This window comes from Rana temporaria, chromosome 1, assembly GCF_905171775.1.
Source record: "Rana temporaria chromosome 1, aRanTem1.1, whole genome shotgun sequence".
Taxonomy (NCBI): Eukaryota; Metazoa; Chordata; class Amphibia; order Anura; family Ranidae; genus Rana; species Rana temporaria.
Window position 1 is genome coordinate 246,199,197 of NC_053489.1, and position 60,948 is coordinate 246,260,144.

The 60,948-nt window shown below is 41.0% G+C and overlaps 3 protein-coding genes across 3 annotated transcripts; 1 reads left to right on the forward strand and 2 right to left on the reverse strand.

Annotated features, from left to right (window-relative positions):
* The first annotated feature begins 7,160 nt into the window (after nt 1–7,160).
* On the forward strand, nt 7,161–8,298 carry LOC120924876 (olfactory receptor 6N1-like). The gene has a single exon (XM_040335855.1). It carries the CDS (start codon nt 7,185–7,187, stop codon nt 8,127–8,129), a length of 945 nt encoding a protein of 314 aa, XP_040191789.1. The 5' UTR covers nt 7,161–7,184; the 3' UTR covers nt 8,130–8,298.
* A 19,452-nt stretch (nt 8,299–27,750) lies between these two features.
* LOC120947162 (olfactory receptor 6B1-like) lies at nt 27,751–28,801 on the reverse strand. Its single transcript, XM_040362287.1, has one exon. The coding sequence runs from the start codon at nt 28,753–28,755 to the stop codon at nt 27,751–27,753; it is 1,005 nt and encodes a 334-aa protein (XP_040218221.1). The 5' UTR covers nt 28,756–28,801.
* Nucleotides 28,802–53,706: 24,905 nt separating this feature from the next.
* Nucleotides 53,707–54,747, reverse strand: LOC120924877 (olfactory receptor 6B1-like). The gene has a single exon (XM_040335856.1). The coding sequence runs from the start codon at nt 54,733–54,735 to the stop codon at nt 53,803–53,805; it is 933 nt and encodes a 310-aa protein (XP_040191790.1). The 5' UTR covers nt 54,736–54,747; the 3' UTR covers nt 53,707–53,802.
* Nucleotides 54,748–60,948: the final 6,201 nt, after the last annotated feature.

Consider the following 60,948-nt stretch of genomic DNA (forward strand, 5'->3'; position numbering starts at 1 on the left):
AATAGTAACTATACAACTGTAGTTCACCAATTAACCAGCTGTGTACTTCTTGTAAAATAGATACTCGGGGCGTATTTATAAAAAAAAAGTGCATAGCAATTCGCCTAGTGAAAATTAATATATATTCATTCTATGTGAAAGGGGCAACCAAGTGAATATTATTAGGCTATTTCCTGTGCCAATCAAATGTGTTTCTTAGATTAAAAACAGAATATAGTGCTTTCAGCCACTAGATTGTGCTATAGGCATATGATACTTAGTGCTATCTAGTGGCAAAATGCTGCATTTTACAATTTAAATCAATGAAAAACATTTGACCAACACAGGAAATAGCATTTGTTTTTTTCCTCCATTTGAACAGATCGAATGTACAGTACATGCACTTTCAATGGGGGCAATGTAATGCATTTTTTTTTTTATAAATACACCCCATAAAGTTTCTGAACCCTGATTTAGATTGATAACACTGGCTGTTCTTTCCTTAGGCTAAAAGCTAATACATAGTGCAATCTAGAAGGCTAGGGAAAAGAATGACTTTCTGGTTAAAAATAAATGTACATAAACTGGATTATATCTGCCTACACTAATTGTGTAACTATGTATGTGTGACGTGCACTTTTTACGTCTAGAGGAAAAAAGATTTCATCTCCAATTACGGAAAGGTTTCTTCGCAGTAAGAGCTGTGAAAATATGGAATAGACTCCCTCCAGAGGAGGTTCTGGCAAGCTCAGTAGATTGCTTTAAAAAAGGCCTCAGTTCTTTCCTAAATGTACATAATATAACTGGGTACTAACATTTATAGGTAAAGTTGATCCAGGGAAAATCAGATTGCCTCTCTGGGGATCAGGAAGGATTTTTTTCCCCTGCTGTAGCAAATTGGAGCATGCTTTGCTGGGGTTTTTCGCCTTTCTTTGGATCAACTGTGGGTGAAGGATTGTGTATATGGGATTGTATTTTTTTTTTGGTTGAACTAGATGGACTTGTGTCTTTTTTCAACATGATTAACAATGTAACTGTGTTTATACGTATTTAAATTGCTGGGGGGGACTGGTATGGATAAGTAATAATAAGTAATAATTTGAATTGAAATTTTTCCATTAATATGTACTATTTGAAAATGCATCATTTGCAAATGCTTTTAATTTACATACAGTATTACTAATATGGAATAAACTGTATTATTTGAAAGGGAAAGGTTTTTGTTTGTGCTTTATTATCAACATCTTTTTCACAGAGATGAAGACCACCTGTTAATGAAACTCAAGGGAATCTCAGTGATAGGTATGTAGTAGGCCCAGTAGATTGTCAGTCCCAACAGAGTTTGGCCTGCTATTTAAGACGCAGAAGCTCAAAAGGTGATTTCTAAGAAGAATGCTGCTGCATAGGTGTTCATTGTACCATGTCATATAAGAAACCAAGATGAGCTTATAAACTAACATTTAAATACGGTGAGGTTGGGATATAATAAACCAGAAATTAAATAATAACACCTGCTATTTTACTTAAGAAAAATCCATTGTAAGTAATATGTATATAGATCCTTCAATTCATTTTCAAGTCAGTGAGAATTTCTACGACTGAAAGCACGAGTATATTTTTATAATGATACGTGTGAGTCAGTGCTTAAGGCAGTGTTGTAAGGGAAGCTGCACTGTGGCCTAACAGTTCCAAGCAGTGATATTATTTCTTATTTTGTTCACTTCTTCTGCCCTTGTCTGGATATTTGTGGCTAAATTCAGCAAATAAAATTTGGGAAGAGGTGTGTGCCGGAAATGGTGAGAGGAATCAGAAGACTTGCTACAGTAGAATAGTAGAATTCTCTCCTTTATCGTATATAAGCTAAATATTTAAACGTAGCAGTAAATATAAAGCAGTTGGCATGCTTCTTCCAAGAACACATTTTAGAGTGAGTTTTTCTAAAATAATACCATGGTAAATCTGTGGGAGAGATTGTCATTATTCAGATGTACTGTACATAGGACATTATGAAGTTTAAACACAGCCCTGACCAGAAGACAATGGCAATTGAATGGTCTACATATTTATCAAAGCACACAAACAATACAGGCAATATTGTGAAAAAAGAGTGTGCTGTCCCTTTAAATCAAATAACAAACTAGTGCATAAAAAATGTGAATAAATAAAAAAATTCTATACAAATCATAAATTCATACAGTATATATCACTAAATCCATATGCTCTTAAAAAAAGTATAGTTTGAAGAGCACTTTTATTTGCACTAGAACACTTTATATATTTTTGGTGCACTGGGCACTTTGAAAGCACCTGGACATTTTATGACTGAATATGAATGTATGAATTAAGGACCTTTTTTGATTATAGGGTTATTTTTATTTGCCCACATATGGATTTAGTGATACATAAGAATTTGTATTGAATTTTGTATTTATTTACATATAAGTTATGCACTGGTTTGTTATTTGATTTAAAGGGTCTCTTTTTTCGTGTTTTGTTACATTCATTATTTAGGATTTAATTGCAGCACTCCCAATTAATTATCAACTAGCGCAAGGTTTATATATATTTTTTATGCAGGCAATATACAGTACAGACCAAAAGTTTGGACACACCTTCTCATTCAAAGAGTTTTCTTTATTTTCATGACTATGAAAATTGTAGATTCACAGTGAAGGCATCAAAACTATGAATTAACACATGTGGAATTATACATAACAAAAAAGTGTGAAACAACTGAAAATATATTTCATATTCTAGGTACTTCAAAGTAGCCACTTTTTGCTTTGATTACTGCTTTGCACACTCTTGGCATTCTCTTGATGAGCTTCAAGAGGTAGTCACCTGGCGCAGCACCCCATCACTCTCCTTCTTGGTCAAATAGCCCTTACACAGCCTGGAGGTGTGTTTAGGGTCATTGTCCTGATGGATGTAATAGCATGCCGCTGCAAGATACTGTGGTAGCCATGCTGGTTCAGTATGCCTTCAATTTTGAATAAATCCCCAACAGTGTCACCAGCAAAGCACCCCCACACCATCACACCTCCTCCTCCATGCTTCACGGTGGGAACCAGGCATGTAGAGTCCATCCGTTCACCTTTTCTGCATCGCACAAAAACACGGGGGTTGGAACCAAAGATCTCAAGTTTGGACTCATCAGACCAAAGCACAGATTTCCACTGGTCTAATGTCCATTCCTTGTGTTCTTTAGCCCAAACAAGTCTTGTCTGCTTGTTGCCTTTCTTTAGCAGTGGTTTCCTAGCAGATATTCTACCATGAAGGCCTGATTCACACAGTCTACTCTTAACAGTTCTAGAGATGTGTCTGCTGCAAAAGGTGGCTACTTTGAAGAACCTAGAATATGAAATATATATTTTAGTTGTTTCACACTTTTTTGTTATGTATAATTCCACATGTGTTAATTCATAGTTTTTGATGCTTTCAGTGTGAATCTACAATTTTCATAGTCATGAAAATAAAGAAAACTCTTTGAATGAGAAGGTGTGTCCAAACTTTTGGTCTGTTCTGTATATGCAAAAAAAAAACACCTTTTGTTTTAATTCATAAACACAGTTTATAGGACAGGTGATCCATCTGATTCCTATATATTAAAATCTTATTGTCTTAAACCACACAAACCCAGAATATAATCTGATGGGATTTCTTCTACACTTAATTTTTGGCACATTTTTCAGTTTGGCCAGCTTTATGAAACTTGTATGTTTCCCCAAAATAAATTATTATAAAAGATATAATTTGAATCTTTTCACTTTCATATTTTTACCCATTTCCTTGGAAAAAGAACAATGTTGTGTTCTGTTTAGTTGTGTTGTTATTGGGTCCGTCCCTAAAGATGTGCACTCAGCCACTTCTTATGGTATCTGCCATCTCTGAGAAACTACACAGTGGCATTCTGAGGACCAAGGTGATTTAAATCATTTGAACTAATTTCCATGGCATTTAGACATCTTCACACACGATTGTACAATCTCTGAACATAAATATTAATAACTGTATTGTGTGGAATTTTTTTGGTAGTGTTCAGGATCAACTTACAGGAAATAAGGATATACAGGAGGAACTATAGAGCTGACTTCACAGGTAAGCAGATAAGGACAGAGATGGTTATGGTAATGGATCAATGTGGTGAACATTCTATAGCTGGTTGGTTTGTTAAATTTTTATGATCTGCTAAAGTTCTGTAGAAATGAACATAGATTTCTATAGATCAAGGAGAGGTGAGGGCTCATTCATACATACATTGATGTGTTTTGTCTATTATTTTCTTTTGTAAAAGTTAATATCAGAACATAATATTATTTTCTTTTAAGATTAAATAAGAGAAAAAAAGAACATAATGCTGTAATTTATAAAATTTTATAAAATTCATAAATACCTAAGAAAGAGTCTTACGTTAACACATGAAAACAATTAAAGCATTATAAAAACAAACTACCTTCCCAAAAATGGTAAAGGTCTTTTAGTTCAAGTAAAAATAACAAAGCTTGTGGGCTTCTTGGCAATCAGTAAAAGAACAGGGGGCCAGATTCACGTAGGGCAGCGGCGGCGTAACGTATGGTACGGACCTACCGCGCATGCTCCGTTTCCGAACTCCCGCTGTGCTTTGTGCGCCGTGACGTCATTTTTTCGAACGGCGACGCGCGTAGCGTAATTCTGTATTCCCGGACGGCTTACGCAAACAACGTTATTTTTTAAATTTCGACGCGGGAACGGCGGCCATACTTTATACAGCAATACGATTGCTGTAAAAAGCTAAGGCACCAAAAAAACCGACTAACTTTGCGACGGGAAACTAGACTAGCGGCGACGTAGCGAACATGAAAATCCGTCGGGAATCGCCGTAACTCCTAATTTGCATACCCGACGCTGGTTTACGACGCAAACTCCCCCCAGCGGCGGCCGCGGTACTGCATCCTAAGATCCGACAGTGTAAAACAATTACACCTGTCGGATCTTCTGGCTATCTATGCGTAACTGATTCTATGAATCAGTCGCATAGATAGAAACAGAAATACGACGGCGTATCAGCAGATACGCCGTCGTATCTCTTTTGTGAATCTGGCCCAGAGTAACTAAAGGGTCTGGTTTCTATTGGGCTATCTGACCTTCTGGCTGCCAACAAGACCTGTTCTTTTTATCTATTGTGAAGCTAGAAAGTACCAGTGCATAACTGAGCGGCACCTGCCAAAAAGCTGCAACACTTTCCCCAGTAATAAAAAAAACGTAGAAATCACCTAAAGTGGATGTAAACTCACCACTTGCCCTTTAGCTCCTCCCTTTGACAGTGGGCGGGCGGCAAGTTGTTAAAGTAGAACTATACACCTTTTGGTTAATTTTTTTGCCATCTTTGTCCCATTAGGGAGATTTCCCTCCACTTCCTGTCTCATAGCCAAAACAGAAAGTGCGAGGAAATCCCTGCAAATTAAGGTAATTCCTTAGGGTCCACCAGAACTTGTGTCCCCATTGGAAGATTTCCTCTCTATTACTTTTCTGGGGACAACCCAAAATGTAGTATATTGTTATATTTTCGCTTTCAATGCTAAAGGACAAATAGAGAGAGTGAATCTCCCTAATGAGGGCATAGACAGTCATAAAAATGACAGGGGTTCTAATCCATTTCCACTTGTTAGTTTGTGGTTTTCAGAGTTTCCGCCTTTTCCATTTGCCAGGGTTTATGACCAAGTACACAAGGTTTTTGAAGTGGTAAACTAATTATACTCTTAAATATTTATATATAATATATAAATATAGCATTTATTCTATGTAGTATTTTAATACGATTAAATGATTGAATAGTACAGTATTAATTTAGTTTTATGTGGCATTAATTGTGTTTTCTTGTTGAATGTAATTGCATTTTAGTAATTTCCCTTTGGGATTAATAAAGTATTCTAGAGTAGACAGTGTTCACATTTCTACACCACATTATACGGTATATGCAGTGCTATTTTTGTAGGAAAAGGTTTACTTATGCCACAGCATTACTTTGAAAACTGTCATCCTTCCATAAAAGACATTGGCCCGGATTCACATACATTGGCGTATATTTATGCCAGCGTAGCGTATCGAATATACGCTACGCCGACGCAGCGCAGAGAGGCAAGCACAGTATTAACAAAGCACTCGCTCCCACTCGCTCTCAAATCTACGCTGGATTTCCTCGGCGTAAGCCAGCGTAGGTAGAAGTGGGTGTGAGCCATGCTAATGAGGCGTGAAATCATGCAAATGATGGGCCAAGCGTCATAGAAGTACTTAAAACGAACGGCACATGCACCGTCCCGTGGCCGCATCCAAGTGCGCATGCTCAGAATCACGTAGAAACAACTGCCTAAGATACGTCGAATCACTGCCTACAACGTGAACGTAACCTACGCCTAGCCATATTCACGTACTACGTAAACGACGTAAAATACGACGGCTGTGTTCCCTGGTCCATACCTTTGCATGACTTGCGCCTCCTATATGGGGAATAACTTTACGCCGGACGTACGAATTACGGAAAAAGGGCGTATATTATGCGCCGGGCGCAAGTACGTTCGTGAATCGGCGTATCTTCCTCATTTGCATATGTGCATCGAAAATCAATGGGAGCGGCAAATGTGCCCAGCGTAAATATGCGCCTACAATACGACGCCGTAGGCAAGTCACGTCGGTCGTAGGAAGCCTATTTTCAGGCGTACAGATACGATGGCGCATAGTTACACTTACGCGGCGTATCTCGAGATACGTCGGCGTAAGTGCTTTGTGAATCCGGGCAAAAGACTTCACACAAACTGCTGCTGTTTTATTCTATGTCTTGTTATAAATTCTGCACTTTCCTTTTCTTGTTTGGAAATGTCCTCAAAATTCCTCCTCTTTCAATTCAATGGCCTTTTGTTCTTGGGCCTAAAATGTGTGCCACTGTGAAAACAGACCCTTTTACACAAGTACTCTGGTAGGGAGTACACAATGTTTTAAATGTAAGACCTTTTTATAAAATCACTTTTAAATACAGTAGGATAAATATCTCAGTTTTGCATTTTCCAAAATCTGCATCTTTTATGAATAAAAAGAAAAATATTGTGCTACATTCTTCAAAGAAAAGTCAAATACAAAAGCTGATGTCTTTATTAATTTCTGTAAACTGATCTCAATATTCATTTCATGTAGTGATTTCTGGTCTTTTTTTTTTAGTATCCTGCAGTGAAATGGATGGACAGAGCAATAAAACAGTAGTAACTGAATTTATCATTTTGGGCTTCCCCAGTTTAAAGAGCATCTACCCTTTGATGTTTCTACTTTTTTTACTTATCTACACCTTCACTGTTTTAGGGAACATCACCATTTTCATAGCTGTGTTGAGAAACTACAAGTTGCAAATACCTATGTTTTATTTCTTGAATCATCTTTCTGCTATGGAAATTTGCTACACTTCAGTTATTGTCCCTAAAATGTTGTCCAGCTTTATAACAAGTAACAGAAGTATTTCTTTCAATAACTGTATGATTCAGTTGTATCTTTTCAGTTCTCTTGGGGCATCTGAGTGTTACTTACTTACTACCATGGCTTATGATCGATACCTAGCTATTTGCCAGCCTCTCCATTATGCCACCAAAATGACCAACTCAACTTCACACCAGCTGGCCTCTGGGTCTTGGATTGGAGGCTTCATTTCACCAATTCTTCCTGTTGTATTAATATCCAAACTTATATTTTGTGGTCCCAATCAAGTGAATTACTTCTATTGTGATTCTCAACCTCTTCTTAAACTGTCCTGCAGCAGTACCCACTTTACGGAAACAGCAATTTCCACATTGGCAACTGGACTTATATTTACCTCCTTTCTCTTAACTGTACTCTCCTACGTCTTCATAATTTCCACAATTTTAAAGATTCCTTCAACCACTGGAAGAAAGAAGGCTTTCTCCACGTGTGCTTCTCACTTAACTGTTGTTATGATTTACTATGGAACCATAACAGCCATGTACATGCAGCCCATGTCCCGATTCTCCTTAGATACCAACAAAGTGTTATCTTTACTTTATACAGTTGTTACACCTATGCTCAATCCTATTATTTATAGTTTAAGGAACCAGGTAATAAGGCATTCCCTGAGAAAGTTCTTTGGAAAAAAGGATGAACAGGAAATATAAACATAAAGATCCAGTTTTAGTTTTAGTTTAGTTATTTGATCAAAATTACATTTTTAATTCAGGCAGCTCAAATACTTGAACCTTGCATTGCATATTGAATTGCTATATGCCCAGCGCCACCCCCTAATCCATGTACCCCACCCCTAATCTACATGCAGGGTGCCGGACGCATGAATTCCCGTTGTTTTTTTATGAAAGCACATGATTAGAGTCTGAGGCTCTAAATAGCTTTAAAATAGGGTGGGCTCGGTAAGCAGTGCTCCCCGAGCCCACACAGTTATTTGTCAATAGCGAAGTAATATTCGCTATTGTCTTCCTGATTCTCCTCCCAGGCCAATCCTGGTTTAGGAAGTGGATCCCGGGACTCGATTGGCCAAGAGGAGAAGAGATCCAATTGGCTGCCAAGGAGGAGGAGGGAAGAGATGCAGGGGAAGCTGCGGTGCTGTGAAGTCGAGGAAGGAGGAGATGCAGGGTGAAGCTGCCACTCGGAGGAAGCCCAAGACCTAGATGGGGTAGGTGCTGGGCTGATGACTGACCGACCTGTGGACAGATTGCCGCCCCCCCCCCCCCCAAAAAAAGAGATTAGAGTGGATGCCACTATTCATGTGACGTTCCCTAGTAGGACAAAAACAAAGCTTTTTTGCACACCATTTCTCTTAAAGTGCTTGAAAACCCTTACACCCAGTAAAGTGACCAGCCTCAGATGAAACAAATCCTCTTACATAGGTTGCACATGTTCATCTGCAGCCACTCTCCTCTACAGCCATTCAAAGTGCAGAATTTAAACAGCTTGTCTGAGCTATCAAAAAGCAGAGGACAGGGGTCACACACTTCACAGCTCAGGGAGGAGAGCTCTCAGAGCCGACTGGAGGGAAGGAACACAGGAAAAATTCACAGCTAAGGTTGTCACTCGCAGGCTGTGTTACGAGAGTTCTCATCCTCTGTCTCCCTCTGTCTCTTGGAGTCGGAAAAACTTGTCAGAAGTGACTCATGCAGAATAGCAAAGGAACAAGGCAGCACAGAGAAATAATACAAAGTGCTTTGGATTGAGACAAGTACACACTATAGAATGGTATGCTTTGTTCATGTTTCATGTCAGAGGTTTACAAGCACTTTAAGCATTCTATATTTCCTATTCAACAGCTCCATATTGCAGGGAATTTTCATAGAAGCACTTTCTCTTGAAACATATCACTTATTTAACACTGGCTCAACAGTGCTGCACACCCAAAAGGAAAATCTTTGTACATCCTAGCTGAGATCCTGAACTTTTGCTTCCCATTGAGAGAAAGAACAGAAAAGAAGCTGTGCCTTACTATCCTCTCCATATCTCTGTCACCATTTTAACTGCAAAATAAACCTGTATATTACATTGAATTTAATCTGAGGCAAATACTGAATAAGTAGTCAAGCAGCTGTAACATTTCCATGACAATGTTATTGCATTGGAAGGAAAGCTGCAGGACTGTAACACATTTTCCAGTAGATGACCAGTGACATAGAACAGGTGATTGATTGTATTTTGACATGGTACAGGACACTGGGAGACCATTCGCATGGAAAGGATAATTGTAAACACAAAACCCTTATAAAGCATGAATCAGTTTGCTCCAACAGGTAAAAACAAAAAAAAACTTTCTGATCCCTATGTATTAACAACTCCTTTCTGATTCGGCTGATTCAGTTTCAGCAGGTTTCAACGTTTTTATCTCCAAGGAAAATATTGTCATTGCTATGCTGATTTTATTTATACTGATGTGAGTGGATTAAATGCTGTGTTTTAATTATTTAGTTTACAAAAAAAAGGCAAATAAAATGTAGGGTTCCCCCTAAAATTTATACCAGGCAATTATCAAGGCATGCAACCTGGGTGTCCAGTAAAAGGAGGGCAGCGACTGTGTTCTTCTAAATCATACTAGGCCACATGTCTTCAACATTGGAAGGGGAATTTGCAAGGCATCTTGTCCTCGTGTTGAAAAGACAAGGGCAACATCCCCAAATCTTGTCCACCTAAAGGATTAGGGGATTTGCACTTGGGACTTACTGGAATCTGCATGCCCCCTGTATAATAAGGGGTTGCCAAGATATCAGAACCCTCAGCAGAATCAGTATGGGGTACAAAAGTACTCCTTATATGGCTTTAATGCAAGTTATAGCCAAAAAACTTGACCTGGGTACTGCCCTAGGGGACATGTATCAATGCAAAAAAAATGTTTTTAAAACAATCATTTTTAAAGGAGCAGTGATTTTAATGATTCTCAAAGTGAAACAATGAAAATTAAAAATGTATTTAAATATCGTGCCTGGGGGTTCTTTTAGTCTGCTTGTAAAGTGGTACACCTGTAAGATGTATAGAACATGCTGCAGCAATAATTACATTTCTAAAGGAAAAAATTGAATTCAAACTTGCTCACGGCTGTTATGTATTGCCGGCTCCCGGTAATACAGATTTTAAAAAGGAATAGAACGGCATAGGGTCCCCCCCCCAGTCCTTACCAGACCCTTCGTATCTGGTATGGATTTTAAGGGAAACCCCACGCCAAAGTGTAAAAAAAATGGTGTAGGGTCCCCCCCCCCAAAATCAATATCAGACCCTTATCTGAGCATGCAGCCTGGCAGGTCAGGAAAAGGGGGGGGGGGCGAGAGAGCGCGCCCTCCTGAACCATTCCAGGCCCTCATATCCTCAACATGGGGGATGGGTGCTTTGGGGCAGGGGGCTCTGCACCCCCCACCCCAAATCACTTTGTCCCCATTTTGGTGGGGACAAGGGTATCTTCCCAACAACCCTGGGTTGTGGTTATTGGGGTCTGTGGGTGGGGGGCTTATCGAAATCTGGAAGCCCCCTTTAACAAGGGGACCCCCAGATCCCACCCCCCATGTAAATGGGGTCAAAAAGTAAGAAAAGCAGGAAATAGGTTTTGACAAGTTACGTCACCCTGTGGCACCGCCCACTTATAACATCATGTGATGTCAGAAGAGGGTGGTGCCCCTGAGTAACGTTGCCAGGTGGCCCAACCCCTTGCCTATTTAAGGGTTGTCAAAGCAGAGAGGAGGCAGACAGCCAGAGGCCTCCCAAAAGGTGACAGCAGTTTTTTTTTGGGTCCGGCGGGCATCTTGATTGACGATGGATACATCGAGGGACAATTTTTTTTTTCTATTTTAATAAAGGACTTGTCAAAAATGTTTCTGTTTTTCCTACTTTTTGATGCTTTTTGGTAAATGGGTAGGGGGCTTCCAGATTATGAAAAGCCCCATGCCCGCAGACCCCTGACACCCAAAGCCCAGGGTTGTTGGGAAGAGGCACTTGTCCTCATCAACATGGGGACAAGATGGTTTGGGGGGCACCCCAAAGCACCCTCCACATGTTGAGGGCAAGCGACCTGGTATGGTTAAGGAGGAGGGTGCTCGCTCATCCCCTACTTTCTTGGCCTGCCAGGCTGCATGCTTCTGGTATGGATTTTGGGGGGGACCCCATGATATTTTTTTTACATTTTGGCATGTCGTCCCACACTGTTTTTTTTTTTTGGTGTGGATTTCCCCTTAAAATCTATACCAGACCCGTTGTTTTTTTTTCTGCCCGGACCAATTTTCAGCTTTCAGTGCTCATTGGTATTTATAGGAACTCTTGGTCAGCTTGACATGGCACTATTTCCAGTTTTTAGCATTTAACATTGGCGTCTATGGGAAATCTCGACAGCTTGACTGCTCCCAAACCATAAATGACAGGGACACAAAACATGAGAAGCATCGAGAGGAGATCCAGGACTACAACATGCCTAGGTAATCACTTATGCCTGTAAATGACAATTGCAATGCAGTACATGCATTGAGAAGTTAAAAAAGGTATTGCTTCACTTTATGTATATTTTCATTTTACATACATGCTCTGGTTCCATTGTGTACTTAAAAGTGGGGTATGCCTGTACACTACACTGACTCCACTAAATTGACTGAACACACTATCCACTAACTACCTGCCTAATCTCCATTATCACACACTATACACGGCTGCTGTGTAGGCAGCAGCATTATATAGCACTTACCCAAGCACTTAGCCAAGCACTTTTATATAGCACTTAGCCAATCATGGCTCACAAAGTTCATTGTGTTGTGATTGGTCAAAGCATACAGGTCAGGTGCATGCTTTGGCCAATCATCAGCAATCAATGCACTGCAAGAGCATAGTGCATTATGGGGCGCTCATCAATGGGTGAACTTCCCGCCAAGCACCCTATTTGTTTGTGTGTTCAGCAAACACATGAACAGCTGATGTTCGACTCGAACACACAGCCCATCCCTAATAGTTTTTTTTATGTCAAATCATTTTTATTTTTATTTTTTTTAATATTACTTTTTACATACAAGGATATGGTAAGAAATAAGAACAAGAAAACAGACTCACTACAACCATATCTTTATGGCGGGGATCATACGTTTTTAGCGGAACTGCGACATTGCGGCGGACAAATCTGACCCTAAGCCTAGGTTCACATTGGAGTAATTTGCCACGCGATTTGAGAGATCAAATGGCATGACAAGTCACAGCCTATTGGAGGCAATGGCACTGTTCCAATCGGTGCGACAATGATTTTGCAGCTCCGCAATGCTTCGCAAAAGTAGTTCCTGCACTACTTTTGCCGATTCCAGGTACGACTTCAATAGACATCTGTGCACTAAGTCACACAGATGTCTTTTAAGTAGCAGCTGAAATCACGCTGACCTTGCTACTTTGAAATCACGCTACTTCAAGTGAAGTAGCGCGATTTCACAGTAGCACCAATGTGAACCAGGGCTAAGTGTCACTTTTTGGTGACCAGTGACACCAATGCAGTGATCAGTGCTATAAAAATGCGCTGATCAGTGTATAAATGGCACTGGCAGAGAAGGGGTTAACACGTGTGGTGATCAAAGGGTTAAGTGTTTCCTAGGGAGGTGCTTTATAACTGTCAGGGGGACGGACTGACTGGAAGTAGAGAGAGATCGCTGTTCCTGGTCACTAGAACCAGCTGCTCTCTCTTTCCTCCCCTGTCAGAATGGGGATCCACCTGGTTTTCATAGGCAGAGTTCCATTCTGCCTCTCTTTACCGCAATCGTGGGTGGCTAGCAGACATCGAGTCAATCAGACCAGCAGGCATGCTTCCGCAGTGAGCGGCAGGCGTGCGCCCACTGTATCTAATGCCTAGACCAACGTACAGGTAAGTCGGTTTGCGCAGATGGGCCGTCCTGCCGCAGTATATGTGCGGTGGGTGAGTGAGTGAGAAACTTATATAGCGCAACACATGCGAACTGAATCGCCTCTGGGCGCTTGGTATCCATTCCCCAGGCCCTCAGAAGAGATGGGTCTTAATCTTTCTCCTGAAGGCCAGGTGGTTAACCTCCAACCGGATGCTGGTTGGTAGAGTGTTCCATAGTCTGGGACCTTGGACCGCAAATCTTCGTTCTCCTTTGGACTTGTATCTGGTTTTGGGTATCTGAAGTAGATTTTGATTGGTGGATCGCAGAATGCGATTGGTGTTGTGAGCTTTTATTTTTTCGCATAGATATTGGGGGGCATTTCCCAGAATACACTTATGCGTTAGACAGAGTGCCTTAAAAGTGATTCTGTCTTTTACAGGCAACCAATGAAGGGATCTCAGTGAAGGTGAGATTGATTCCCATGTTTTTTTGCCAGTCACAAGTCTAGCGGCCGTATTTTGAACGACTTGCAGGCGAGTGATTTGGTACTTTGGGAGTCCAAGATAGAGAGCATTTGCATAGTCAAGTCTGGAGTTGATGATTGTTCCCACCACGACTGCTATGTCTTTTTTTGGGATAAAGGGAGTAATTCTGCGTAGTAGGCGTAGCAGATGGTGCGATCCTCTAACTACTGACCCTATTTGTGCATCCATTGTCATGTAGGTGTCCAAAATGACTCCAAGACTTTTGACTTTGGTGCTAGGGATGATGGTTTGACCCAGAATGGGCGGGGGGGGTCCATGTTGTAGCGGGATGAATCTTCCGATTGGCCTGAAACAGAAGAAGTTCGGTGGTTCGGCAGTGGTTAATCATAGCAGTATATAATACCATATTTGCAAACACAGCATGTTGCATTACCACCTTCTCACCACCATGCTCTAGTGGTACCTAATTAAGTACCTAACTACTCTCAGAGTTAGTAGACTGCCCGAATACACTCAAATTATAAGGTATAAATCAACTCTGCACCACCAGATCGGCATCACATTTGTCCTGGGCAACCTCCGGCTCCAACACCCAGAGCTCTCTGGAGGTTTCTAGGAACATCTCTGCTGCCTTACCCAACAATGCGAGGAGAGACAACAACTCTTTAAACATATAGCTAGATTCATATAGACTTACGACGGGCGTATCAGTAGATACGCCGTCGTAAGTCCGAATCCGCACCGTCGTATAATTAAGCGTATTCTCAAACTGAGATACGCTTAAATGTTTCTAAGATACGACCGGCGTAAGTCTCCTACGCCGTTGTATCTTAGCTGTCTATTTACGCTGGCCGCTAGGGGCGTGTACGCTGATTTATGCCTAGAATATGTAAATCAGCAAGATACACCTATTCTCGAACGTACGCTCGCCCGTCACAGTAAAGATACGCCGTTTACGTAAGGCGTTTTCAGGCGTAAAGATAAACCACTAAAAATATGGCGCAGCCAATGTTAAGTATGGACGTCGGACAGCCGTCGAATTTCACGTCGTTTACGTCGTTTGCGTAACTCGTCCGTGAATGGGGCTGGGCGTAAGTTACGTTCACGTCAAAAGCATTGATTAATTGCGACATGATTTGGAGCATGCGCACTGGGATACGTCCAGCACATTCGCCGTTCGTTCAAAGCGTCATTTATGCAGGGTCACGATTAATTTACATAAAACACGCCCACCTCTTCCACATTTTAATTCGGTGGGCTTACGCCGGCCAATTTACGCTACGCCGCCGCAACTTACGGAGCAAGTGCTTTGTGAATACTGTACTTGCCTCTCTAAATTGCTGCGGCGTAACGTAAATAACATACGCTACGCCCGCACAAAGTTAAGCCGCCGCACATGAATCTAGCTAATAGTATTTTAAACATAGTATTTGGTCTCCAAAACTCAGGTGTTTTCCTCTCTCCACACAAACAATGAGTCTCCCAACTGGGGTCACCCCCCCCCTTAAGTGTGAGCAGTCTCATAACCAGAACAAAATAGATTACAGCACACACATACAAAAATTACATTAAAAATCACATTAAATCCTGCAAGGATTTGTATATTGTAAAGGTCCTGACCAGATCCCTTGGGTTGGAGCACCCCACCATTACCTCTTATTAGTGTCCACCTTTGTTATAGGGGGAGTCCTTTGAGTTCTCCCATGCAGAGGAGTTTGTCTTTCATGATTGAGGTGTAGGATCTTTCATTCTATTACTGTAATAGTGTAGGGCCCACTGATAATGGGGTACGCAGTAAGTGGGCTTAAGCACCATATGGTGTGACCAAATCCCTATATTGTTTTTAATATGTTCAGGTGTTTTAAATAGCCTTACAGGATTTAATGTCGTTTTTGTATGGGTGCATTGTAATCTATTGTGTTCTGTTTGCGGTCTTATAGCAGCACCATCTTGAATGTAAATGCATTTAGGGTGTGCCCTCCAAGTCTGTTGTTTGTTCAGTCACATAGCCAGTCTCAGCATTAACCCCAGCAGAGCTGGATCCTGAGCGGCATTTCCTCAGGAGCTCTTCCTTCCAGATGGCTTTCCTTCCACTCTTTCATTTGGTAGAATGCATCCTCTCAGCAGAAGCTCTCTTGCTTCCCCAGATAGTAGAAATGGCTTCACTGTAGTTGCGATTGGCAACAGCATGCCCCCACTTACCACATTGTACACTTGACTCTGCTGGTGCAACAAGAGCTGATGTATCTGTACCAGTGTTGCCAGGGGCTACAGGCCACATTCCTGGGGAATGGGCAGTCACTGACTCTCTTCAAGCACTGAGAGTGGCTCTGCCTTCCTCTTTAGCTGTGGTCACTGCTGCAAAATGCCATTTGTACCAGTCTACGACAGATTCAAAACCTGGTGGATTTTATCTGGACACATATGGGGCTTGCCCAGGTGGTGACATCTTATACTTCATCAATGTCCTGTACACTCCCTGTCCTTGCAGTCAATCCTGCTGTTTTATTTTGCAGATACACCACACAAATGCACATGCACTGTTCAACAGCTCTTTATTGTAGAGCACCAACAGTTTCTGGCATGAACTCACAGTTTCTGAGTATGGAGCAGGAACAACTCCACGACTTGCCCTTATCCATGCACCACTTGTGATATTGGAGTTTTGACTCAAGTGTAGTTCTTACCATTGAGTTCAGTCCAGCCAGGTAGTCCTGTTTTAGGGATTGTTTGCCCACTTTTAATTAAAGGAGAATGTAAAAAGTTCCACAGGACAAAAGGTTACCCACCCATGTAGGGGTTTCCTCCATCAGTTCAGAACATGAAAATAAATTATTTTAGCCTCCTGGCTGCTTCTCAGGCCTCCAGCCCAGACCTCTGGTTTGGTCCCACAGGACCTTACACTGCACCTCAGTTCTATGTCTCACTCAGTACCTCTTTTGCCCCCCCCCCCCCTGTACTCCCTTCATTGGCCCATGCCTGGACCTGGGAGGGAACCTCCTGTCATTCAGGTGGAGCTTTGCACTACTGACATGTCCTTGCTTATAATGGTTGTGCCCACACACTTCTTCCCTCTCAAAGCTCTTTGAAGTCTCCAAACTTCAGAACCTAATCCAGGATTGACAAAACATAGAAAAAACTAAAAACACACATTTCTCCATTCATAATACTGTAGATATTCCTGAGTCCCACCATCTGCATCTTTGAGAATCCTGTATGCCATTCTCCTCCTTTAACACAGTGGCCGGGCCTAGCATTGTCATACTATATATATATATATATATATATATATATATATATATATATATATATATATATATATATATATATATATATATATATATATATATATATATATATATATGTAGTGCCTGGTTACCTTAGTACCGGTGCTATTTAAATTTAGAGGGAGATCAGAGTATGGTTAAACTCTGATCCAAATTGTTATGTGCAAAACAGGGTCTCTGTCTCAGCTTGGCTGTGCTGTGGGCTCATTCTGTTGCGCTGGGGTGTTCTTGCCACCCCTGTGCGGTAGGTGGCAGCAGTAGGGTCAAGGTTTGGGTGCTCTTCCCCAGCAGCCAATCAGGAGGGTTTGGCCTCACTGTGCATGTTGGGGGAGGGTATTTATGGGGCAGACGCCATTGGTTTTGGGTTTTCCTTCATCCAGTGTGGCACCCACCTTTAGAGTGGCCACATCACGGCGCCCCGGCGTTATGGCCTACCAGGCCGGGCGTGCGTGCCACTCGGTGTTCCTGGTTCCGGGGCCATGTTGGCCTGGAACATCTGAGCAGCGACGGGGACCCAGTGAGCGACTGGGTTCCCACCTTTGAGGATCCCAAGCTGTACTGCTGTTCGGTGGGGAGTCCGTCTGAGGAGCGCCATTGAGAGGCTGGCGATCCAAAAGGGCCTCGACAAACCACCAGGGATCAAGGTAGCCGGACACTGAAGGATTGATCACCTGTCAGTCAGTACCTGGGCGACAAGTTAAAGGAGACCCAGGCATAATTCACCTAAGGAGGATTGCCTCCGTAACTACAAATCAGAGAGGGCCTGTGGCAGAGGTGTCTCCCTGACGTTCACCAAGGAGGGTCTGTGGAAGAGACTTTTCCTCAAGTTCAAGTTCACCAAGGAGGGTCTGTGGCAGGGACTTTATCCTACAAATGTCTGAGTGATACTCAGGCTGCCAGGTCAGTGAGAGAGGCCTGTCCGGGTACACTAAACCCACTCAAGCAGGCGTGGCGCAGAGAAGTGTTACGCTTGGGAGCAGGACTGTTTCCCTATCATTATGCCTAAATTAGCTATTCTCCTTTCAACTTTACTTTCCTCACCACAAGTTTATTGTTTTTACCCGGCTGGGTAATAAAGAGCACAGCAAAGAACACCTGTTGCGGACATTCCTTTACTTCTTCTAAATGCACTATGCACCCCTAGGAATTCGGAAGAGCCACAAGGTAAATGTGCCACCCAAAACAACCAGCAGCTCCTCCGGGGGTAGTGCTATATATATATATATATATATATATATATATATATATATATATATACACATATATACAGTACAGTTAATAAGAGCGGCTTCATTGTCATGGTGATCGGAGCAAAAACACAAGCACAGTAACATAATACATGCTTGAGATCTTTTGTCTTGGGGTACGCATATTTGTATAAGGGGTACCTGTGGGGTTTAATAAACTTTTTAAATGGTACTGCACTATATGAATTTATTTCCTTATATGGGATTGCGGTTTGGACCCAACAAGTGAAAGCAAGTGGTGGAGAGTGCAATATTCAGGACAGATGCAGATGATTGTTCCATGCTGATTTTATTTTACAGTTCTGTGAGTGCATCCCCAAAAGGGGAGAACATCCCCCCATGTGGTGACTACCCCCTGGTGAAAGGAGCACTTAATAAAGAATACTTTGATCAATGACATTTTGTTCACCTGCACCATTATTGTTTCCTATGTGTACTATATACATATAGAGGTTTTTCAAACGGTGGTTTGAGAATAGCGCTGCTACAGTATCACACTGGACTCTGGGACTGTTAAAAGTTTCTTCCTATTTTTTACTGTTTGTTTGATGTTTCATATTTTTTAAGCAGCTGCTTGACAGTGTATATTCACACTTTAAATCCTGCTGCCAACTATCTCTATTGCTTACTCCTGAGTGCTGAGTAGTGCTAAAATTGGAGGAAGGGTGACACTAGAACTTTTTTTTGGATATGTTGTCTTATGTATTTCCTTCCAAGGTGCAATAGGGAGTGTACAGTATGCTTCTAGACAGAGTGTGTGCAAAACCCTAACATACTCTCTCTTCACAATCTACAGTGACTCCTCCTCCTACATAATCTAACTAAAGCATAACTATGTTGACTACACTCATCAATCAATGTGCATGAGTTAGTCCTGTAATATCAAAGAGGACACAAAAAGTAATAAAAGAGCCTAGAGCCCCCATTATTTTAGATTTATGCAGGCCCAACTTGTGCATAGATTGAGATGCACTTGTATTTTATCACTATTTGTATTACAGGGAAGATAGATAGATAGATAGATAGATAGATAGATAGATAGATAGATAGATAGATAGATAGATAGATAGATAGATAGATAGATAGATAGATAGATAGATAGATAGATAGATAGATAGATAGATAGAAAATAAAAGTCCAAGTCTTTCACAATTGTATACATTTATTAAAGTTCCAGGTCAACAAATACAAACTTTTAGTAAGCTACTAATATTATTCATCAAACAAAGCCACGATCAGTAAACAGACATTAGAAGTGTAGCTCCTGAAGCTTGTTCTACTGTATATAACTTTCTCTCTCTGTGCTTCACCAATGCTATTAAAACTTTCAACGTTTATCTAAATCAAATTGATGAATGTAAGAAACTTCTTAGTATAGGAATATGGAAAGATTATGGAAACCAAACCGTTCAAATAAAATGGAATTACTGCCAGGTACTCATTCACTCACCCCAAGAGTAAAGAGGTGGGGCTCAGTGGCTTAATAACATAGAAAAAACACACTATGCCAAAAGAAGATAGGTATAGAAAAGTGCCACAACATAGAGCCTCTGATATATCGTGTCTGAAAAAAAAATATATTATTTACAGTTATCAAAAAATAGAATTTATTATAAATGTAGCACCTGTGTACTTTCAAAATTTAGAGGGGGATGAGAGAGTTATTTTGCTCTCATCCATGTTGTTTGGTTAAATTAGGTTTCTGCCGGGCTGTTCTGTGGGTTCATTTTGTGTTCCAAATATACGTTTCCATCTTTGGATAGCAGGTGGCGCCATTGGAGGCCAGGCAGAGGCGCTTTTCTCCAGCAGCCAATCAGAGGAGTTTTTCCCTCGTGGGGCATGCTGGGGGAGGGTACTTCTAGAGCGGACGCCATTTTGGGGGGTCTTTCGCTTGTTCCTGGTTTCCGGGGGCGGTACCCACATTTAGGTTGTGCGCACATCACAGGCCCCGGCGAAATGGCCTACCAGGCCGGGGCGCACGTGCTACGTGGAATTCCGGACTCTGGGCCCTCATGGCCTGGAGCAACTAAAGCTACAAAGGGGCCCCAGTGACTTACTGGGTCCCCACACTTCATGAGGAAGATCCCAAGCGAGTTGGGCTGTTCGATGGGGAGTCAGTCTGAGGTGAGCCCGGAGGCAGGCGATCCAACAGGGCCTAGACAATACATCGGGGATCACGGTGACCGAACACTGACAGTTTGCTCGATGGCAACCTGTTAGTCAGTGACCATTTGAAAAGCTACCTGAGGGAGATTCAGGCAAATTGTATTTACTGAGAGGATTCGCTCTATCATCTTCGTTCCTGAGTAAAGGGCCTGTGGCAGAGGTTCCACTCCTAATTAAAATTCCACTAGAGCCAAGTCGGTGGCAGAGACTTGTTCCTTCTCAGAAGTTCTAAGTGATACTCTGGCTGTCAGAGGCCTGTCCAGGTACACTTTACCCACTCCGGCTGCAGTGGCGACGTGAGTTAAAGTCCCATGGGAGGCAGGACTGCTTCCGTTATTCATAGGCCTGAATCTGCAGTTTCTTTTCTTCACCAACATTTCTCTATCTACCTCCAGTTAACTGTTTGCCATGTTGGGTGAGAAATAAAAGCACAGAAAACGACACCCTGCTGTTTGGACATTCCGTTATTGCATCTTCATCTTCATCATCATCCCTAGACACATGACAGAGGTAACATAATCATGCCGTCCCAATCTAACCAGCGGCTCCTGAGGGGGTAGCACTACATAAAGTTAATCAATGAACCAAGTACAATTCATAAAATCATTGATCCTTCACCAAACACCATCCATAGACAACGTTGTCTGAGGACAAACAGGACAAACAAACAGACAAACAAACAAGACGTCTATACTGCAATATAAACCATGTAAAGATACTGCGAATCGCAGAAGGCAAAAAGTGCGGGGACACCGCCAAAGGCCCACAGTCCTAATATCGATAATGAAAAAAGCAAAGTTCACAAAGCAAACAAAAATCCTAGGGACTGTGGTATATACTGTAGCTAAGATGCACACGGGATGAAACACTGTTCAGGAGACTTGTTGGTGGATGGTGTAGATGAACCATGCACACTAATCAGAGGAAACACGGAAAATATGTAAACAGCATGGATAGTAAATCATAGAGCAAAAGTCAGTTCCCAGCAAGAGCACAGTTTTAGCAGGGATGTTCATCTAGAGCATAAGGTACCTTGATTTGGTGTAAGGATGTAAAGCTATGCCGATGGAACCAGGTGGTGAACTGAGAACGAGCTTCATCATCAGCTGGGATATGAGGATTAGCCGTGGTGTTCCATAGCTGTGATAGCTGAAAGTAGAGAATCCCTTCAGATACAGTTGTTTACTTGTCGCGGACCACACTACACCATACTAGGAGACCCGTCACCTACTATGTGCAGGGAGTGACTCCATAGGGTGAAGCCCTCTTGGGAGTGGCCACTGGGCATAATAGTCACTGTTCATGTGTAGCGGTCCATTCACACTGTGGCTCCTAGGTGGTGATGCAGCGGAGTGTCAGACATTCAGGAGTATGATGTCATTGCGTTTTGCTGGGAAACCCCAGGTTCGTCAAGACGAGCACCCCCTGGCTGTGGCGTATATAAACACAATTACTGACTTAGCTGCTTACGTTTCATAGGTGAATAAGTTGCAGTTTGGGTTTGTCCTACCAAGTAGATATGTGGATGTCAGTGTTAATCTGGAGGGTGGAATCAAGTCTACGGTATATTACCCATAGAGAAAAAAAGGCAGGTTTGAAAAAATGCTGCATGAACAAAACAGCAGAACCTGGAAAAGGGACATTGGGGTACAAATCTAGGACATAGGCCTGTGCAGAGACCATGAACAAATAACACAGACGATACATCAAACAGAATTGAATAGAATTAAGAAAAGGCCTATATATAGGAAAATTATGGATATAGATATACAGTATATCTAATTTAATGTGTGTAAAATTAAAATTAAAAACAAATTAAAAATAAAAATACAGATACCACATTAAAACACTGAGTTCACTCTAAAAAGACCTGTAAATTCAGTTCCTTATTAATCCCATGTGGCATTAAAGTAGTCAATATATATAATAAAATAAAAGTATTCAGCGCTGAAAACATTTTCTCTTATTGCAATTGCAAGCCGGCACTCAGGATAAATCCATAAAAAAATCCCTCAGAGAAAGTAAACAATAAAACAGTGCAGAGCAAAGAAAAGAAATCAATAATAAAAGTAATAAAAGTAATAAAATGGTATTGATGCTAGAATAATAATGCTGTTGCAAAAATCAAGTCCATAGACAGGAAGAAGTCCATCAGTGCATGTGGAAAGGCACAAAATCACAGCATGCAGAGTGGATAGAAAACAGGTGACCAGAAAGAATCCTCCACCACACACAAGCATGGCCTCTCACCTTACGGATTTGACCTACAATAGGTCATAAGACATGTAATCCCACAAAAGGAGATCTTAATGACAATCCTCAGATAAACAGCTTGCAGCAAACACCAATATAATCAGTAAGTGCCGATCCTGACCTCCCTGGGGCCCTAAGCAAAATTACATGTCACATTAAAGTTGAGAAGGGGGGGCTGCCGAAAATGACATGTGACATTAAGTTGAGGACCAGGGGGGGACGACGCTGCAGAATGTCACATTAAAGCTTAAAGTCGAGAAGCGGGGGGAGGGGGTGTTCTGCTGTCGTTAATGACATCTTACATTAAAGAGAGAAGCAGGGGGTGAGGGGCCAAAAATTACTTTTCACCAAGCGGGGCCTCTAGTAATTTGGGGGACCCTCCGCAGCTTTGCGGGGGCCCTAAGCGGCTTGCATAGTGAGCCTATAGGGCAGATCGGCCCTGATGGAGAGAGATCCTAGAGTTGTGCTCCACCAAAAGCCAAGCTTCTAAATCATTAAACCTCAGAACAGCGCGGCATAGGCATAGCGGTGTGTCCCTCCTCCTATGCCTATGCCGCGCTGTTCTGAGATTTAATGATTTAGAAGCCTGGCTTTTGCATTGTATGGTAATGAGAGGAGATTCAGCCTGTCCCTAGCCTTGCTATTGAAACAGTCTCACACTGAATTGTTCAGAAATGCTTGCAGTCTGTCAAGAAACCTTCTCTTAGAAAACATCAAAAAGGTTTTCTGATGGAGCCATCAGTAGAATGTGCACAGCCACTCACATTCTCCAATGGGAGAGAGTATGATAGGGTGGCAATGCTGAAGAACCATTGTGAAAAAGATCATTGTCACTCCACAGCAGGAAGTACACAAACTGGATTCTTCATGACAGGGTCGTATGATAGTGGAGCGCAACTCTAGGATCTCTCTCCATGATTATATTGGTGTTTGCTGCAAGCTGTTTATCTGAGGATTGTCATTAAGATCTCCTTTTGTGGGATTACATGTCTTATGACCTATTTTAGGTTGAAACCGTAAGGTGAGAGGCCAAGCTTGTGTGTGGTGGAGCATTCTTTCCGTGATGCCACTAGTCAAAGAGCATTTGCAAAAGGCCCAGGAGGCTCAACGCCGGGTCTATAACAGGGCTGCTAAAATAAGGATCTTCCAAGTGGGGGATCGAGTAGCGGTGCTAATTCCCACTGTGGAAAATAAATTCTTGGCCAGATGGCAAGGTCCCTTTGAAGTTGTGGAAAAAGTGGGAGAGGTAAATTTTAGAGTCCACCAGCCAGGCAAGAGGAAACCGTATCAGATATATCATGTCAACTTGTTAAAGCCTTGGACAGACAGGGAACCAGTGACCTCCCTGGCTAGTGCAAGACTTGAGCCTCAGGTTGGGGTGGAGAGTGTCCAAGTAGCAAATACCCTATCTAAAATCCAAAGTCAGCAGGCAAAGGAGTTCTTGCAGAGAAATAAAGAAACGTTTTCAGACTTCCCAGGGCTAACTAGTGTCATAGAGCATGATATTATCACAGAACCTGGAGTCAAAGTTTTTGTCCGGCCCTACCGCATCCCAGAGGCACAAAGAAAGGCCGTTTCAGAGGAAGTGAAGAAGATGCTGGACCTGGAGATCATTGAAGAATCGCAGAGTGAGTGGTTGAGCCCGATTGTGTTGGTACCAAAGCCCAACGGGACTCTGCGATTCTGCAATGATTTCCGGAAACTTAATGAGGTTTCACGGTTTGATGCCTACCCCATGCCCCGGGTAGATGAACTTATTGAGAGGCTAGGTCCAGCCAGGTATATCACAACATTAGACCTTACCAAGGGGTATTGGCAAATCCCGTTAACTAAGGCTGCTAGAGAGAAAACTGCTTTTTCTACCCCAGAGGGGAGTTTTCAGTACAAACGAATGCCTTTTGGACTGCAAACTGCTCCAGCCACATTCCAGCGAGCAATGGATAGGATTTTACGACCTCATCGGGAGTATGCCTCAGTGTTCTTGGACGACATAGTCGTTTTTAGCAGAGACTGGGAATCACACTTGCCCAAAGTCCAGGCAGTACTGGACTCTCTTTGGAAGGAGGGGTTTACAATAAACCCTGAAAAATGTGCTTTGGGAATGGAGGAGGTGAAATACCTGGGCTATATCGTGGGTAGAGGGGTGGTGAAACCTCAGGTCAGCAAGGTAGAGGCTATAAAGAATTGGCCCCGCAGGTATGTGCATTCCTGGGCATAGTGGGATATTACAGGAGATTCGTACCCAACTTTGCCACATTGGCTGCTCCATTGACCGATCTAACTAAGGGTCGGAAATCGGTCATGGTGGAGTGGAATGCAGATGCTGAATAGGCTTTTTTGGAGCTCAAGTCAGCACTGTGCCAATAGTGTTGCTCACGAATATTCGTATTGCGAATATTCGGCTCGAATATGGCATATTCGAGTATTCGCGATATATTTTGAATTTCGCGGTGAATATTCGCAATTCCGAATATTCGCATTTTTTCAATTTTATTTTTAAAACAGATCACATCCTATCGACGTCTAAAAGCATTGCTGGTATGATTAGAGACCCTGGGCCGAGTAGCTAAGCTGAGGCGATCCTTTTATGTTGTCGAATTGAAAAAAAAAAAAAATGCGAATTTTCGCTAATGCGAATATGATTGCGAATTTTCGATAACTGTGGTAGGAGAACTCTGATTGTCTCTGATGCAAAAGGGGGGGGCTTTGTGTATGTTTCTGTTATGAATATTTGTATGTTTGATATTATTTTTTTTTGTAAGAAGGAAAAAATTGCGCATACCTTAAAAAAAGGGGAGAATACAGCAGCAACTCAAAAATGTTATACAACATAAATTAATACAAGACAGAAAATGGAGTCGCTCTACAAGAATAAAAAATATGTCTAGTGACAAGACATGTGGGCAAATTATAAAATAAGCAAGCGCAAATAACTTGTGAAATACACAGTGAAACAAATATATAAAGAAATATAGTCCCAATAATAGAAAAATAATCTTTCATAAAAATGTCTTTGATATGTGAAGTGAAAAAAAGTCCAAAGCATGCAGCATGAACGTGTTCAATCTTCAAGGTGTTTGATTGACAAACGGCTGTGACAGATGGATAGAGTAAAGAATCACCACCAATGCAAAACACTTTTTATTTTCTATTGTAAAATATCAAGAATATTCTGAGCCAATCAGAGTGCTCCTTCCGCATTTGCCAAATATTCGCAATTATTTTGTATTGTAAAATATCAAGAATATTCTGAGCCAATCAGAGTGCTCCTTCCGCATTTGCCGAATATTCGCAATTATTTTGTATTGTAAAATATCAAGAATATTCTGAGCCAATCAGAGTGCTCCTTCCGCATTTGCCGAATATTCGCAATTATTTTGTATTGTAAAATATCAAGAATATTCTGAGCCAATCAGAGTGCTCCTTCCGCATTTGCCGAATATTCGCAATTATTTTGTATTGTAAAATATCACGAATATTCTGAGCCAATCAGAGTGCTCCTACAGCATTTGTTGAAATTGCTCAGTAAATATCGCATTCGCATTTTGCGAAATTTCGAAAAAATATCAAGAATATTCTGAGCCAATCAGAGTGCTCCTACCGCAGTTATCGAAAATTCGCAATTATTTTCGCATTCGCAATAGCGAAAATTCGCAATCATTTCATTTCGATAAAATATCACGAATATTCGAATTTAGCGAATATATCTCGAATATTCGACTATATATTCGAGATATATCGCGAAATCGAATATGGCGTATTCTGCTCAACACTATGTGCCAACACCCTGTCCTGATAGCACCCAATTTTTCAAAAGAGTTCATTGTCCAAACTGATGCTTCCGATGTAGGATTGGGAGCTGTGTTGTCACAGGTTGTTCATGGTGAGGAGCACCCAGTAGTCTTTCTCATTAGGAAGTTGACACCAGCAGAGAAAAACTACGCTATAATTGAAAGAGAGTGTCTGGCCATTAAGTGGGCTCTGGAGTCCCTCAGATATAACCTCTTAGGGAGGAAGTTTAGGTTGATTTCTGATCATGCCCCTTTAACATGGATGAGGCAAGGTAAAGGGACTAATGCCAGGATTACCCGTTGGTTCCTGTCGCTCCATAAATTTAAGTTTGTAGTGGAGCATAGGCCCGGGAGACCGCATCAAAATGCAGATGCCCTCTCCCGAGTCCATTGTTTGAGCTCCACTGTTGCCTCCACCCCCTTGGCGTTGGGGCACAGGGGGGGGATATGTACAGGATGCCGTGGCTGGGTCCTGGAAGGACGCTATATTTCCCCTCTGTTTGGACTGTGGTCCCTTTAAGGGAACATAAAGGGTTAACACTCCTGTCCAAGGAAGTGGTTTAAAGCAAGACAGGAAGTTGTAGGTGAAAGTGGAGGAGTATAGTGGAGATTGTGCATGGTGAATGGTGGACAAGGAAAAGCTGTGAAAGCTGTGAAAGCACTTGGCAGTGTCCTGCCTGGAAGCCTGCTATCTGGGGAACTTACCTGCAAGGACTGTTTAACTGCGATAGCAGTTCTGAGCTCTACAAGTCGGTGAGACTGGTATTTCTTTTGTTTTGCTGCTGTGAAGCTATTTCAGTTTAATACACCTCAGTTTTGATTTAAAAGCCTGTGTCCTGCGATGTAGCTGGTTCCCCGAACTTTACAATATATATATATATATATATATATATATATATATATATATATATATATATATAAAATATAAAACTTATTAGTATTCATACTGTTTACACCATGCTGGCTCTGCATAAGAGGCATTAACAAATGTGCTCTAGCAATTTTTAATGTACCTTTAAATTATGAAATAATTAGCATACTATTTTCAGCACCAAATTTAAAAACTGGCAAAAAACTTCAAAAAACTCCAAATTCAAAAACTGGCACTGGCAAAAATGGAACTGAAGAAACAAACTGGTTAGAACCATATGGAGCCCACAGTGGCTTTAGCAGTACATAGTACAGTTTTAGACCATAAGAGGTCATATTTAAAGCTATTATTTGACTTTAGTGTTGGATTTCCCAAATATGAATGACAATAAGATGTGTGCACTATTTACATTTAGATTTTTTCTCAGAAATGGCAACTTCCACATGATCTCTTGAACTTCTTTGTTCCTCAGACAGTATATTATTGGATTCAGTAAAGGTGTTATCACTGTGTAGATAACAGACACAAGTTTGTTGGAATTCACAGATCTAATCCTGCTTGGTCTGGCATACATAAAGAGAGTGGCCCCATAGAATATAACGACCACAACCAAATGAGAAGCACAAGTGGAGAATGCCTTCTTACGACCAGTGGAGGTTGAGATGGATAGAATGGTGGCCAGAATACAGCTGTAGGATATACATGTGAGCAACAGGGTGACTAGAAGCATTAACAATGCAAGTATAAAGTCAACAAGCTCAGCCAACCTTCTGCCTGTGCAGGCAAGATTAAGAATAGGAGATATATCACAGTAAAAGTGATTTATAACATTAGTGTGACAAAACTCTGCCTGGGAAATGTAGTAAACTTTGATAAAAGATATGATGAAACCTATAAACCAGGAGCCCAAGGCAAGGAAGACACATGAGTTCCAGTTCATGGTGGTGACATAATGCAAAGGACTACAAATGGCCACATAACGGTCAATGGCCATAACAGTCAGCAAAACACACTCTGTGCACACCAAAGCAATGAAGAAATAGAGTTGTGTCATACAACCAGTAAGTGAAACTTTATTACTGCCAACAGCAAATATTGCAAGAAGCTTGGGCACTGTGACAGTAACATACCATATTTCCAGAAATGCCAGGTTTCCAAGAAATAAATACATTGGTTTGTGTAGCTTAGAGGTGGTCCAGATAAGGGTTATAATAAGCAGGTTTTCTAGAATGGTTAAAAGATAGGTGGAAAAAAAAATGAAGAAAAGAAGCATCTGAACTGGTTGAGAAGTAGGAAATCCTAGTAAAGTAAATGTTTTGATACTTCTTGTAATATTTGCGTAGTCTTCCATTATCCAACATTTTTTCTGTAAAATAAATGTCAGCAAATCATTGATTAATTCAACAATTTGGAAATGGTAGCCACTTCATTATGTGAAAATTATGATTTTACCCACAAGAAAAATAAATAAAGATGATAAATTACTGAAACCAGCTGTAGATATCTGAGTTTGATATCTGATTGTAAACATGCAGACATAAACTGATTGTCAAAGTCTATACTTTAGTCACAGTTTGGCAATCAACAGTTGCAAAAGCATTCCTGTTTAAGTTATGCAGGAAGGGAGACACTGTACAGCCCCAGTGTTCAAGCAATAGAGACCAGACATTTTTGTTTTTACCCTGTCTTATCTCTTTTCCTCAAGTCCTGTTGGCTAAAGCTGTCAATAGACATGAAGATGAATTCAGCCAAATCAGGTGATTGTCATCTCTGTCCTTGGACACTAATAGCTGGTATAAACATTGTATAGTATATATAGATATTGTTTCAGAGCATTGGATATAGAGCCCACAAAATAGCATTTGGTATTTCCGCAAGACAGTTCAAATTTTGTTTCATCTTGTGTGATGACTGATAGTACCTACCTTTTAATCTTTAATGTGTTCATAAGACAGGAGATTGGTCTATAATGGCCAAGCAGTGATATTAAATCTAAAACCAATCCTCTTTATCGACAATTCTATTGAGTGGAATCTGCAAATGAAAAATTAATAAACTTATATAGTTTTATAAGCATGTTTTGTATACCTGAAATCAATATACTTAGTGTTACTTTTAATATGTCTCTGAAGCAATTACGGTAAATTGTGATCTATTTGATAGTATGCTCAAGGTTTTTTTCTTGTACTGTATCTAAATGCATCTCTAAGTAGTCATTACAGTTAGCTATTATCATTAAACTTGTACTTGCTCAACTTTAGCCACAAATATGTCAAATAAAGGCCATTACACTGTATTTTGTTTAAAGGGAATAGATACAATAGTTAATATTTTTTTTTGCAAAAAAAATTCCGGCAACTATGCAGTAAATAAGAAATAGTGTATATGAATATTGTGTAGTCTTTCACTCAAGAAGCAGGTGGAGCTTTTCACATGCTTCCCTCTTTCTTCTCTTGCTCCTCTGTTGTGTAACACATGTTTGCAGAGCTAAACATCTTTAAAATCTCTGAAAGGAAGAGGGTTGAACTTGGATGCAGCCTCCAGCGGGGACACCGCGAGCCTCGTTTGCAGGTAAGTGTCACATAATGTGCTAGTATGTGGTGCATACTAGCACATTATGCTTTTTCTTTGCATTGAACAAAAAAGGAAGTAAAACCCATTAGGGTTTACTTCCCCTTTAACCTGTTGTTTGTATTGTGTGTTTCACTCAACTTGCTGGGTTTATATCTCTTGTGTAATAAAGAGTGAAATGGTAAATAGCAGCCATGATGTGGAGTAAATTCTAGCATTTAAATTTTATTACAAAGAATATTGGATATCAAAAGGCAATCATTTCTAGGTCATGTCTGCTTAATTAGGATATAATTTGTAGCCTATATTATAACACATTTTAAAAGGCTTCAAAACTAACAACAAACGGACATTACACTAAAAGCAGAGAACAATACTTAAAAATGTTACTATTAGTTATGATATATAAAAACTGTCATTGCAATTCACCGATTTTACTCCAGAACAGTATCACATGAATTATTATAAATTACCTTGGTTCCAGTGATGAAGATTAGCAACAACATTTTTAAAAAAAAAAAGTATATATTTAATTATCAACTATTCTATCAAAATAAACACCACATGTCATCATTTCTACAGTAAGAGGGATTATTGTTCTTTCATATACTAAGTTACAAATATAGATCTATTTATCCTCTTTTTTTAAAAAAGCTGACAGTTTCAGTTCATTGATCATTGGTCACAAGTTTCATTGTTAAAGAAGTTTGTCTCTAGCCCAGTGGAATAAAATCTGTCCAGTTGCCAAAAATATTGTTACAGCTTTAAAAACATTATAAGAACAATTGAGAACTTTCCATTAAACTATTTTGTTTTTCCTTGTTGCAAGTGCACTAATACAGTTACAATAACCTCAAAATATTTAAAAAATGATAATTTGAAAATAATATAATTTGAAAATAATAAAAAATTTTGAAAATGATACTAAGTTACACAATTTGAAAGTGTGGCTATAATAAATGCATGGTGTCTGAAAATTAACCGTGTATTAATTTCCTTCTTAAAAGCAAAATGCACTAGTTTTTCTGGGCCCAACTATGGGTAAAACAACATATAATGCACACATTTGTGGTATCACTATGCATATCAGAAGGATCATTTATCTTGGGCTAATTTTTGATAATAAGTCATGGCAATGGCCCCAAACATACAACTAATGAGAAACATTTATGGGATAATGCAATTTTCCTTTCCCCCCTTCCCCTCCTACAAAAATAGTCATGGCAATGGCCCCAAACATACAACTAATGAGAAACATTTATGGGATAATGCAATTTTCCTCCCCCCCCCCCCCCACAAAAATATTTCTGAAAAAAACAAAGGGGGTCAAAACTCAAGCTGTACCACAAGATAAATATTTTGTTGAGTCTTAATGGCAAGATGGTAATTTGGAGGGGTAATTTTGTCAATTAGACACCACAAAGTATTCATAACGAATGCATGATGCCTGAAAATTACATTCAGATTAACTACCCCCTCAAAGGTGAAATGCACGTGATTTTTTCTGGCCCTGCTATGTGTAGATACAAATAATGCACACATATGTGGTATCCGGACGCATACCAGGGTTGTTATTTTTTTAGAGTGGGTTATGGCAATGTAAATGAACAGGCTGCTATGGTTTTACCGTTTTGGGCCAGTTTTTCTTTGATAATGAAACAAAATAAGGAATCATCCACTATCAAAAATGAAAGTCCAATTTGTCCTGAAAAAAATAAGTTGTTGTTCTCCTTGATACACCAAGTAGTTGCAATGATATATACAGTTTAACAATAAATTAAATGCAAGCAGCAGAAGAACCTAAATTTGATTCAGTATCAGCCTTTTTCAATCCGCTGTACAGCAGAGTTCAGACTGAGAGAAAGAGAAGCACCAAATGGAGCCAATCAGTTGTGCTGTAGTTCTCATATGCTAACAAGAAGCATATTGATAGGAGCAAAAAGCAAACTAACAAGAGATGAGCTTGTCAGTCTGTTGCTTTTTCTTCCACTGTTCAGTCACAGGTTGGGGTGTGGGAAAGATTATTAAGCCTACTGGGCCAATTCTGAAACTTCTCTTATATACTGTATGCAAAAATAAGTGTTTTTTTGTTTTTTTTTGCTTGAAAATTACTTAGAACCCCCAAACATTCAATATTTTTTAGCAGAGACTAGAGAATAAAATAGAGATTGTTGCAATTTTTTATGTCACGCACTATTTGTGCAGCAGTTTTTTAAACACATATCTTTTGGAAAAAAATAGCTTTAATGAATGCAAAATAAAAAAACACATTATATAACCTATTTATTTTGGAAAATATGAAAGTTGCTGTTACTCCAAGTAACTAGATACCCAACATGTCATGCTTTAAAATTGTACACGCTTGTGTAATAACGGCAAACCATGGTACTGTATATACTCGAGTATAAGCCGAGTTTTTCAGCACATTTTTTAATAAACTTATATAGTTTTATAAGCATGTTTTGTATACCTGAAATTAATATACTTAGTGTTACTTTTAATATGTCTCTGAAGCAATTTTTCTTGTACTGTATCTAAATGCATCTCTAAGTAGTCATTACAGTTAGCTATTATCACTAAACTTGTATTTGCTCAACTTTAGCCACAAATATGTAAAATAAAGGCCATTACACTGTATTTTGTTTAAATATGGTAAAGGGAATAGATACAATAGTCAGGGCTCAAAATTTCAAGTCCTGAGCTACTAGCCAGGCTTCAAGAGTTACTCGCCACCAGTTGCCCCACCTAATTCATACACTGCCCTGCGCCTAATTGCACCCGTAAACACGCCCTCGTAGATTATCTCATAGAATGACAATGTTTTATGCAGAATCAAGTTACAAAATTAAATATTACCAACAACAACTTTAACAAACTGGGACAGGGCACTGGGGGCAGACCAGAGGGGCAGGGCACTGGGGGCAGACCAGAGGGACAGGGCACTGGGGTCAGACCAGAGGGACAGGGCACTAGAACTGGGTATCTTCCCCATTCTCTTGCTGTCTCCTCTGCAACTCCCATCCATCCTCTCTCTCTCCCATTTATCTCATCATCAGGAGCCTGTGTGTGCAGCTCCACGCTTGCATGTCCCCACTTCCCCTTTTATTCAGGCTGGCAGAGAGGAGAAGAGCTGCAGCACAGCGGGAGGGAGTACAATCCAGTGCTGAGATCCACACAACTGCATAGCCATTGACACCATAGCACAGCGCACACTGACAGCGCACAGCACACATTGAGACCAGTCTGTTCACAGTGCTCAGGCTAAACTGTTGGACACCTACATAGAGCACAAGGAGAAGAAAACTGCACAAACTAGAAGGCTGCCGCTCTCATGTCAGGGCAACTTTCAGTGAGCGCTGCACCGGAGTGGTAATTTTTGCAATCCTCCACCTTACTCATTACTTTCTGCTCTCCAGCTACATTGGTCGGGCCCGGGGGAGGGGGAAAGGCTCAGAGAGGTCATACTGTTAGGTCCCATGGCTTAATGAGAATTGTAAGGAGAGCACCTGTGTACTGCTCTGCCTGTGCGCGGCTCACCAGACTACTTTTCCCGAGCATGCACCTTTCCTCTTCGGCCGCCAATCTCATCGAGACTCTAAGTGTAGGCACAGATTGGAGGGAGATTGGTCATGCAGCCCTGTCATCACTCGCCCCCAGCTTAAATCCACTCGCCAAATGCTAGTAGGCGAGTGGAAATTTTGAAGGCTGCAATAGTTAATATTTTTTTTTTGCAAAAAAAAATCCGGTAAATATGCAGTAAATAAGAAATAGTGTATATGAATATTGTGTAGTCTTTCACTCAAGAAGCAGGTGGAGCTTTTCACATGCTTCCCTCTTTCTTCTCTTGCTCCTCTGTTGTGTAACACATGTTTACAGAGCTAAACATCTTTAAAATCTCTGAAAGGAAGAGGGTTGAACTTGGATGCAGCCTCCAGCGGGGACACCGCGAGCCTCGTTTGCAGGTAAGTGTCACATAATGTGCTAGTATGTGGTGCATACTAGCACATTATGCTTTTTCTTTGCATTGAACAAAAAAGGAAGTAAAACCCATTAGGATTTACTTCCCCTTTAACCTGTTGTTTGTATTGTGTGTTTCACTCAATTTGCTGGGTTTATATCTCTTGTGTAATAAAGAGTGAAATGGTAAATAGCAGCCATGATGTGGAGTAAATTCTAGCATTTAAATTTTATTACAAAGAATATTGGATATCAAAAGGCAATCATTTCTAGGTCATGTCTGCTTAATTAGGATATAATTTGTAGCCTATATTATAACACATTTTAAAAGGCTTCAAAACTAACAACAAACGGACATTACACTAAAAGCAGAGAACAATACTTAAAAATGTTACTATTAGTTATGATATATAAAAACTGTCATTGCAATTCACCGATTTTACTCCAGAACAGTATCACATGAATTATTATAAATTACCTTGGTTCCAGTGATGAAGATTAGCAACAACATTTTTTTTTAAAAAAAGTATATATTTAATTATCAACTATTCTATCAAAATAAACACCACATGTCATCATTTCTACAGTAAGAGGGATTATTGTTCTTTCATATACTAAGTTACAAATACAGATCTATTTATCCTCTTTTTTTAGACACAATAGACTGCGATTACCTGCGGTTAAGTGCATATAGCTGCGCTAAATCGCACCTGGACGCATTCAATTCTATTTTTTCTATTCGCACCAAACCGCATGCAACGAAATCGCAGCTAAACGTTGTGTGTGAATGGGGTCATAGGAAAGCATTGTGTGCTTTTAGCTGCGATAGAAAACTAGAAAATCCGCAGCTAAAAGCACCATTCTTTCCGTCCGTGTGAAAGGGACCTAACACATTTTAAAAGGCTTCAAAACTAACAACAAACTGACATTACACTAAAAGCAGAGAACAATACTTAAAAATGTTAATATTAGTTATGATATATAAACACTGTCATTGTAATTCACCGGTTTTACTCCAGAACAGTATCACATAAATTATTATAAATTACCTTTGTTCCAGTGATGAAGATTAGCAACAACATTTTTAAAAAAAAAAGTATATCAACTATTCTATCAAAATAAACACCACATGTCATAATTTCTACAGTAAGAGGGATTATTGTTCTTTCATATACTAAGTTACAAATACAGATCTATTTATCCTCTTTTGTTTTAAAGCTGACAGTTTCAGTTCATTGATCATTGGTCACAAGTTTCCTTGTTAAAGAAGTTTGTCTCTAGCCCAGTGGAATAAAATCTGTCCAGTTGCCAAGAATATTGTTACAGCTTTAAAAACATTATAAGAACAATTGAGAACTTTCCATGAAACTATTTTGTTTTTCCTTGTTGCAAGTGCACTAATACAGTTACAATAAACTCAAAATATTTTAAAAATGATAATTTAAAAATAATATAATTTGAAAATAATATAATTTATTGAAAATGATACTAAGTTACACAATTTGAAAGTGTGGCTATAATAAATGCATGGTGTCTGAAAATTAACCGTGTATTAATTTCCTTCTTAAAAGCAAAATGCACTAGTTTTTCTGGGCCCAACTATGGGTAAAACAACATATAATGCACACATTTGTGGTATCACTATGCATATCAGAAGGATCATTTATCTTGGGCTAATTTTTGGTAATAAGTCATGGCAATGGCCCCAAACATACAACTAATGAGAAACATTTATGGGATAATGCAATTTTCCTTTCCCCCCTTCCCCTCCTACAAAAATATTTCTGCAAAAAGGGGGTCAAAACTCGAGCTGTACCACAAGATAAATATTTTGTTAGTTCTTAATGGCAAGATGGTAATTTGGAGGGGTAATGTTGTCAATTAGACACCACAAAGTATTCATAACGAATGCATGATGCCTGGAAATTACATTCAGATTAACTACCCCCATAAAGGTGAAATGCACGTGATTTTTTTCTGGCCCTGCTATGTGTAGATACAAAAAATGCACACATATGTGGTATCCGGATGCATGCCAGGGTTGTTTTTTTTTTATAGTGGGTTATGTAAATTAACAGGCTGCTATGGTTTTACCATTTTGGGCCAGTTTTTCTTTGATAATGAAACAAAATAAGGAATCATACACTATCAAGACCAAATGAAAGTCCAATTTGTCCTGAAAAAAATAAGTTGTTGTTCTCCTTGATACACAAAGTAGTTGCAATGATATATACAGTTTAACAATAAATTAAATGCAAGCAGCGGAAGAACCTAAATTTGATTCAGTATCGCCTTTTTTCAATCCGCTGTACAGCAGAGTTCAGACTGAGAGAAAGAGAAGCACCAAATGGAGCCAATCAGTTGTGCTGTAGTTCTCATATGCTAACAAGAAGCATATTGGTAGGAGCAAAAAGCAAACTAACAAGAGATAAGCTTGTCAGTCTGTTGCTTTTTTTTCCACTGTTCAGTCACAGGTTGGGGTGTGGGAAAGATTATTAAGCCTACTGGGCCAATTCTGAAACTTCTCTTATATACTGTATGCAAAAATAAGTGTTTTTTTTTGTTTGTTTTTTGCTAGAAAATTACTTAGAACCCCCAAACATTCTATATTTTTTTAGCAGAGACTAGAGAATAAAATAGAGATTGTTGCAATTTTTTATGTCACGCACTATTTGTGCAGCAGTTTTTTAAATGCATATCTTTTGGAAAAAAATTGCTTTAACCTCCCTGGCGGTAAACCCGAGCGTGACTCGGGGTTGGTTTTTCATGCTGTGATCGGTATCCCCGAGTCACGCTGGGGGTGGATGTGCAGAGCGTGCAGCGGCGCGGCTTACCTTCTCGCTGGATCCACAGGCAAGTAACTCACCTTGTCCCTGGATCCAGCGATGCCACCCCACTGTGTGAGCGAGCGGGTCCTCCTCGCTCGATTCACAGTCTCCGTGTGCCGCCGATCTCTGTTCCCTGCGACGTTACGACGCACGGGAGCGGAGAACGGCGCCAAATTCAAAAAAGTAAACAAACACTTTACATACAGTATACTGTAATCTTATAGATTACAGTACTGTATGTAAAAAATACACACCCCCCTTGTCCCTAGTGGTCTGCCCAGTGTTCTGCATGTTCTTTTATAAAAATAAAAAATTTAATTTCTGCCTAAAAACTGTAGATTGTCCAAAAGTGTCCCTTTATGTCAAAAATGGTTTTAGATCAGCTAGAAAACAGCGATAATAAATTATAATCACTTGCAGAATTGTGCGATAGCGATTTGCGGGGAAATTCGTCATAAAAAAAAAAAATAATGACAGCGACAATTCTGCAACTAAGCAAATTTCAGTGATTTTGAGTTGATTACATTATTGAATAATTTTTATTTTAATTATATTATTACTTGCTATAATTATTTATAATTATTTATTATATTATAATTTAAAATTTTGTTTTTAAAAAAATGTCATACCCGGGATGCCTATTAGATTCTTGTTTGGTCAGATTTAAGTGAGTTATTCCTAAAAATTACAGGCCTACAGTATAAAACACCACATTTCCTTGCAAATAATTGTACCGCTTTCAGCATGTTTTTTCAGACAGAATCATACCGCCAGGGAGGTTAATGAATGCAAAATAAAAAAACACATTATATAACCTATTTATTTTGGAAAATATGAAAGTTGCTGTTACGCCAAGTAACTAGATACCCAACATGTCATGCTTTAAAATTGTACACGCTTGTGTAATAACGGCAAACCATGGTAGTGTATATACTCGAGTATAAGCCGTGTTTTTCAGCACATTTATTGGTGCTGAAAATGCCCCCCTTGGCTTATACTCAAGTCACCTTTTTGTGCCTGATCTCCTGGAATTTGGGGACCCGGTACTGGCCGCCCATAGGTCCCCTGGACCCCAAACTTGACACACATATAGCCCCACTCTTCCTCTACAATTGTGCAAAGTTTGTTGTCCGGGGAACCTACGGTCGGGGAGCACCGATTTTTCAAATTCGGGCACCCCTTCCATAGACTCCCATGTTAAACGGCCAAGTCTAGTCATGGACACAGTGAGGCATGGGCACAGTGAGGCATGGACACAGTGAGGCATCAGCACAGTGAGGCATGGGCACAGAGAGGCATGGGCACAGTGAGGCATGAGCACAGTGAGGCATGCACATGAACACAGTGAGGCAAAATGAGGCACAGTGAGGCATGCAGATGGACACCCTAGGCTTATACTCGAGTCATTTTCCCACTTTTTTGTGGTAAAATTAGGTGCCCCGGCTTATATTCGGGTCGGCTTATACTCGAGTATATATACGGTACTTAAAAATCTCCATAGGCAATGCTTTAAAAATGTCTACAGGTTACCTGTTTAGGGTAATAGAGCCAGAATTATACAAGAGCCAGGCAATACATTACATGTGTGTTTTGAACACCATTTACATATGTGAGAGTGACCTACCTGTACGTATGCATTCGACTATTGCAAGAAAGCATGGGGGGACAGAGGACCTTTTTTTTAAAAAAGTATCATTATTTATTTTATTACTTTTTTAATTTTTACACTTTCCCTTTAAACATTTTTTTATCACTTTTATTTTTCACAGTAGAGGGAGGAGCCTAAACATGGCACCGGAAGAGAGCTCATGTTAGGATCTCCAGGCATATCAATCCTTCCAATGCAGCGACAGAGGTAGCCTTCAACATCCCCCGGCCTCATCCCCACGGCCAAAAAACCTTCAAAGTCCTTTAAAGTGTTGGAACAGAAGTCCTTTAAAGTGTTGGAACAGAGGAGAAGGAGACCCAGTGCGAAATCACTTGATCCGTGAGGCCAAGCGGAGTGGCAGCAGGAACAGAGGAACTCAGCTGGAATCGGCTGAAGCCCAAACCCGGAACCAGGAGAGGGAGTGCACTGTCTGAGACACTCGGTGGCGCTCAGTGAGGCAGTGCTCGGCCAGATCATCCAGATTGTCTGGATCTGGGGGGGGGGGCCCAGCCCCCGACAGGAGACGAAGTGGAGCAGCTGTGGAGCTAGCGAATCCCCCAACCCAAACCGGAGTGGAAAAGATGGCGGGGGCCATACAGAAGAATTAGCGGATGTACCCCAGCCTCCTCATACTAGAAGTGGAACCCACACATACCACAAAACTGGGAAACAGGTGGAGGGAGAAGGGATTGGGCTATAGTGTCAGGAAACTTCCACTTACATAATTCCCCTGTTTCTGTGTTTTTCGGTGGGGAGGGCCTTTTTTCTGTGCTTTGTAGGGGGCCCCTAGATTTCACCCCCCGGCCAGGGGAGCAGATATGAAGTAGTGACATGACAACTCTAAATTGTTTGACATAATGTAAGAGGATTAAATTCCCCAGAAAAAAAAATATAGCGTACTAAGGGAAATTAATACAAACCTTAAATTATACAAAAAAAATATTTGAACATGGTATTACGGTGACTCCTCAATTAGAAGAGCAAAGGGAGTAGCAATAGGACTGGCAAAAAATGTAAATTTAATGCTGGAACATAGGAAAATAGATCTAGGGGGACAAATTATTTTTCTGAAAGGGAAACTACAGGGGATGGAGTACACATTGACCAACATGTATTGCCCTGACAAAAATCCCCCAAAATATATGGAAACTGGAGATTTCAATTTCTGTATGGAACCCAGATTAGATAGTACGTCAAATGCACTGGGAACTGGAAATCAACAACTAAGATTGGTCAAAAAATAAGTAAATGTCAGGTGGTTGATGTTCGGAGAGCTCAAGATCTGCAAACAAAAGACTACACATACCACTTCTGGAAGTGGTAGTTAAAACATCTATTGGGGTAATGTCGCTCTCAGACCATGCCCCAGTACTGATGAGGTTGAAGCTTAAGGGTATACAGAATAAGACAAGTACATGCAGATTGAATGAAGACCTGATAGAGGACATAGAAGTAGGAAAAATTGTAAAAAAAGAAATTGAACAATATTTTCTGCTGAACGAGATACCTGAGGTCGCAAAGTCTACTATATGGGAAGCGCATAAAACCTACATTAGGGGTAAGATGATATCTATAGGAGCTAATTTTGTGCTGGGCTCCCAATGAGTTGGGCGCTATTGTAAATTTAGGGGTGTCTGAGCTAATAGTTGGGCTCAGACTCTGTTAATTCTATTTAAATTAGCCTCTGTTCTGGCTATGGTTGTGCTCGGTAGAAGTTTTCCCTTGTTGCCTGTAGGTGGCGTTACCTTCTTCAGGCCCATGTTGGAACTTGGGCAAACCATAGTATGTTGAGTGACCCTTCTCGGCAGCAGCCCAGTGGGAGTCGATGTTTTCCAGAGTCCTTCGCCTCTTGGCCCTCCTGGCGCGAGGTGGGTGTGCATGGTTTCAGACTCGGGACCACGTTGGTCTGAGGCTGTGTTCCTATCAAGTAGGCCCCGCTATGCTGGCTGGGGCCTATGGTTCTACAAGGGATCCCAAGCTGTCCATCCAAGTGGAGGAAGCTTCTTTGAGAAGGAAACTGGGGGAGGACCTGCCCTGGAGGAGACAAGCAAGGCAAGCTGATGTCTTGGGATAGGCCTGGAAACCTTGTTAAGGAAAAGGGACCCACTACGCAAATTGTCTTACAGTCCGCCGGATTGGCTTAAAGGCTCTTTTGCTGTAAGGCTGGAAGTGCGGGACTTTAAATCCTGTGGCAGAGGATTCCTGACTATCCATTCTGTGTTCTCAGACGGTCTGTGGCAGAGACTGTTTCTGTACTGTCCATACATCATTCCGGCTGCTTGGCCATGTGAGAGGGGTCTATCCGGGTGAGCAATGCCCACTCAGGAGTGAGTGGCGAATATTGGAACTTTGAATACTTTTGTGCATTCTGTATCGCGTACCTGAACCTACCCCTTCTCTCTGTACTCTCTACTTCCTTCACAAGTTTATGCAGCAAAAATAAAGCCTACAGTTGAAGGTTTTACATCTTGTGTGGACATTGCAATTTCTACAGACTTCCTCTCCTGGACAACGAACTTAGAGGTAATGTGCAAAACCCAAATCTAAACCAGCAGCTCTTACGGAGGTAGTGCTACACTAAGAAAAAGAAAGCGAGATCAAGAGATATGAAAAGGATGATAAAGGAAATATATGAGTTGGAACAGGTGCACAAAAAAGGAACAGATGTCAAAATACAACAGACATTAATAATAAAAAGAGACCAACTAAAAGACCTAATGGAACAAAAAAAAAGAAAAGTCTTTAATAAAGTAGCGAAAGACAGGTAAAAATGGGGGAATAAACCAGGAAAATATCTTGCAAAAACCTTAAAAAATAAAAAAGCACAAATTTATATAGAAAAGATGAAAAATAATAAAGGAGAGATGGTTTATAAAACATCAGAAATTGCAAAGGCAATCCAGACCTATTATAGTGCTCCATATGCATTAAGGAGTAAAGAGACACAAGAAGCAGAAAAAAATAAGAAAACATAAAGAGGAAAGATTGCAGGCCTTAGAAGATCCAATAACACAGGAGGAAATCAAAACAGCAATAAATAGCACAACATCAGGAAAGAGCCCAGGTCCCGACGGATTTACAATTAGATACTATAAAAAATTTCCAAAAATATGTGATTATGTTAACAAATTATGGGAGAAGGAGGAGATGAGGAAAGAATCATTGTTAGAATACATCACAGTAATACCTAAGGAGGGAAAGGATGCAACAATGTGTTCTAATTATAGACCAATAGCTTTGTTGAACGCAGATACAAAATTATACGCAAAAGTGTTAGCAACGAGAATAAAGAAGCTGATGCTGGAATTATTCCTGTGGATCAAACAGAGTTTATACCGGCAGAGAAGGTAAAGACAATGGTGTAAGAACATTATTAATGTTGCGAAAGGAAAGAAGTAATGATTCCACAGTGCTACTCCTGTCAATAGATGCAGAAAAGGCATTTGACAGGGTAGACTGGGGATTCATGATGGATACAAAAGCAAACCTGGGGGTAGGACCTAAAATGGTCCATTGGATCAGAAATCTATACAACCATCCTACAGCATCAGTATAGGTTAATGGAAGTATAAAAGGATGTTTTGAAAGAATAGAGTACATTTTAAAATTGAATATCTTAGTAGTAGAAAGGAGGATCAGGTAGAAAGATTTAATAGTATAAGGGGAAAATGGTTAGAATTTAAAAAATCCAGGGAGTATATTGATAAAATGCTGGAGAGGAGGTAGACCAACAAAATGGGTAGGGAGAAGGGAGTAAAGGGGGGAGGGGTGAAGGAGGGGACATATGTATAAGCTTTGATGAATTGATTTACTTGAAATGTATTCATGTATGTTCTTTTTTAATGAAAAAACAAATAAAGTCAAAATAAAAAAAAGAAATGTAAACATCCTTTGTGATAGAAATAAGCAGTGACAAGTACTCTTTTTGGAGAGATGTGGGGTCAATAAGACCTCACATCTCTCCCCTGCAATGTAAAGCATTAGATCAAAAAATAATAATAATTGATCTAGTGCAGTGGTAGGCAATCTGTGGCACTCCAGCTGTTGCAGAACTACAAGTCCCATCATGCATCTGGGAGTAACTGCCAATTGTAAATGCCTACTCCATCATGCCTCTGGGAGTAAATGTAACTGCTAACCTTGCAATGCCTCATGGGAAATGTAGTTCCACAACCAGTGGCGGCCCGTCCATAGGGGGCGCGGGGGCGCCGCCCCCCAAAGCTACTCATCAACAAAAGAAAAAAAAATGAAAAAAAAAAATAATAAAAAAAAAAAATGACATTTTTTTTTTTTTTAATATAACATGTCCCTTTAAGTGTGTGTGTGTGGGGGGGCGGAGCGCCGGCCACAGAGGTGCTGTGGGAAGCATGATGTCATCGAAATCGTGAGATTTGGCAAGCCGCAAGCAAATCTATCGGCTGGCTTTTATACTGCCCATGGAGCGCAAAGCTCCACGCTCGCACAACCACTCTGTGCTGGATGTGTCCTGTTGGTGGTTAGTGATTGGCTGGTCCATAGGACTTAGGGCGGTGCTTTTATCAGACCAACCAATCACTTCCGGTTTTCTGTGTGACTCATCCTGGCTAGTCTGAACATGAGAGAATTCGGCCAGGGGTCGGGACAGCTCACTGAAGCTGCTGGCAGGTAATTAGGCAGAGAGTTGTGCTCTCAGGACGTGCAGCAGTTTCCTGTGTACTTTGTGTAGTGGATCTGGGGGGTAGAAGGGGGGGAGTGCAGTGAAGGGCTGAGAAGCTTTTAGCACATTTCCTGGGGACAGTAATCTGGATGGGGCTGCTAGTGTTATATGTGTGGCAGGTAGGGGGAGGGGCAGCCTGGGACGTAGTGGATAATGTTAGAATAGTTGTTCAGGCTGTCGTCTCCTCTCCTCTCATCCAGCTAAATTTGCTCCCAGTCTGAGAGCAGAGATTAGAGGTTCTCCTTGGCAGGGGGATCAGATCAAACTGGATGGCATGGTGACATTGTGCTGGGAAGACAGGAGGAGGAGAAGACAAGCTTCCTTCACTGTACACTGATCTGTGCTGGATCAGGCAGATCTACATTCTCCTCCTGATCATTAAATATCTCCTTCATTGCTCCATCATATCCATTCCATCCATTCATCCATCCATCCATCCACCCCACCCATCCACCCCACCCATCCATCCATTCCACCCACCCCACCCCATCCATCTCACCCACCCACCCATCCCATTCATCCACCCACCCCATTCATCCACCCCACCCATCCATCCATTCCACCCACCCCACCCCATCCATCTCACCCACCCACCCATCCCATTCATCCACCCACCCCATTCATCCACCCCACCCATCCATCCATTCCACCCACCCCACCCCATCCATCTCACCCACCCATCCCATTCATCCACCCACCCCATTCATCCACCCCACCCATCCCATCCATTCCACCCACCCCATTCATCCACCCCACCCATCCATCAATTCCACCCACCCCACCCATCCACCCATCCCATCCATCCCACACCATTCATCCACCCATCCCATCCATTCCACCCCATTCATCCACCCCACCCCACACCATTCATCCACCCATCCCATCCATCCCACACCATTCATCCACCCATCCCATCCATCCACCCACCCCACCCATCCTATCCATTCCACCCCATTCATCCACCCACCCACCCCACTCCACCCCATTCATCCACCCATCCTATTCCACTCACCCCACCCATCCATCCATTCCACCCACCCCACCCCATTCATCCACCCATCCCATCCCACCCCATTCATCCATCCATCCCATCCATTCCACCCACCCCACCCCATTCATCCACCCACCCCACCCCATTCATCCACCCATCCCATCCATTCCACCCCTTTCATCCACCCACCCTATCCATCCACCTCATCATCCACCCACCCATTCTCCCACCCATCTATTCACTCCCCTACCTGTCCATCCATCCCTTCACACCCCTTCCTGCTGGTTGTGTATATTGTGGCTATCCCTCCTCTTTCCTATATAAAAGCAGTTGGTATTGTCCTAAAGCTGACCGTACGCTGTCCAATCCCCTTTTTCATCAGACTATATGCAATACAGTCTGTGCAATTTCCTATAGATCTGCCAACTACTATGTAGTGCAAGAGCCTGCCTTGGGGGGGAGAGCAAGTGCAGGGGGCCAGTTCTGTTTTGCGCCCCCCCTAAAATTTTGACCACCAGCCGCCACTGTCCACAACAGCTGGGGCGCCACAGGTTGCTTACCCATGATCTAGTGCTTTAAAAAAATGGCCATGTTTACAATGGGCTGGAAGTGACGTCATGACGTTTCTCCGGTCCTCCTAAACCATAGAGATGAGCAGAGGCCATCTTTCCTCAAGAAAAAAAACAATACCGGAGTTATGGCATATTGCAGCAGCCATAAATGCCGGTATTGCACTGACGACTGAGGACGTCATTTATCTATGGCCTGATCTGTAAGTGGTTAACTGCAGCAGAGAAATATCAGGACCCCTATCCTGAAAAAGTGTAAAATGCATAAAAAAAATCTTGGCATTGGATCTAAATGTAAAAACATTTTTCTAATAAAATGTATGTACATGAGCACTCACTCATTTCTTCCCCTGTATAATTTAGAACCTCAATCAAGATTAATCTCAGCTCTACAAATTGTGTGTAGACATGAGCAGTTTTCTCAGCATTTTTTTTTCTAGTAATGATGTCCATTGAGACATGAGATTGCTCAAATGTGTACAGCAATACAAACTGACAGGGATTCTATACCTGCTCACTGTAAATAAATTAAAACAATGATTTAGACTTTAAGGGCTAGATTCAGCATTGATTTACGCCGGCGTATCTATAGATACGCCCCGTAAATTCAAAGCTGCGCCGGCGTATCTTATTTCTGTATTCAGAAAGCAAGATACGCCGACATTAGCCTAAGATCCGACTGGCGTAAGTCTCTTACGCCGTCGTATCTTAAGGGTGCATATTTACGCTGGCCGCTAGGTGGCGCTTCCGTCGTTTTCAGCGTAGAATATGCAAATGACCTACATACGCCGATTCACAAATTTACGTACGCCCGGCGCTATTTTTTTACGTGGTTTACGTTAGGCTTTTTCGGCGTAAGGTTGCTCCTGCTATTATGAGGCGTACGCAATGTTAAGTATGGACGTCGTTCCCGTGTCGAATTTAGAATTTTTCACGTCGTTTGCGTAAGTCGTTCGCGAATAGGGCTGGACGTAATTTACGTTCACGTCGAAACCAATGACGTCCTTGCGGCGTACTTTGGAGCAATGCACACTGGGAAATTCCACAGACGGCGCATGCGCTGTTCGGGAAAACCGTCAATCATGTCGGGTCACCACCCATTTATATAAAACACGCCCCCCTCATACTCATTTGAATTAGGCGCGCTTACGCCGGCCCCATTTACGCTACGCTGCCGCAACTTACGGAGCAAGTGATTTGTGAATACTGCACTTGCCCGTGTAAATTGCGGCGGCGTAGCGTAAATAACATACGCTACGCCCGCACAAACTTACGGCGGGCTACTTGAATCTAGCCCTAAATCTACAGTTTCTTATGTCTCCCAGGTATTTCCTACACACATACGATGGCATTAGCATGTGGTTAACAGAAAAACAATAACATTAATTATAGAATTAGAATTATAATTTGTACTTTTTATAATATTAATAGTACCTTTTTGATCTAAAGGGTCTCGAACTTTGACTAGCCCTATCCACAAAACCATTTAAAACAAGTCAGTGTCCCTCATTTGTCCTTAAATTGGTTCTAAAGGTAGAAGATTTTTTATTTTTTTTGTTTAATCATAATTTATTAAAAAAAAATTGAATTTACACACAGATTATACTTATAGCACATAGAAAACATAATCGTGTAAATGTAACAATTTTAAGATTGGATTATTCCCAAAACATTACCCAGGATCTTGCTCCCTATTGCATGACCGCTAGATAGAAAGAGAAACAAAGATACAGAACACGTGGTCCTGAAACACACAAAAAAAAAGAAAAGAAAAAGGACATAAACAACTACAAACAGATACAAACCTAGACATACATACACATTCCTCTGGGAAGTCCCCTCCCGACTCTCTACCACACCATGCCATGCCTACCCAGCCCAGTCAAATCCAGATCCTACTCATTTTCACAAATAAAATCTCAGGATGTCCGAGTTTAAGAACTCAATCCAAGGTGACCACATTTCCATAAACTTATGATAGTGTCCCTGATTGCTTGCTGATATTTCCTCCATTCTTTTTATTGAATAGTGGGGGCAACTCTTGTATTCCAATATCTGGGTATAATTATTCGCGCGGCAGATATTAGATTAGGAAACAATCCTTTTGTAACCTCTCGGAGAGCCCCAGGATACATGGATAGTAAGGGCATTTGTGGAGATTTATGATACGATGCATCGGTGATACAGGAGCAGATCTGGAATACAGAATCCCAAAATTCTTTAATCTGAGGACATGTCCAGTTGTCCACCAAATATGGATCATTGTACCCACATCTCCTCCACATCATCAGCATTCCCTAGGATAAATCTGGGAAATTCTGTGTAACCTCGCTGGACATCTATACCATCTAGTTAATATTTTATAATTATTTTCTTGTATAAAAGCCATGGAGCTAGATTTAAAAGTTAACAGATAAGCTTTCTTCCATTCTTCTACAGGAATCGAATGGCCCAATTCTCTCTCCCAATCTCTAATGTAATATGGGATAATTGGGGTAGCTTGTGACAGAAGTATATCATACATTGTGGAGATGGTGCTAGAACAACCTGTGCCCCATTACACAGGGACTCAAACAGTGTTAAGTCCCTGTGTAATAGAGTGATTTTAGTTAGATAACTGTAGTAATGTTGAAGCTGAAGATAATGAAACCACTGACCAGCATATCTGCGTTCATTGTTCATTATCACGTTAGGTGGCTGGAGTCCTTTTGATGACAAAGCTTGTATAATCGGAGAGGGAGTCTTCCTTATCCATTTTAGAAACCTATCTGATAACAAAGCAGGTGGAAAATCTGGGTTACCCATTATTGAGGTTAATGGACCTGGTATTGAAGAAACATCCCACCTTCTTACCATGCTATCCCAGACTTTTAATAATAACTGGGTAAGAGGTGGAAGTGTTTGGTCCGAAAGACACAGTTTCGGTGAAATCCACGGGAGAGAGACCAACGGGAGCTCTATTATTTGCTGTTCTATGGCTTCCCATAGGTTGTACTCCCACAGTGGAACCAATCCAGTATTCTAGCCAGTAGTGAGGCTATATAATATAGTTCCATCTGTGGTAATCCTGCTCCCCCCTCTGTCCTCCGCTTTACCAGAATGTCATATTACAATCTTGCCGATTTATTCCACCAGAGATAGCGAATTAAGCTCGATCTTAAGACCCCCTTCACACTGAGGGCGTATTGCAGGCGCTATAGCATTAAAAATTGCGCCTGCAATCCGCCCTCAAACAGCCGCTCCATTGTCTCCAGTGTGAAAGCCAGAGGGATTTTACACTGGAGCGTTGCGCTAGCAGGACAGTAAAAAAAGTCCTGCTAGCCGCATCTTTGGAGCGGTGAAGGAGTGGTGTGTTTACCACTCCTCCACTGCTGCTGCCTATTGAAATTAATGGGACAGCGCAGCTATACCACCCGCAATGCGCTGCTTCAGCGGGCGTTTTTTAACCCTTTCTCAGCTAGCAGGGGTTAAAAGCGCCCCGCTAGCGGCCGAAATGCAGCGCAAATCCGCCCATAGCATCAGCGGTAAAAATCTTGTATATTGCCATTCTCCCTAGACATGAGTGTTTCCTTTTGGCCAAAAGCTGCAGTCTATTAATTGTAGAATTAAGTAAAGGGAGATAATTAAACTCATACATTCTTTCTTCTAACGCGGTAATATTCACTTCTAAATAATTAAGAGCTTGTGATTCCCACTGAAGGGGGAAGTTATTTTCTAGCATTTCTTTATCCATTACTGATAGCGTAATATTGATACATCAAGATTTTGCAATGTTTACTTAAAAATTGCTATAAAGGCCAAATTGTTCCAATTCCTAGAGAATATTTGGGAAGGCTATTATTGGATTGGAGTTATTGCCCACATAAACCCCCTGAATTGAACAATTTGATCAAAGAGCAACCGCCAGATGTTCCATTGCAAGGATATACAAATATGGTGATAGTGGACAACCCTGGCGAGTCCCATTCGAGATTTCAACAGGTGAGGATAATGTCCCGTTAACCTTCATTCTAGTTAGAATATTTCTTAGCCCAATTCCTTTTTCTGCATTAAGCTAAAAAAAACTACCCCCCAGCGTTCCCCCATACCTCCTCCACCATTCTACCTTATCTGAGCCTGATCTCGATCCAGCAATGTACACAAGAGCTGAGGCTTTCTTGGCTTTCAGATCTCCCTCCTCATTGGCTACAACTGCTGTCAATCATAGCCAGTGAGGAGGGAATGGGGGGCAGGGCCAAGCTGTTCTCTGAGTGTCAATGGACACACAGAGCGGGGCTTGGGAGTGAGCATGCAAAAGTGCCCTCATAGCAAACTTCTTGTTTGGCTCACTTGGCAGAGGGAAGAAGCCACAAGCACCAGTGGGGGACCCGAGAAGAGGGGAATCGGGGCTCCTCTGTGCAAAACCTTGTGTGCTGTTGTAATTAAAAAAAAAAAACATTTACAATCACTGGGGACACCCTAGGATTTTCTCACTTTGGATGGATTTTCTCTCACTTCCTGTTTTGGCTATAAGACAGGAAGTGAAGTGAAATCTCCCCAATGGGGCAGAGATGGCAAAAAAATTTAGGTTATAACCTTCCCAAAATGAAAAAATATTGCATTTAGCTACACTTTAAGGATCAATTAGCACTCAGAACTTTATATGTACAGTATTCCTATAGTAAATGCATTTGTTTGACAATATACACTTTGTACTGGTGCAAAAAGAGAGCTGAAAGTCCATAAGCTTAAAAGTCCATGAAACATCCATGGGAAGGGTTTATGCACACATATATATGTGTCTAACACGGATATGGTTGGTGGCAGCTATCCTCTGAGTATAGCCAGCTCTGTTGAAAACAAGAAGGAGGAGAAAAGTGAAGCGCCACCTCAGTGTAGAGATTAAAACATGCTTTATTAGCAGAAGGAATAGGAACACTTACAGGATAAAAGCAGTTATGGCTAGGCAGGCAGAGAAAAGCCTATTATCTGCCTGCCTAGCCCCCCCTCCCCTCGTATCCGATTCTGGTGACATAATTTCCGCCCGTTTCAGCCGTGTTCCACGCTGGTTGTGATTTCTGCTTCCTGGCGGCCACAGGGTGCACAGAAGACTCTTTATTCATCTACACAGCCTGGGAAATGACAGTGAACCTGAAAGGACGCTAAGGCCTCGTACACACGACCGACAAGACCAAATGTTGTCGTTCTCAAGCACAGTGACGTACAACACGTACGACGGCACTATAAAGGGGAAGTTCGATTCCACTGGCCAAACCCTTGGGGCTGCTTTTGCTAATCTTGTGTTACCGCGTGTTATTAAAAGTTTAGTGAGAGACTATTTGTGATTTTCAGTCTGTTACAGCATGACGAATGTGCTATCTCCATTACGAACGCTACTTTTACCGAAGGTGCGCTCCCGTCTCATACTTTATTCTGAGTGTCAGTTAAAGCGACGCAGTGCCGAATCGCAAAAAGTACTCTGGTCTTTGACCAGCAATATGGTACGGGGGTTAAGTGGTTAAAATGAGCACTTTTGATTTTTCATGTGCGTGTCCCATAGAATTTAATAGGGTTTGCATGTTCGCATAAAATTATTGTCTGTTCGCGTGTTCTGGTGCGAACCGAGGTGTTCAGCCCATCCCTATTGATACAGAGACCTCTACAAGGATTGGCACTAATACCATCACAAAACATGAAATAGGTTTAGTTGTACTGCAAAAATATCACATCATCTTGCAATGAGGACTTTTAATTATACACACATCATTATATGTACTGATGATAGAGGACATTTATCCAATTACCTTTTAAAACACATCATAAAATTGTGCACATATCACTGTCCATCCAATGTGTTTCCTGGAACACCTAATTCATCATAAATTGACATACAAATTTAGGCTTGGTCCCCTATATTAAGGAGTAGACATAAGGTCCCAGCAGTCTGCAGATAGGCAGGGAAAATAGATGGAAATAGACCCTTATCCTTGATGAGAATCTGGTATGGATGTCAAAGGGGACCTCATGCAAAAAACAGCATTGGAACTCTCAATAATAAATGGGAACCCCATGCAAAAAAAGAAAACACATCGGACCCTTATCCAATAGCTCCCCATGTTGATGAGCTCAAGGGCTTCTTCTCCACAATCCTGGTGCAGTGGTTGTGGGGGTTTGCAGGTGGTGGCTTATTGTAATTGTGTGCCCCTTTTAAATAATAAGGGGGCCTCCATACATAGTACCCCTACTCATTTACCAAAAAAGTAAAATAAACACAACACAGCTTTTCACAAGTCCTTTATTTAAAAAGTTCACAATATAAATCTAAAATCAAACACATAATCCATTGATGCAGATCCATGTCAATCATAGCCCACAGACCCACCAAAGGAAAAAAAAGTGCAATCCATGTACGTCATTTGCTTACTGCAAATGGCTGCTCCAGGTCCCAGTCACTAAATGTATACAATGGGGTGGGTCTACTAGGTGAAGTCACTGACTAAATATGGACATTACAATATTTGGTCAATGACATCATGGGGATTCTAGACACCTGGTATCATTTAAAAGTGAGGGGGGGGGGCATTTTCCCCCTTTCCTGGTCTACCAAGTTGTATGCTTAGATGAGAGTCTGGTATGGATTTTGTGGAGACCCGACACTTTTTTTCTTGTGTTTTGCATGGAGTCCCCATTAAAATCTATATCAGAACAGAAGGGTTTGGTATGATTACTGGGGGGAATCCCCATGCCGTATTTGCTCACAATCCCTGTCCCTTTGTTTACGTTGCACTGTCAGGCAGGAATCTCCAGTTGACAGCTGAATGGGTCAGGTAGGCCCATACTGCTGTCAGTTGGCATCCTAACAATCATCCAGAGGGGAAGCTGTCTACATTTTTTAATACATTTTTGTTTTTTGAAGGTCTTCAAGTTTCCAATGTTAAATTAACAGTCAGGTGCACCGTTTGCACAAATGGGTCAATTTACTAAAGGTAAATAGACTGTGCACTTCAAAACTAGTGCAGTTGCTCCAGAGCTTAGTAAATGAGGTCAGGCTTCACTTTGCAAAGAGTACCCAATCACGTGCAAGGAAAATAAACCAGCATTTTTGCTTGAACGTGATGGGATGATGGAAGTCAGCAGAGTTTCTACTCATTTACTAAGCTCTGGAGCAACTGCAAAGTGCACAGTCTATTTGCCTTTAGTAAATTAATCTCAAAGTGTACATTTTAGGAATATGCATTAACAAACTGAAATGATGATGTGTAAAACAACTAGATTGTACTTCAAGGCAAGTGACCAATCAGACTGGGCATCAACACCTCCTTAGGAGTACCTATAAGTCACATTTAGGAATGGTAGTAATACTGCTACTAAACATATCACTTTCTGGTGCCACCAGAAGTTGGACTCGGTCAAACACCAATTTAGTTTAGGTGCCAAGCTAAATTTGTTTACAAAGGTTTTTATTTGGAAGATCAAAAGTAAAATTGTGATACAGTGAAGGAGATAGTGAAGCTAAATTTGGCAGCTCAACCCAAGTTAGGCAACATTGTATGTTATATTGACAGCTGATTGACTGTAGAGTAATGTGAATACAAACACGTTTAATGTTGTTTTTTATTGAAACATTCATTTGTAATAAATGTAATATTTTAAACAAATGTGTTCAGCTAGATTTATGTTGATACATTAAAAGGATGGGGGTACAAAATTCTCAATCAATGTCTGGTTGACATGTTAATCCAATGGTTTTAATACTTCCTTGAACAATGGCCTGGGAGTTCTGACGTCACTCATTGACTCCTATTACTCATTCCAGGTTCTGGTTGGATAGAGAGTGTTTGGACCCAGGAGGGAAAGATTCACATATGCCTGCAGGCAGAGCCATATATAGATATCACACTGCCCTGGGCACACTGGGGTTGATTTATTAAAACTGGAGGATGCAAAACCTGGTGCAGTAAAAACCCATCAGCTTCCAGTTTTTATTGTTTAAACTTAAAGCGGTTGTATACCCTCTCTGCCCACTTGCACCTACAGGTAAGCCTACATTAAGGTTTACCTGTAGGTGCTTGCAATATCTCCTTAACCAACATGGTTAAGGAGATATTTGCAGGAAAGCGGGCACCGGTGTCTACGGCGCATGCGCGCTGTAGACAATGGGGCAGGTACCTGAATGGGAGCCTGCCGGAAATGTGCGCATGTGCGGGGATTGTGCCGTTCCGCGCGCATGCACGGCAGTGACGTCATCGCCGCTCCAGCCAGTCACAGCGCCGGAGCGGTGATACCCGGAAGTCACTCCGGGGATGATGGCGGTGACAGAGGACGTGTCCGATGACCTCTGCGGGGGCTTCGATCTCAGGTAAGTAATTGATAATGAGCTAGTATGCTAGTCATAATAGCTCATTATGCCTTTGCCTTGCAGGGGTTTTTTTTACTCTTTATTTGGGGTATACAACCGTTTTAATTAAACAAGCTGAAGTTAGATGCTGAGCTAGAGCTGCATCAGACTCCTACATCAAGTAACCCTTTGGATCTCACGTTAAAGGGGTTGTAAAGACAAAAATATTTTCCTCATAAATTAAAGTCTGACAGTAGTTGATAAAGTAAAAAGTAATATTTTGCATTATAACTAGTTTGATACCTGTTGAAATTGAGCCGTTTTATTCACCTCCAGCACTCCTGAATCGATATTCTCACTGACTTCCTGATTTGCGGTGCACATTCATTCTTGCTACATCACGGCCTAATGGGAACTACAGTTCCCATTAGGCTTAGCCTCCATGCCTGTAAGGGATAAGAGAGCATCTTCACGCAGGGCTGTAGTCATAGGGAACGGGTGAACACATTCTGCTTTCCACCATGCAAAACGGCTCAGATGATGGTGGAAAGCAAGAAGAGGAGTGACAGGAAATCGCATTTTCAAACCTGGATTACTGTATTTTGGAGATCAAAAGGAAAAACGAGGTAAGTGATATTAAAATGCTCTAGCTTACAGCAATCAATTGATCTAATAAAAAACGAACCTTTAGTGTTCCTTTAAGCTTTCTGCAAATCTGTAGTGAATGTAAAAAAAAGAGAACGAAAAATAGCTAACACCAAAAATGACTGATTCTTGTAAGGCAAGCAGAGTCAATAACAACAAGCAGTTGACTTTTCAAATCAGTTCCTGTAGACAAGTTTCTCAATGGCTGTTTTCACCTCCCTGTTCCTTAAGCAGTAAATAATTGGGTTGAGAAAGGGTGTCACCACTGTGTAGACAACAGAGACCATTTTGTTAGAATTAATAGACTGAGCCTTACTTGGTCTAGCATACATAAAAAGAGTGGTTGAATAAAGCATGATGACGACAACCAGATGGGAGCCACAAGTCGAAAATGCTTTTTCACGTCCAGTTGAATTTCGAATTTGAAGTATAGCAGATAATATACACAAATAAGAGAGGCACGTGAGTAAAAGTGGCACCAAAAGAATAACCAGAGCAAGAATAAAGTCTACAAGTTCTGTTAATTTCATATCTGTGCATGAAAGATTAAGTATAGGTGACACATCACAATAAAAATGGTTGATGATTACTGAATGGCAAAATGTTAGCTGAGAGATAAAATACATTTTTAGAAGAGATATAGCCAAACCAATGAGCCAAGTAAAAAGAGCTAGAATAAAGCAGAGGTGCCAGTTCATTATAGTCAGGTAATGTAAAGGGTTGCAGATTGCCACATATCGATCAAATGCCATAACAGTTAATAAAACACACTCCGTGCAGCCCAGATAAAGGAAGAAAAAAAGCTGGGACATGCAACCAACATATGAAATCTTATTATTTCCATTCAGAAATATGGACAGTAATTTTGGGACAGTGACTGTCACATACCATGTCTCAAGAAAGGACAAATTCCCCAGAAAAAAATACATTGGTTTATGTAATTTGGGACTGTAGCATATTGTTATGATAATAAAAAGGTTTTCTACAATGGTCAAAATATACATGAAAAGAAATATGAAGAAAAATAGCACCTGGACAGGAGGGGAACCGGGGAATCCTAAAATAATAAAGGTACTGATGACATTTGTAAAATTTCCCTTCACTTCCATCTCCAAAGATATCGTCTGAAAGAGTGTAGATTCAATCAGGATTCAGTATCCGCATAGCTAAGACTGAGGAAAATTACAGTCTTTTTAAAGAACATGTAAAACCAAGGCTTTTTTTGTACAGTGCTTCCTAATTTTTTATTCGTTTGCATATTTGTCACAGATCATCTAACAAGTTTTAATACTATAAAAAGATAACCTGAGTAAATACAAAATGCATTTTGAGCCCTGGTTCACACTGGTGCGTTTTGACATGCGATTTGACATGTCAAATCGCATGTCAAATCGGCAGCATCAAATCGCTGGCAATGGCTCCGTCCTAATTGGTGTGACGCAGCATCTGCAGCACTGCACCGATTTCAAAAAGTAGTTTCTGTAACTCAAACTGCACAGATGTCTCTGTATTCGCAGCCGAAATCGGGACTAAGGCCGCGTACACACGGTCGGTCCAAACCGATGAAAACGGCCTTAAGTCCAGTTTCATCGGTCAAATCCGACCGTGTGTACGGCCCATCGGTCCGTTGTCCTTCAGTCCAAAATATTAAAACATGCCTTAACCCTTTCATGCCTATGCCTATGTATGACATTTGGTGTTTACAAGTTAAAATCCATATTTTTGGCTAGAAAATTACTTAGAACCCCCAAACATTATATATATATTTTTAGCAGAGAATCTAGAGAATAAAATGGCGATTGTTGCAATATTTTATGTCATACGGTATTTGTGCGGCGGTGTTTTAAACACAACTTTTTGGGAAAAATTTACTTTCATGAATTTTAAAAAAATGAAAAAGTAAAATTAGCCCAATTTTTTTGCATAATGTGAAAGATGATGTTATGCCGAGTAAATAGATACCAAGCATGACACGCTTTATAATTGCACGCACTCGTGGAATGGCGACAAACTACGGTAACTAAAAATCTCCATAGGCGACGCTTTAAACTTTTTTTACGGTTACCAGGTTAGAGTTACAGAGTAGGCCTAGTGCTATAATTATTGCTCTCGCTCTTACGATCGCGGCGATACCTCACATGTGTTATTTGAACACCGTTTTCATATGCGGGCGCGACTTCCGTATGCGCTTTCTTTGCTGCGCAAGCTCGCGGGGAGGGGGGCGCTTTAAAAATTTTTTTTTTTTTTTTCTTATTTATTTATTTATTTTTTCTAATATTAATTTTTTTTTTTTTTTAATTTTTATCACTTTTATTGCTGTCACAAGGAATGTAAACATCCCTTGTGACAGCAATAGGTGGTGACAGGTACTCTTTATGGAGGGATCGGGGGTCTAAAAGACCCCCGAGCCCTCCTTTGCACTTCAAAGTATTCAGATCGCCGAAAACGGAGATTCAGAATACTGTGTACTTTTTTAAATCCGGCGCCATTGGCATCTGAGAAACCCGGAAGTGACGTCATGACGCCGCTTCCGTGGTTTCAATGCGGACACTGAATCAAAGCCGTTTACGGCTTTGTTTCAGAGCTCGCCGAGACGCTGGAGGCGCCGGATCGTGGATGGGAGGCCCGGTCAGAGCGGCGAGAGGCGGCGGGAGGGGGGGATGTCCCCTCCCGCTCCTCCGGCATAACAACCGAGCGGCTTTTAGCCGCATCGGTTGTTATGTTTGGAAAGCCGATCGCCCGCTCTAAACAACGGTACCGGGATGATGCCTGCGGCTGCAGGCATCATCCCGGTATAACCCCTGAAAGCCGAGGACGCATATATGCGTACGCTCGGCGTGAAAGGGTTAAAATCGAACCGATGGACCGCTGCCCGATCGGTCCAAACCAATGGTTAGTACAGAAAGCATTGGTTCAAAACCCACGCATGCTCAGAATCAAGTCGACGCATGCTTGGAAGCATTGAACTTCGTTTTATTCAGCACGCCGCGTGTTTGACGTCACCGCGTTCTGACCCGAACGGTTTTTGGAACGATGGTGTGTACGCACATCAGACCATCAGGCCACTTCAGCGGTGAACCGATGGAAATGGCCCGTCGAACCATTCTCATCGGTTTGGAATGACCGTGTGTACGCGGCCTGACAAGCGGGAGTGAAATTGTGTGAGTTCAGCTGAACTCACACGGCTTCATTCCCGCAGCCCAGTATGAATTTGGGCTGAAAAGATGATTTCATTATTAAGGGGAAAAAACTGTCTACACCTGCCAGACCCTGTGTGAAAAAGTAATTGCCCCCTCCCTTGCGAAATTATGAATGATTTGTGATTAACCATATTTTTTTGAAAGCTGAGTTAAATTTTACTTGCCACACCCAGGCTTGATTACTGCCAGACCTGTTGAATCAATAAATCACTTAAATAGAAGTCTGGCAAAGTAAAGCATGCTAAAAGATTTCAAAAAGCAATAAACCAAGCTGCAATCTAAAGAAATTCAAGATGAGAAACAAATTAATTGACATGTATCAGTCTGGAAAGGGTTACAAAGCCATTTCTAAGGCTTTGGCAGTCCAGCAATCCACAGTGAGAGCCGTTACCCACAAATGGAGACAACTTGGAACAGTGATGAATGTTCCCAGGAGTGGTCAGCCTACCAAAACTACTCAAAGAGTACAACAACAACTCATCTAGTAGGTCATAAAAGAACCCAGAAGAACATCTAAAGAACTGCAGGCCTCAAATGCATTAGTTAAAGCAGGCCTTCAGTGATTTTTTTTCAACTTTCCATTTAATAAATCTTCTGCCCTTGTTGTTTTAACTTTGAAAATATATATTTTTTTTATGCCAGTAAATACCTTATACAGCTCACGTCCTGTTTCTTGTCTGGTCATTAGCCTAGGCTTTTGACATCATGCACAGCTCTCTCTCTCTCTCTCACTCTCGTGAGAGTTTGCCAGGAAGGGAGGGGGGATGAGTCATAAGAGGGCCAATGAGAACTGCAGGGCTGCAGAACTGGAGGTGTGCCTCTGTGTGTCTGTGTACATCCAGGAAGTGAACAGGCAGCAGCTTCAGCTGCCCACTGTTAAAAAGGTTGCAGAGGAGTGATATTTCTGCAGCATATTTGGCAAGTACAGAATCACAGTGTATATAAAATAATATGCAAATTGGTTGGATGAAAGCTTCAGAATGGCAAAGATGAGAAGTTCCTCTTTAAGGTCAGTGTTCATAATTCAACAATACGAAAGAGGCTGGGCAAAAATGGCCTCCATAGGAGAGTTCCAAGGGCAAAGCCACTGCTGACCAAAAAGAACATATAGGTTAATCCCACATTTGCCATAAATCTTGATTATCCCCAAGTCTTTTGGGCAAATATTCTGTGGACTTATGAGACAGAATGTAACTTTTTTGGAAGGTGTGTGTCCCATTACATCTAGCATACAACTAACATGGCATTTCATAAAAAGAACATCATGCCAACAGTAAAACATGGTGGTGGTAGTGTGATGGTCTGGGGCTGCTTTGCAGCTTCAGGACCTGGACAACTTGCCATAATTGATGGAACCATGAATTCTGTGCTCTACCAGAAAATCCTTAAGGAGAATGTCCAGCCATCAGTTTGTGACCTCAAGCTCAAGCGCACTTGGGTTATGCAGCAGGACAATGATCTGAAACACACCAGCAAGTCTACCTCTAAATGGCTCACAAAGAAAAAAATGAAGGTTTCCGAGTGGCCTAGTCAAAGTCCGGACTTAAATCTGATTGAAATGCTGTGACATGACCTTAAACATGTCGTTAATGCTCGAAAATCCTCCAACGGGGCTGAATTAAAACAATTCTGCAAAAAATAGTGGGCCAAAATTCCTCCACAGCACAACCAGTTATTAGGTTAAGGGGGCAATTGCTTTTTTATTCAAGATAGATTGGGGAGGAATGCAAAAACTAGTAGATTTCTTCTTGTAAGGCGGGACAGGAGCTAATATAACAATAGATAATAATGATAGATAGTTTAACATTAAAGTCCTCTACTTCGATGGTATCGGAGATAACTTTCACAATTATTGGCTCAGGTGTATGTGACATATACCGACCTGGTGATTGGCGGGCCATCCAGCTACAATATACAGTACTTGATATGGGAACTGAATTATCTAGCTTTAACGCTCCAGTCCGATGGGGCTTGAGATTGGGTAGGAGACCAGTTTGGTCGGGTGGAAGTGGACGGGGGAGTTCATTAGATAGTTAGGAGTAAGTGTGTTTGTTTTGTTGCACGGCCCTGCGTGTCCAGTTTACGGCGAAATCTATTGTAATCGCCTAATGTTGTTCTTTTTAAAGCTGTAAAACTCAATAAAAATAATTTTCCCCTCAGAAAAAAGATAGATTGGGGAGGGTTGTAACCCCTCTCAATTTTTTCTTTTTCATCTGTGTCCCATTGGGGAGATTTACCTTCACTTCCTGTCCCATAGTCTAAGGCTGGGTTTACACCATGCGGGTTCCCTTTGTCCAATTCACAATAGCAGGAGAATTTGACCGGCTCTCTATGGAGCTGGTTCGCATATCTCCGCAGCAGGTCCGGTGCATTTTGCAGAAAAAGGCTGTGGGTCTTTTGGTCCGTTTCAGGTCTGAATTCAGCCCAAAATTCGGGTTAAAATCGGACCTGAAACGGTGAACCAGGAAGCACCAGACCCCTGCTGTGAGACGGATGCAGGGGTGGGGTGAACCCAGACTGAACAGGAAGTGAGAGGAAATCTCTCCAAAGTAAGGGAATTCCTGTTTGTCATCATAACTGTCCCAATTGGAATATTTCCCCTCTATTTTTGTTACGGTGACAACCCTAAATTTGGGATTTTCATTCACTTTCACTTTTGGTGATAATGCTGGCCAGGACAAATAAAGGTGTACGTTTAATAAACCGTGATAAGCCGAGATCATGATGATCACGGCTTATCACAGAGCATTGCCGGTTTAATAAACTGTGATAAGGAGCAGAGAACACATTCTCCACTTCACATCACAGCACATGGACGTTTTGTCACAAACGGACAGTTTAATAAACCGTGATCTGATAATTTCACAGCTCTATATATATATAGTTATATACAAAAATACAGTATCTATATAACACGTGTGTGTGTGTGTATATATATATATATATATATATATATATATATATATACACACATATATATATATATATGTATGTATACACACATATATACAGTATTTATATATGTATACACACATATATACAGTATTTATATATGTATACACACACATATATTTATAGATACAGTATTTATATATATATATGTATACACACACACATATATACACAAACACATGAATATATATATTCATGTATTTATGTATATATACATATATACTGTATATGTATACATATATATAAATCCGGTATATATGTGTGTATATATATATATATATATATACACACACACAAACGTATATAAACATATATATATATATATATATAGATATATATATATCTATATATATATATATATATATATATCCTGTAATCACATGTCTGAAAACATTAATTACATGTTCTTTTAACCTCCCTGGCGGTATGATTCTGTCTGGAATTACGTACCAAAAGCGGTACATTTATTTTGCAAGGAAATTGGCGTTTTATACTGTAGGCCTGTAATTTTTAGAAATAACTCACCTAAATCTGACCAAGCAAGAGTCTAGTAGGCATCCCGGGTATGATTTTTTTTTTTAAAACAAAATTATAAATTATAATATAATAAATAATTAAAAATAATTATAACAAATAATAATATAATTATAATAAAAATTATTCAATAATGTAATCAACTCAAAATCACTGAAATTTGCAGTTGCAGAATTGTCGCTGTCATTATTTTATTTTTTTTATGACGAATTTCCCCGCAAATCGCTATCGCACAATTCTGCAAGTGATTATAATTTATTATCGCTGTTTTCTAGCTGATCTAAAACCATTTTTGACATAAAGGGACACTTTTGGACAATCTACAGTTTGCAGGCAGAAATGACATTTTTTATTATATAAAAGTACATGTAGGGCACTGGGCAGACCACTAGGGACAAGGGGGGTGTGTATTTTTTACATACAGTACTGTAATCTATAAGATTACAGTATACTGTATGTAATGTGTTTGTTTACTTTTTTGAATTTGGCGCCGTTCTCCGTCCCCGTGCGTCGTAACGTCGCAGGGAACGGAGATCGGCGTCACACGGGGACTGTGAATCGAGCGAGGAGGTCCCGCTCGCTCACACAGCGGGTGGCATCGCTGGATCCAGGGACAAGGTGAGTAAACCAAGCCTG

Bases quoted from the DNA above. Each gene is read 5' to 3' on its own strand.
- LOC120924876 (XM_040335855.1), top strand. From the start codon at position 7,185: ATGGATGGACAGAGCAATAAAACAGTAGTAACTGAATTTATCATTTTG.
- LOC120947162 (XM_040362287.1), bottom strand. From the start codon at position 28,755: ATGGAAGACTACGCAAATATTACAAGAAGTATCAAAACATTTACTTTA.
- LOC120924877 (XM_040335856.1), bottom strand. From the start codon at position 54,735: ATGGAAGTGAAGGGAAATTTTACAAATGTCATCAGTACCTTTATTATT.